Source organism: Papaver somniferum, chromosome 5 (assembly GCF_003573695.1).
Source record: "Papaver somniferum cultivar HN1 chromosome 5, ASM357369v1, whole genome shotgun sequence".
NCBI lineage: Eukaryota > Viridiplantae > Streptophyta > Magnoliopsida > Ranunculales > Papaveraceae > Papaver > Papaver somniferum.
Genome location: NC_039362.1, coordinates 23581937 through 23653699, shown reverse-complemented (window position 1 = coordinate 23653699; position 71763 = coordinate 23581937). Strand labels below are relative to the sequence as shown.

The 71763-nt window shown below is 38.2% G+C and overlaps 4 protein-coding genes and 2 long non-coding RNA genes across 9 annotated transcripts in view; 5 read left to right on the top strand and 1 right to left on the bottom strand.

Moving 5' to 3' along the window:
* Positions 1-1165, top strand: part of LOC113281167 (probable ubiquitin conjugation factor E4) — a 7459-nt gene extending 6294 nt beyond the window's left edge. For both annotated transcript variants that reach the window (XM_026529831.1, XM_026529830.1), the window contains exons 14-16: positions 200-352; positions 540-626; positions 714-1165. In XM_026529831.1, coding sequence (XP_026385616.1) covers positions 200-352; positions 540-626; positions 714-821 — 348 coding nt within the window. In that variant the 3' untranslated portion in view covers positions 822-1165. The remainder of the gene's footprint in view (positions 1-199; positions 353-539; positions 627-713) is intronic.
* A 434-nt stretch (positions 1166-1599) lies between these two features.
* Positions 1600-6354, bottom strand: LOC113277334. Of its 2 annotated transcripts, XR_003324859.1 has the most exons (9): positions 6242-6354; positions 4488-4590; positions 4100-4403; positions 3963-4015; positions 3746-3858; positions 3572-3676; positions 3332-3430; positions 2356-2904; positions 1600-1883 (listed from the first exon to the last, which is right to left on the bottom strand). It is a non-coding gene; the product is annotated as an uncharacterized LOC113277334 (long non-coding RNA). The 2 variants fall into 2 exon arrangements; XR_003324860.1 differs by lacking the exon at positions 3963-4015.
* Positions 6355-25383: 19029 nt separating this feature from the next.
* LOC113277333 lies at positions 25384-30131 on the top strand. 2 transcript variants are annotated; one of them, XR_003324857.1, is made up of 9 exons: positions 25384-25496; positions 27148-27250; positions 27335-27638; positions 27723-27775; positions 27880-27992; positions 28062-28166; positions 28308-28406; positions 28834-29382; positions 29856-30131. It is a non-coding gene; the product is annotated as an uncharacterized LOC113277333 (long non-coding RNA). The 2 variants fall into 2 exon arrangements; XR_003324858.1 differs by lacking the exon at positions 27723-27775.
* A 2075-nt stretch (positions 30132-32206) lies between these two features.
* LOC113278856 (putative mediator of RNA polymerase II transcription subunit 26) lies at positions 32207-33489 on the top strand. The gene is made up of 2 exons (XM_026527589.1): positions 32207-32270; positions 32360-33489. Exons 1-2 carry the CDS (start codon positions 32207-32209, stop codon positions 33487-33489), a joined length of 1194 nt encoding a protein of 397 aa, XP_026383374.1.
* A 2651-nt stretch (positions 33490-36140) lies between these two features.
* LOC113281166 (protein transport protein Sec24-like At4g32640) lies at positions 36141-44969 on the top strand. The gene is made up of 25 exons (XM_026529829.1): positions 36141-36311; positions 36797-37816; positions 37974-38180; positions 38487-38561; positions 38661-38759; positions 39068-39179; positions 39399-39526; positions 39894-40013; positions 40226-40306; positions 40432-40509; positions 40622-40714; positions 40861-40915; positions 41329-41405; positions 41523-41594; positions 41788-41871; positions 41993-42112; positions 42216-42284; positions 42531-42608; positions 42785-42923; positions 43232-43396; positions 43499-43644; positions 43751-43927; positions 44015-44103; positions 44219-44250; positions 44363-44969. The coding sequence occupies exons 2-25, from the start codon at positions 36851-36853 to the stop codon at positions 44467-44469; spliced, it is 3369 nt and encodes a 1122-aa protein (XP_026385614.1). The 5' UTR covers positions 36141-36311; positions 36797-36850; the 3' UTR covers positions 44470-44969.
* A 5810-nt stretch (positions 44970-50779) lies between these two features.
* On the top strand, positions 50780-54704 carry LOC113281165 (transcription factor ICE1-like). The gene is made up of 4 exons (XM_026529828.1): positions 50780-52143; positions 52714-52941; positions 53538-53708; positions 54316-54704. Exons 1-4 carry the CDS (start codon positions 50932-50934, stop codon positions 54397-54399), a joined length of 1695 nt encoding a protein of 564 aa, XP_026385613.1. The 5' UTR covers positions 50780-50931; the 3' UTR covers positions 54400-54704.
* Positions 54705-71763: the final 17059 nt, after the last annotated feature.

Sequence of the window (71763 nt, the reverse complement as noted above, 5' to 3'; positions counted from 1 at the left end):
TTAATTTTGTTTTGGCAACTCAAGGTCTCATGTGGATACAGGTGTGTCTATCCAATAGAACTCAAGGATAGGTTGCTGTGAACCCTGTTTATTGCTAGTTATGCAGCAGCTGTTTCTTGGTTTTCCGCCGTGTTTTATATCTAAATTACTTACATTAACTAATTTTTCTGGGATACTGAGAGTTTTTGTGGTCCTCCAGATGTTCATAGACGTCGCAAGAGTTCTGCATGAAGACAGCTTGGTACCAGAATTTATAGAGCTTGGCACCAGAGTTAATGATGCAGCTCTGAAGGCAATTGAGACCGAGACTTCCCTTGGGGAGATACCAAATGAGTTCCTTGACCCAATTGAAGTAAGTTTTTCTTTACTGCCGTCTGCTGGCATGTTCTTTAGAGTACATGGAGGAAATAGTGGTGGAGAAGCTGGGGATTTTACTGTAACCACAATCGCGTAGTATAGCATATAGGGCTTAAGCCATTGTCTTTGTCTTTCTTTCGCATTTGGTACTCCAGATAACAGATGATATGTTTATTTTGTAGTTCAAACTGATGGCTGATCCTGTAATTCTTCCTTCTACGAAGTCGGTAGACCGAGCTGTCATACAAAGGCACCTTCTGAATTACAATGTATGTCCTCTTTGGTGATGTTCATTTATTTCTCCCTCGAAGTTTATTTGCCTGAACATTAACAGTTCTTCTTTATGTGTGTTACAGACTGATCCTTTTAATGGTCTTCCTCTTACCCAAGAAATTCTCATCCCAAATGTTGAGCTAAAAGCGAAAATCGAGAGGTTCATTATTTCTAAGCAGTCCCAAGAATAGTATTAAATCACATGTTGGTATCAGATTGACATTCATTCATATAGAAGTCCCAGAGTTGGCAAGTAAATCTTCTGATCAGCTTAAAGAAAGGGTCGTGTTACAGTCTTTTAGGTGGATTAAATATTAAGTTACAAGAGCTTGTATATCTCTGCTTGTTAGACTAGGCTGAGCATAAACTGAAGGATAAGATATGGTTCAAGCTGCATCTTTAAGGCTTACGTTGTTTTGGGTTTTTCTGGTCCATGATTCTGATAATAATAATAATGATGTCTAGAAGATGTGAATGGGTAATTTTAAATTCTCGGTATCCATTTTAAGGGAAAAGCATTACTAAAATTCTAAGATTTGTTCCTTGTAAGTTGGTAACAAAATCTCCTTGTTGGTGTTAAAAAAAAAAATCTTGAGCTAAAGAATCGCACTTAACCTCATTTCTAATTTTGCAATTTTGGCATATTTGTTGGCATTTATGAAAAAATGACAGTATACTGCCAGCTATATTGATGCAAGCACAAGCGTGACCATCTCTAGCAGTGTAAATTTCTTACTGTTTCAATCGTAAAAGTCTGATACTTATATATGTAACCCAAATTTAGATAAGGTATTGAAAATAACATATCAACAAGCAGGAGAAGAGCAAAAAAGGTAGCACCTACGCATGGGTAACTTTCTAGTAACCCTTTGTCCCTTCAAATTTCGGAAAATTTGGAAAGTCAGCTGAGTTCCATTAATGATTCACAGTAACTGATGTACACAAATCAATGATTCACAGTAACTGATGTACAAAGAAATTGGCATATAAGGCTATATATAATTCGAAGAAAACATATATGGGTTACTACCAATAACCCGTTCAGTCGCAGAAGATGGATTACTACTAATAACCCGTTCAGTCATAGAAGAAAAGGAACATATACATGTGAATAGTGAAAACTTCAAGGAGTACGAAAGAGAGATATCCTTGGAGTTCAGCTGCTAAAATATAAACTTTCTACATAGATGCATCACAGTGGAAGGTCATTTCTCTGAAATTGCCTTCTGGTACCCATAGTTCTGTGCAAGCTCCTGTTTGCAACACAGCCACTCATCAATTACCCACGGAAGAAATTTCAGAAAGGCATTCAGTTAGAAAACTATTTACATATGACAACCATTAACATGGGGACATGGTTGTTAGTATCTTCATCTTCCAGTTATCAAAAACCACAAGTAGATATGACATCAGATTTGGGTTCCCTTTTTTCCATTCTGCCTAATATTCCACAATTACCAGTATGACAGAAATGCCTACGATGGATTCTCTGTTTTAGTTGAACCGGCAGAGTACACATAAGACCCACGTAAACAGTAGGAACACTAAGGATGTATTTTATAATCAAGCTACTGTACATGTAATGCAATTGGCAAGTTTAGGCAAGCACATGTTCAGTATGAAAAATGGCGCACTAACTTACACAATAGACTGTAGCTGAAAGGGGTGACAAAATTTTGAAAGATTAAAAAAGAGAAAGTGAGAGATGAGAAACAAAATTCATACCGTTTCTCAGTCAGAATCCGAATCTCCTCCATACTGTCTTCCCAGCAGCTTCAAGGAATCATCAGGTGGTCTTACATCTCTAGTTTCAGACGTAGATCCCACGGAAGCCGATGCCACAGAAGCAGCTGCAACATCTCGAATCTCTTCAGCAGACGAGACATGCACCACTCCACCTCCTCCGGTAGATGCAACATATTGACTTTCCAAAACCTTCAAGCTATCATCAAGTGGATTAACATCTTTAGTTTCTGAAGTAGATGCCGTGTAAGCAGGTGCCACGGAAGCAGATGCAACACCTTGAGTCTCTTCATCAGAAGGGATATGCACCACTCCATCTTCTCCTCCCACCTCCTACTGGTCAATAACATAAGGAGGCCCAGGCTTATTCCAAGTAGTCCTTCCGATTAACCTCCAAGAAGCATCGTGTTGGACTTCGATTTCATTCACTTCTTCGGGTAATGCAGCAAGAATTGGCATTAAATAGCCATCAGATATCAGATCTGTAAATGAGTATCTCTTTCTGCAAACTGGGCATTCCCACTTCACTAGCTGCACCAAAAAAAAAAAAAAAAAAAACATATCATAAATGTGTTGCAGCACCAGGTCCACCACCACTAATTCAACTAGGCTTCGTTACATATTGGTATTCAGAGAATGGCGTCTCGTTAGAAACAACAGAGACTGCTCTATCATATAAAAAATATTCCAAAACTGATAAAGTCTGTAGGTTGCTAAAAAGTTCACGAGAAAACCATGACAGGATTTCATTATCAGGAATTCCAATTAAGAATTGGGAATTCTATCACTTTCTCAAAATCAAACAGGAACTAGGCAAAATAAAAACATACCCATATTCCCAATGTTCACAAATTGATGATTCATAACTAGATTACCAAAAAAACCCGATCTTAAGATGAATCTTAGAAACTCAAAAAAGAAAAAGAAGAAGGAAAAAAAACACGCAAGTAATACTAACCTTCTTAGATGCTTGCGCGTATTGCAGAAACTTTATTAAGTCAAGCAAGTGTCCGCACTGTTTGAACCTCGCTGGGTGTGTAATTCTGGAATGATTAAACTGCATTCGGGAATAGAAATATTACCCAATAATCCTATAGTGATTCACTGATAATGATACTACGACTTCAAGTTTACGCAAGCAAAACCAGAACAAGAAAAACCTCCTTTTACTGGAAGGAGAGAGTGTGTTTGAGCTTACTGGACAGGTTAAGCTGACTTTAGCTGTTAGCATTTCCACACCAGGTACCGGAACACTATGGTTTACAGCCACTTCCAAAGGTTCGACAACAATTTTTTCCAAGACCTAAGAACAAGTCAATATTTGTTAGAACATCAACACTGTTGACATGTATGGAGATTTAACAAGAATTACCTGTTCGAGTGATTGTACTTTGACCAAGCTCACTCCAAAAAAGTAGTCATGATCCTTTGCAGATTTCCCATCAAGATAACAGTGTTATCACCTTTCATTTTGCTATTTGAAATCTGTTGAGAAACGAAATCAGGGCAGAATTTTGGTAACTATTCCGTTACTAGTTCCAAAATTAAATGCTAATATAGAATCAGGATGGTATGTTAAAAGAAGTTACACAATCACCATGACTGCTTGCAGATCCTGTTGGACTTATCGGCAAACTGCAATCTACAAGACGGCCAAGGGAGGATCTAATATATAAAAAATCCAAAAGAAATTAGATTATTTATTTATTTATTTAAACCGACTTACTGTTAACTGTCAACGTGCACTCTGTAGGCCACTGGACGCCAGAAGCTGCATTGTCACGTAGGTTCATGCACCATAGTTGGACTTGATGCGCGTTCTCTTTCAGACGTAAATCATGAACTGGTCTTATTGCAAATGTGCCTCTACCTATATCTTTTCCATCGGATTTAGTAAGTACAGTTGGTGGTAGTAGAGCTTCAGTGTGCTCGCAAAATGGACCATCCATCATGTCGAGATAACAATATGGGCAGTAGTTGCGTGGATAACACGTTTTGTGGAGCCAGGAATCACATTTGTCTCCCTGACACTGGAAATTATACCATTTAACTCCAATCAGATATAAAAGGGATGTTACATTACTAGTACAAAGTTTTAGTGAAGAGAACAAAACCTTTTTTAGGTCAGTAAATGCAGCCTTTGGTGAGTATCGGCATACGCATAATGTGACCTCTTCATGTGGGAACTTAAGCACTATATCTAAATTCATTTTGTTGCTGCACAAAGAAAGAATATAGTTGCTTAAAAAGAGTAAAAAACTAGATAACATCGTAGAGAGGAATTGAACAAATAATAAACCGTAAAGAAGGTATCATTTGAAATGCAACATATATAGTAGCCTGGGATATTCATCAAACTATTGTGCAGAAAGTGTGCAAAAGCCGAAATTAGGTTGTCAATGTTCTTAACATCATTCCATCTTCAAAGATCCAATAAACTTCACACAGTAAGTTACTTACAAAGAAGAAAGTGACGATGAGATACAGATCCAAATCCCAAATTTATGGAATAGGAAGCCTGACTGAACTGAACTAATATGCTGCTCGAATCAATAGGATTAGTACTATAGCATATCATATTATGCCCTAGAATACTATGTTGGAAAAAACGGCTTTGTTATACCAAATTTGCATGGACTATGTTTTGATCTCTAGACCTATTGCCCACTACTTGTTTTTTCATTTGAATAGATAAAACAATAGTCCCACATAGACTAAAATCTAAAGAGTTTTAGACTTAAATACCATAGAATTGGCTAAAAGGGCATGGCCCTTGGGTCATTAGACTTTTGTGTGAGGGGAAGGCCTAGACTAGGGCAAGGTTGCCTTTCTTGGTAAAACTTTTGGTACGTGTTTTACACACATGTAGAAGAATCTTCTTCTTTGTATGCACATGTTTTGTCCTGGCTTTCTTGTCCGTACATGTTTGGCTTGGCTTCTCAACAACACACTGCTCTAAGCCTAACAAAGGCAACACTGTTTTCAACCAAACATTACCAGTATTTCTGTCATACGCATGGTTTTAGACTTTTGTGTGAGGGGGAAGGCCTAGACTAGGGCAAGGTTGCCTTTCTTGGTAAAACTTTTGGTACGTGTTTTACACACATGTAGAAGAATCTTCTTCTTTGTCTGCACATGTTTTGTCCTGGCTTTCTTGTCCGTACATGTTTGGCTTGGCTTCTCAACAACACACTGCTCTAAGCCTGACAAAGGCAACACTGTTTTCAACCAAACATTACCAGTATTTCTGTCATACGCATGGTTTTGTTGCATGCATTTTTCCTCTCGTTTGTAACGTCTTAAACACTATATAAGGGAGAAAACATCTCTTCTTATGCTCTCCCTCTGCTTTCAGAAAATAAGTTTTTATTTCTAGTTTCTCTGTTTTTAGCTTTTGCTAACACTGCCAAGTTCTAAGGGTACTCTCTTTGTATGCTACATTAAGGGGTATTATCAGTAGTTGTATCCTGGAGGTGACTCGCCAACTGCTATAGCATCTCAGCGGAGTAGTAGACGATATTGCCTTTAGGACAGCGTATCGTATACGTGCCTCTATATTTTCTGTGCATCTCCAACAACATCGGTTTGAGCTAAGTATCTTCTTCTCAGTTACATTATTAGTTCTATGTCCAACGTACTAATTGAGTGAAAGACACATGTGAAACCCTGAGCCGAGATGATGACAGAAGCTAAACTTCTAAAACAGAAGCAAAACCAGTCTGAAACCAAATCGAATCAAATCAAAACAACACCATCATCATCGTCGTAAACAGGAACAAACACCAACAACATACACAATCGTAATCATCCATGTATTTTTAAAATCGAAAATTAAACCTAGATTCATAAAGTTTTATAGAAACCTAACCTTGGAATACGATCTCGTTCTGGTTATTCAAGAATATGTCGAGCAAATGATCAAGCCTGCAGATGAATTATCGAAATTTCAAACGAATCTCTTAACAGGGAGAGAAAAAGAGGAATCGGGAAAGGAGAGAAAATCTACCTTTCCGTCTAGTTTGTACTGGTGAGAGAAATCCCAAAGGAGCTGCTTCTTCTTTTTTCCTAATAAGCCGAAATCCCAATTGAGCGGGATGTTTCTAGTTACAAATCTGTAGCTGCTGATGTGGCAACATCACGCCCGTCCACTTATCCAGGGCATTCAGCAGAATACAGGGGTTACATACGTAGGGGTTGAAATGGAAATGATGTTAACACTAGCCGGACGGTCTCTTCGGTGGAATTTTTCAAGGCAGAAATTAACATTTAATCCCATTATTCTTGGGTTTGGGACATTCTAGTCCTCCCCTCCCAAGTCCGGTATACGGTAGTCCAAAATTCCATCGCATTAAGACTTTAGTCCAAACTTTGGACGAGTTAGTCCAAATTTCAGCCGATTCAAAAAATGCCACCATTTTTTCTTATCTTAATTATGCTTCTATTATAAATGTCACCTTTTAATTGGCTGACCATGATGCGTGTCGTAACCACAACAAATTAGTGAATATTTTTCCACCTAATTAACAAGTAATATAGTGGAAGTTAAGTTCGTTCCCACGAGGAGCAAAAGGTTTTAGTTGTCTTATAATGTCATAAAACGGGGGTGGGGTGGTTCGGGGAGGTTGGTTGGGGGTGGGGGGTTCGATTTTAAAAAGTAAAAAGAAATAAATAAAGCAATTAAAAGATAAAAGCCAATCAATAAGAGATATACGATCAAGGAATCCTTCTTCATTGCAAAACAATGATTCAAGTTATGTTCTTATCCACTTTTTATTAGTCACGAATTTTCATAAACCGTAGATTAACAGGTTCGCTTAGCTAACCTCAAAATTCCTCTTTTCACTGAGTAACAGGTCCGCTTAGTTATCAGATTCTATTCTAAAGAACTACCTTGAGGTTCGCTTACAAGATGCAATTCAATGAACACATTAAGATTTATGAATTTAGGTTTGATACTAGTAGTTAAACTCAGTTCGCTGGTCCACTTTCTAGCGTTGTTTTCACACACAATTTCTCCACGGAATCCCCCCGCAAGGTCTCGTGTTTTGTAATGGTGTAAAGAGTCAAGAAACTATTACGTATTCCCTAACTTTTAGTAGCTTTAAATTGAGTTAACGAATCGATTTAGCGTGCACTCTAAACAACCTATCAAACAATCATAAACACTCATATTAGTAAAAACAAACGATAATCATGTGAAAACTTCAAAGTAGATTTAAAACAAAACTCAAAACATGTCAAGAACTAGGAATTCATCCTCAATCAATAATAAAATTAGCTACTCATGCTAAGGAGTTCACACAAATAAAAAAGAAAAGTGTTGTGTGTGTAAAGTTGTGTAAAAGTGTATAGAGAAAAGTAGAAAACTTCTCTATTTATAGGCTTCAATTTGCTTGCAATCTTCTTAGGATTAGGATCCTTTTCCCGTTCAATCTCCAAGTCCTTGTCTTTGTAAAATTCCTCCACTTCTCTTCCAAATTTAAGTCCAAATTAACTTCCATATCTAATTCCAAATCCAAGTCTTCACACCCATGAGAAAAGCTCACACAAAAATTCTGTTATTTTTGGTCGCCTGAGAAGTCCTTAGGATCTCTGAAATACGTCCGGAAAAGGCGCTGGAATCTTCTTCTCCGCCAACGGAATATTACGTCCCGATGCTGTTATAGTTAACTGTCAAACTAACAGTCTTCCGTTAGTCAAAGAAGTCAAGTCTGAGTTAGCCACACCCAGTCAACTTGAGTTAGATGTCTTAATCGGTCTTACTGGCTGAGTCAAGGGATGGATCGGCTTATCGTCTCCCAATAGTGCTTCCTGTGAAATGACAATTTTTCCTTTCTTTCTCAATTTTGGATGATTTCTTCATATTTTCTTCTTCATGATTTCAAAGTAACTATAAAACTCAAAACACGCGTAAAATACATAATTTATAAGAAAAATAGCAAAAAAAGCATAAACAATAGATAATAAATAGGGTGTTTTCAACACCTATCAAATTCCCACACACTTATACTTTGCTAGTCCTCGAGCAAACTAAACTAAAATATACAACTTCAAAGCTTTCCAGTGCCGCAAGTATCCAAAGAGCTAGGAGGATATAAAGATTCTCAATCTAGTGTCAAGAAATCATAAGTACAAGAGAAAATTCAAATATATAGTGCAATTAATCGAAGAAAGTGTGACCGCTCAACCTATGCCATAATGAAAGATTTCAGGTTTGAGAGCGACCAATAAGCATTTTGCCTTGACTTCTGCCTCACCAAAAGGGTTTTATGAAATTACACTCAAAAGACGCACTTTTATGGTTCTCACATGTGTGCAGGTAGGAATGAAGAAATAAATCATGTGACACGTTGAATGGTGGGAAGGAAACCTTCCGAATGATTTGGGAGACCCCACAGACCCCACAAAATCGTGGGGAGTAAAAATCTTTTTCTGATGATCTCTAAGAAAGGAAATCAACCACTATTATCGAGGATGAGATTACTTATCGACCTTCACATACGATTGCCAATTATGATAGCACCACTCTCACATCATCCAATAGAAACGTCTTCGGCTCCTCGTCTTCATCTTCTTGGTCTTCGGCTTCGGCTTCAACTATTGATGATAAACTCTTGAACTTTGTAGATCCTTGACAATTTGTAACTATTTTCCTTAAATCCTTTTCGCTTGAAACTTCTTAATATATTTTTCCGTCCCCACGGATTATTAAACAAATAAAAACCCAAAATAACAAAATTTTCTCTTGTCATCATCTTCTTCTTTTTTTTCCCCCTAAAGACAAGAGAAGTAAAATACACAACAAAATGCAAATAAAACAAACCATGGCCATGGGAAAATTACTTTATCAGTTGATTCTTCACATCTTGTATTGTCTTGATATCATAAATTCCAATAACTCCCACCTTTTGATTTTCTTTGCTCTTATAAATAAGTCTTCAATTTGTATGTATAATTATGCTTATTGTATTGTAAGTCTTCAACGTATATTCAAAAATCTTCTCATTGTATGTTGCTTTACTTGAATATGAAATTTGCTCTTTTCTTGTTCCGTTGTTGCTTGTAAACCTTGAACGTCTTCAACTTTTCTTCGAACTTGTGATGCTCCACTTGTTAATTACAATGGTGTTTATATGGACCTGTTGTTGTCGAGAATTGCTAACTGCAAATCGAATTACAAGAAGGAGGCTTTCATCTATAGATGTTGCCCTCATGATTGACAAAATTAGCACTCAAGAGATCAAAAATAGTGCTGAAATTGGTGCGAAGTGGGGTAGCTCACCATTATACCCAGAATTAATGTACGGTGACACACACTCAAAACAAAGCTTTTTAGTCAACTACAAAGAATTTATGGTCGGTGCCTCACATGATGTAAAAACGGGTAGTCTCCACTAATGATTGATCATCGACTCTAATACTAAATATCTTTCTGCACCTCATTTGCATCACCGGTATGGTTATGTTGAGCCACAAACAGTAATGACTTCTCGCAAAGATTAATAACACCTAATTTTTAGCATTCTCTAGCACTTCTAAGTTTCATTATTCCGTATGTAAACATAGCTAGAAGTATACTAGTGACTCTAAAATCTCTACAATTTGGAGGTTTTATGCAATTTTTTTTTTTAAATATATGGTTAACCATCCCACCCACCCACCCACCCCACACACACACACTTAAATCTCACATTGTCCTCAATGTAATTGAATCGTCCTAGTAAAGTCAATGTGGAAAATCTTAACATGATATGGAACAAGAAAAAAAAAAGGAAAAGAAATACTAAACCAATGGGTTGCCTCCCATGTAGCGCTTGGTTTAAAGTCGCCGTCCCGACTTTCTTCTTGTAAGATTCACTCCCCATATACTAACAATCTGAAAATTTGGGGATCCTCCCATAGTACCTGTTTTACAAACAATAGCTCCATACAAATGTTAGCACAAGCAAATAATAATTATGTTATCGCTCGAAAGAAATTTCCCCCACACTTAGTCTTGTCTACACTCGGAAGTGTATAGAGAACATAGAATTTGGGAATTTATATGGTTTTTTCTTCGCAAACCTGCATGGTGTTAGCATCAAGTGTTTCCAATGGTGGATATCGAGAAATAAAGTCATTCAAAAATATTTTTGAAGCACATACATTCAAACCAATAAGAGGTAAAGGAGAAGAATTATTATGCAAAGAGTTAGACAAACCTTGCACAATCTCTTGTATTACTGAATCCTCTTCATTCTTAAAGAATTCATGTGAATTACTTACCTCTTGTATATCTTGGTCCTGTATCAAATCTTGCAACCATTCTTCGTTGTTTTCTACCTTAACCAAAGTCTTAGCATTATTAAAATCATTGTCAAGTTCAATTGGGTCTTCCACAATATCATTCAATTCGGTTTCATTCCCCAGCATCATCTCTTCAACATCCTCATCATTGGAATCAGGCCATTCCTCTCTCATAAAATCTTATCTGGTGTAAATCTTAAGATCTTCTTGTGAGTATGTTACATCGTGTATAACGATAGGTAAGTGATCTCCAAACTCCTCCTTAAATAGGTGAAGGATCGTTATTATGATCCGGAGTTGGAATAACTTCCTCATTGTTGCAAGGAATTACAAAAGGTTGCTCATCTTCAAAATATTCTTTGTTTCCATAGGAATTTCGTAATTGTTTTGGTTTGGAGGCCATACTTCTTCATCATCCCTATTTTTATCGAGTTGAGCAATTTGTTCGTATAATTTTTCTGAATTCCTTTGAATTTCTCGATGTGATTCCTCACTTTGTTGTTGAAGTTCTTGCATCTTGGTAGAAAGAATCCATAAAACTAGAAAATTTCTGAACAAAAGCATAACTATCCTCCCATCCTTGTGCTTGCTCACTTACATACCCGTCATAAGGTTGTTGATTTTGTAGTGATTCTTGCATATTTTGTTGAAGCTCTCTGATCATGGTGCACATCTTTTCTGCAAAACTAGAGAATTTCTGATCAAAAGTATAATTATCCTCCCATCCTTGTGGTTGCTCACTTACATACCCATCATAGGGTTGTTGATATGCATGAGAGTACCCATAAGGTTCTATAGGATATTGATCATAGACAAAAGATTGGTTTTGATTGTATCCTAAGGATGGTTGGAAGTTGTCATAATGTTGAGGTTGAAAACCGTATTGATTGTTGCAATATGCTTGCTCTTGTCCACCATACATGGAAAACTTATACCTAAAATACAAATTCTAGAAAACAAAGTTACAAACAAAAATAAAATCTAAAAACAAAAATAAAACGAAAAGAAAAACAACTAAAAATGCTTCGCTGCTCCCCGACAGTATAGTATTTTTCCTTCCTGTCACGCGGGTGACTCGGGTTCGATCCCCGGCAGCGGCGCCAAAATTTTATGTGTGTCGTAAGCACAACAAATTAGTGAATATTTTTCCACCTAATTAACAAGTAATATAGTGGTAGTTAAGTTCGTTCCCACGAGGAGCAAGAGGTTTTAGTTGTCTTATAATGTTACAAAAGGGGGGGGGGGGTTATTTTAGATTTTAAAAGGTAAAAAGAAATAAATAAAGAAATTAAAATATAAAAGCCAATCAATAAGAGAAATACGATCAAGGAATCCTTCTTCGTTTCAAAACAATGATTCAAGTTATGTTCTTGGTGGAATTTTTCAAGTGTTGCTGGCACGTTACTAGTAAAGAAGTTATTATGAGGTTAACGTTGGAAGTAGAAATTAATTGAAAAAGCGGGGGTCTAACAACTACACCCAATATTTCGCTTAGAAATCTGTATGGACAAACTCCAATAGCAGACTGAGTTCGCGGACTTAACTCACGCACTTCTCCAGTTCACTTGATCAACAAAGTTCGCAAACTTCGGTTCAAGCACTAAAGACTTATACATATATGTGTTTCCACAACAATGCTTATATCCTCCAAATGGTTATATAGTCTAAACTCTCATTTCAATCATTGAAACATTCTCAGAGGACGTTATATAGTTGTTATTCACAAACCATTTCTCGTCAGAGCAATTTTCAAAGTGATTGAAACATAACATGACTTTCGTCACTAGGTAAAGATGAACTTGGCTAAAGCGAAAGCTTTACCAACACATATTTCGAGAAATAGATAGGCGAGGTAAACTCGGCTCGAAATACCAAATGTGTATAATCTAAGTCTATATAGCAAAACGACTTTTGTCTCAAGATAGGAGATAAATAGACTTTTGAGTGATAGATAAGTTCAAGTCTCCACATACCTTTTAGTCGATGAAGATCCACCGGTTCCTTGAGTAGTCCTTCGTCTTATATGATGATTTCCATGGAGTTCTTGAGCTCAACTACACTTTCTATCCTAGTCCGAGACCTTAGCTATAGTAGACTAGAAATCAAGACTTATAGTTTTGATCACTAACATTGACAAACATGCTTGAGATAGCAACGCATGCGAGTTCGACCGAGCAATGCTCTAAAAAAACTGTAAAAATCTGTCTACCTGATCCGGCATCAGAAGTAGTAGACCTTGTTATGTCTGTGCAAGGAATTTGAAGAATATATCGAAATATGATGAGTGTCTATGCCTCTCTTCATATTGTATTAAAACTCAAGCTCCTAGATGAATTTTTCACTAGTATAGAGCCTAATAAGTATTTGGAGCTCCTAGCTGCATTATCCACTAATGCATGGCCTGCTGGGTATTTTCCCATGCTATGTTCCCCAGTTGAACTCTTAATACTGACATGACATGAGAATTAATGTTTGCTCACAGCGAAGCAACATGAATTTCCCGAAGTGTCAGGATTAAGATACACATGAAGGTACTCAATCAGAAGCACACAAGTTGCACTGCTCTTTGAGATAAAAATTAGTGATTTTGTGCCAGCGCGCAAAATTCACCAGAAATTGATTAATTTTGCGTCAGCACGTAAAATTCAATTTTCGAACCTAATCAATTTGCAAAAGTTAGGTTTTTTGCGGTTTGCGCAATATCTCGAACCTTATTGGTCGAGACAAAACCTAGGCAAGCTAGGAAATTGATCTGCCATGGACTAGTAGGAGCAAAATCCTACCAAAAGTAGAAAGCAAGAAACAAAGAGAAATTGCGGTAACTAAAGATAGCAGCAAAAGTAGTCGCGGCCACACCACTTGGACGGCCAGTTTACACTAGCAGGTACTGCCCATGGCTGGCCAGCCACGCCTCATATTATTGCCTGTTGGCCCTCTTTCTCATCAACCAATCAAAACGCTTTAAATGCGCAACACACACTTTTGATTAAAAGTGAAAGTTGGCTGCCCGCACGCCTAATTCTTTAAGGAATTGAACATAGGTTGCCCATGTCAGTCTCAAAACGGTCACATCCATACGTTTTGGCCAACCAATTCGACGAGCCTGTCCTCCTCCCAGCGCAGCCAGACAAGCTCCATGATACTCATTAGCGCGCCCACTTTCGTTCTAACCAATTGGAATTTTCATAAGCACGCCGGCAACAATCCTAACCGTAAGCCAAAATTAGGTCAGTCGCGCGGATTAAAAAGGGTTCAATGGAATTAAGACCGCATATGGCGGTCTTAAATCAATCGTGGTCGTTCGACTTCCCCTGCCGAATTGACCAGCCTAGATTTAATCTTAATTAACGGGCAAAGTACGGATTTTCACACCAGCGGCCCAGCTGCAACCTTGACCGATCGAATTACTCCCAGCCCGCGGATAACACCTAAAACCGTTAGCTTAAAACAGGTTGGCCAAACGGCCATAATAACCTTATTACGACCAGCGACAGCAAATTACTGTCACAAAACGATCTTGGTCGTCCGACTTCGCTAGCTGAATCGACCGGCCTAGATCTAATCTTAGACGACCAATAAGATGTCGTCGTGATCACCAGCCATCACACTCCTATGAGGACCGACCAACTCACCTTTGGCATGCACGAATAGCTCCTGACAGCTTCCTGAAGATGGCCGATCATGCTCCTTTTAATACATTAAGCTCTGCGACACTTTAGGGAACATTATCTATATACCCCTATTATGAGACCCATTGCAAATATACCCTTTTGAACTTTACAAATACCCTTAAGCTTAATACATTACTTAAATACCCTCTTTTGTGTAATGTATATACAAAACCATTACCACTAACCACTATTCAAAAAAATAAAATAAAAAAACCTCTACTGTCCACCATCACCACTGTCCACCACCGCCAACAACCACCACCGCCAACCGCCACCACTAGCGCCGCCGACCAGCACCACTGTCCACCACATCCGCCGCCCACTACCACTAACGACACCACCCCAACCACCACCACTGCCGCCTCCAACTACCACCACTGTCCACCACCAACCAACACCGTCGCCAACCAGCACCACTATTTTCCTCCACCACCTCCGCCAACTACCACCACCGACAACCAGCGCCATTGTCCACCACCGAAAACCACCACCACTACACACCACCGCCACCAACCACCACCACTTTCATCCACCTCCACCAATCACCACCAGCAACCACCACCGGAAACTTGCTGAAAGTTGTCCCCAAATCTAAAGGCAACTTGCTGGAGTTGTCTTCAATAATGTAGGCAACTAGCTCAAGTTGTCTCCACATATGGAAGCAATTAGGACAAGTTATCTCCACATTATGAAAAGTATACACAAAAAAAGAACCAGGCGTGAGTCGAACACGCATCATCTGACATGGAGTCAGTCGTGCTACCGTTGCACCACAGGTTTTTTAATGCAAAATGACATACAAAATCACATCCAAATAGATATACTACAACTACTGATGTATAAAACCACACAGATGTTCATGGTCTGTAACATATACATACCTAGTAGTTTGCGCGCATCCAACACAAGTTCATATTGTCTCTCGCAATTACCCCCACCACAACTGCAACATCCACTACCATCACCACTACTGCTAACACAAGAAACCACATCCACTACCTCTAGCATTGCTGCAAACAAAGAAAGTTGGAAGCCCAACAACCCTGTACATTCACCTAATATCCACCAGTTCAACTGGCTATAACAGCAACTCAATGCAACCTAATCTCCACCGGTTCAACTGGCTATAACAACAACTCACAACCTAGTCTCCAATAGTGGAAGCAACTTGGTCAAGTTGTTTCCAAAGTTGTAAGCAACTTGATGAGGTTGTTTCCAAAAATCTGAAGCCAAAAAATGTAACCTACAGCAACATCATCATACACAAACTTTAAAACATTCCCACCTATTCAACATTCCCACCTATTCAGGTGGGAATGTTTTAATGTTTGTGTATGATGATGTTGCTGTAGGTTACATTTTTTGGCTTCAGATTTTTGGAAACAACCTCATCAAGTTGCTTACAACTTTGGAAACAACTTGACCAAGTTGCTTCCACTATTGGAGACTAGGTTGTGAGTTGTTGTTATAGCCAGTTGAACCGGTGGAGATTAGGTTGCATTGAGTTGCTGTTATAGCCAGTTGAACTGGTGGATATTTAATATCCACCAGTTCAACTGGCTATAACAGCAACTCAATGCAACCTAATCTCCACCGGTTCAACTGGCTATAACAACAACTCACAACCTAGTCTCCAATAGTGGAAGCAACTTGGTCAAGTTGTTTCCAAAGTTGTAAGCAACTTGATGAGGTTGTTTCCAAAAATCTGAAGCCAAAAAATGTAACCTACAGCAACATCATCATACACAAACTTTAAAACATTCCCACCTATTCAACATTCCCACCTATTCAGGTGGGAATGTTTTAATGTTTGTGTATGATGATGTTGCTGTAGGTTACATTTTTTGGCTTCAGATTTTTGGAAACAACCTCATCAAGTTGCTTACAACTTTGGAAACAACTTGACCAAGTTGCTTCCACTATTGGAGACTAGGTTGTGAGTTGTTGTTATAGCCAGTTGAACCGGTGGAGATTAGGTTGCATTGAGTTGCTGTTATAGCCAGTTGAACTGGTGGATATTAGGTGAATGTACAGGGTTGTTGGGCTTCCAACTTTCTTTGTTTGCAGCAATGCTAGAGGTAGTGGATGTGGTTTCTTGTGTTAGCAGTAGTGGTGATGGTAGTGGATGTTGCAGTTGTGGTGGGGGTAATTGCGAGAGACAATATGAACTTGTGTTGGATGCGCGCAAACTACTAGGTATGTATATGTTACAGACCATGAACATCTGTGTGGTTTTATACATCAGTAGTTGTAGTATATCTATTTGGATGTGATTTTGTATGTCATTTTGCATTAAAAAACCTGTGGTGCAACGGTAGCACGACTGACTCCATGTCAGATGATGCGTGTTCGACTCACGCCTGGTTCTTTTTTTGTGTATACTTTTCATAATGTGGAGATAACTTGTCCTAATTGCTTCCATATGTGGAGACAACTTGAGCTAGTTGCCTACATTATTGAAGACAACTCCAGCAAGTTGCCTTTAGATTTGGGGACAACTTTCAGCAAGTTTCCGGTGGTGGTTGCTGGTGGTGATTGGTGGAGGTGGATGAAAGTGGTGGTGGTTGGTGGCGGTGGTGTGTAGTGGTGGTGGTTTTCGGTGGTGGACAATGGCGCTGGTTGTCGGTGGTGGTAGTTGGCGGAGGTGGTGGAGGAAAATAGTGGTGCTGGTTGGCGACGGTGTTGGTTGGTGGTGGACAGTGGTGGTAGTTGGAGGCGGCAGTGGTGGTGGTTGGGGTGGTGTCGTTAGTGGTAGTGGGCGGCGGATGTGGTGGACAGTGGTGCTGGTCGGCGGCGCTAGTGGTGGCGGTTGGCGGTGGTGGTTGTTGGCGGTGGTGGACAGTGGTGATGGTGGACAGTAGAGGTTTTTTTATTTTATTTTTTTGAATAGTGGTTAGTGGTAATGGTTTTGTATATACATTACACAAAAGAGGGTATTTAAGTAATGTATTAAGCTTAAGGGTATTTGTAAAGTTCAAAAGGGTATATTTGCAATGGGTCTCATAATAGGGGTATATAGATAATGTTCCCTAAAGTGTCGCAGAGCTTAATGTATTAAAAGGAGCATGATCGGCCATCTTCAGGAAGCTGTCAGGAGCTATTCGTGCATGCCAAAGGTGAGTTGGTCGGTCCTCATAGGAGTGTGATGGCTGGTGATCACGACGACATCTTATTGGTCGTCTAAGATTAGATCTAGGCCGGTCGATTCAGCTAGCGAAGTCGGACGACCAAGATCGTTTTGTGACAGTAATTTGCTGTCGCTGGTCGTAATAAGGTTATTATGGCCGTTTGGCCAACCTGTTTTAAGCTAACGGTTTTAGGTGTTATCCGCGGGCTGGGAGTAATTCGATCGGTCAAGGTTGCAGCTGGGCCGCTGGTGTGAAAATCCGTACTTTGCCCGTTAATTAAGATTAAATCTAGGCTGGTCAATTCGGCAGGGGAAGTCGAACGACCACGATTGATTTAAGACCGCCATATGCGGTCTTAATTCCATTGAACCCTTTTTAATCCGCGCGACTGACCTAATTTTGGCTTACGGTTAGGATTGTTGCCGGCGTGCTTATGAAAATTCCAATTGGTTAGAACGAAAGTGGGCGCGCTAATGAGTATCATGGAGCTTGTCTGGCTGCGCTGGGAGGAGGACAGGCTCGTCGAATTGGTTGGCCAAAACGTATGGATGTGACCGTTTTGAGACTGACATGGGCAACCTATGTTCAATTCCTTAAAGAATTAGGCGTGCGGGCAGCCAACTTTCACTTTTAATCAAAAGTGTGTGTTGCGCATTTAAAGCGTTTTGATTGGTTGATGAGAAAGAGGGCCAACAGGCAATAATATGAGGCGTGGCTGGCCAGCCATGGGCAGTACCTGCTAGTGTAAACTGGCCGTCCAAGTGGTGTGGCCGCGACTACTTTTGCTGCTATCTTTAGTTACCGCAATTTCTCTTTGTTTCTTGCTTTCTACTTTTGGTAGGATTTTGCTCCTACTAGTCCATGGCAGATCAATTTCCTAGCTTGCCTAGGTTTTGTCTCGACCAATAAGGTTCGAGATATTGCGCAAACCGCAAAAAACCTAACTTTTGCAAATTGATTAGGTTCGAAAATTGAATTTTACGTGCTGACGCAAAATTAATCAATTTCTGGTGAATTTTGCGCGCTGGCACAAAATCACTAATTTTTATCTCAAAGAGCAGTGCAACTTGTGTGCTTCTGATTGAGTACCTTCATGTGTATCTTAATCCTGACACTTCGGGAAATTCATGTTGCTTCGCTGTGAGCAAACATTAATTCTCATGTCATGTCAGTATTAAGAGTTCAACTGGGGAACATAGCATGGGAAAATACCCAGCAGGCCATGCATTAGTGGATAATGCAGCTAGGAGCTCCAAATACTTATTAGGCTCTATACTAGTGAAAAATTCATCTAGGAGCTTGAGTTTTAATACAATATGAAGAGAGGCATAGACACTCATCATATTTCGATATATTCTTCAAATTCCTTGCACAGACATAACAAGGTCTACTACTTCTGATGCCGGATCAGGTAGACAGATTTTTACAGTTTTTTTAGAGCATTGCTCGGTCGAACTCGCATGCGTTGCTATCTCAAGCATGTTTGTCAATGTTAGTGATCAAAACTATAAGTCTTGATTTCTAGTCTACTATAGCTAAGGTCTCGGACTAGGATAGAAAGTGTAGTTGAGCTCAAGAACTCCATGGAAATCATCATATAAGACGAAGGACTACTCAAGGAACCGGTGGATCTTCATCGACTAAAAGGTATGTGGAGACTTGAACTTATCTATCACTCAAAAGTCTATTTATCTCCTATCTTGAGACAAAAGTCGTTTTGCTATATAGACTTAGATTATACACATTTGGTATTTCGAGCCGAGTTTACCTCGCCTATCTATTTCTCGAAATATGTGTTGGTAAAGCTTTCGCTTTAGCCAAGTTCATCTTTACCTAGTGACGAAAGTCATGTTATGTTTCAATCACTTTGAAAATTGCTCTGACGAGAAATGGTTTGTGAATAACAACTATATAACGTCCTCTGAGAATGTTTCAATGATTGAAATGAGAGTTTAGACTATATAACCATTTGGAGGATATAAGCATTGTTGTGGAAACACATATATGTATAAGTCTTTAGTGCTTGAACCGAAGTTTGCGAACTTTGTTGATCAAGTGAACTGGAGAAGTGCGTGAGTTAAGTCCGCGAACTCAGTCTGCTATTGGAGTTTGTCCATACAGATTTCTAAGCGAAATATTGGGTGTAGTTGTTAGACCCCCGCTTTTTCAATTAATTTCTACTTCCAACGTTAACCTCATAATAACTTCTTTACTAGTAACGTGCCAGCAACACTTGAAAAATTCCACCAAGAACATAACTTGAATCATTGTTTTGAAACGAAGAAGGATTCCTTGATCGTATTTCTCTTATTGATTGGCTTTTATATTTTAATTTCTTTATTTATTTCTTTTTACCTTTTAAAATCTAAAATAACCCCCCCCCCCCTTTTGTAACATTATAAGACAACTAAAACCTCTTGCTCCTCGTGGGAACGAACTTAACTACCACTATATTACTTGTTAATTAGGTGGAAAAATATTCACTAATTTGTTGTGCTTACGACACACATAAAATTTTGGCGCCGCTGCCGGGGATCGAACCCGAGTCACCCGCGTGACAGGAAGGAAAAATACTATACTGTCGGGGAGCAGCGAAGCATTTTTAGTTGTTTTTCTTTTCGTTTTATTTTTGTTTTTAGATTTTATTTTTGTTTGTAACTTTGTTTTCTAGAATTTGTATTTTAGGTATAAGTTTTCCATGTATGGTGGACAAGAGCAAGCATATTGCAACAATCAATACGGTTTTCAACCTCAACATTATGACAACTTCCAACCATCCTTAGGATACAATCAAAACCAATCTTTTGTCTATGATCAATATCCTATAGAACCTTATGGGTACTCTCATGCATATCAACAACCCTATGATGGGTATGTAAGTGAGCAACCACAAGGATGGGAGGATAATTATACTTTTGATCAGAAATTCTCTAGTTTTGCAGAAAAGATGTGCACCATGATCAGAGAGCTTCAACAAAATATGCAAGAATCACTACAAAATCAACAACCTTATGACGGGTATGTAAGTGAGCAAGCACAAGGATGGGAGGATAGTTATGCTTTTGTTCAGAAATTTTCTAGTTTTATGGATTCTTTCTACCAAGATGCAAGAACTTCAACAACAAAGTGAGGAATCACATCGAGAAATTCAAAGGAATTCAGAAAAATTATACGAACAAATTGCTCAACTCGATAAAAATAGGGATGATGAAGAAGTATGGCCTCCAAACCAAAACAATTACGAAATTCCTATGGAAACAAAGAATATTTTGAAGATGAGCAACCTTTTGTAATTCCTTGCAACAATGAGGAAGTTATTCCAACTCCGGATCATAATAACGATCCTTCACCTATTTAAGGAGGAGTTTGGAGATCACTTACCTATCGTTATACACGATGTAACATACTCACAAGAAGATCTTAAGATTTACACCAGATAAGATTTTATGAGAGAGGAATGGCCTGATTCCAATGATGAGGATGTTGAAGAGATGATGCTGGGGAATGAAACCGAATTGAATGATATTGTGGAAGACCCAATTGAACTTGACAATGATTTTAATAATGCTAAGACTTTGGTTAAGGTAGAAAACAACGAAGAATGGTTGCAAGATTTGATACAGGACCAAGATATACAAGAGGTAAGTAATTCACATGAATTCTTTAAGAATGAAGAGGATTCAGTAATACAAGAGATTGTGCAAGGTTTGTCTAACTCTTTGCATAATAATTCTTCTCCTTTACCTCTTATTGGTTTGAATGTATGTGCTTCAAAAATATTTTTGAATGACTTTATTTCTCGATATCCACCATTGGAAACACTTGATGCTAACACCATGCAGGTTTGCGAAGAAAAAACCATATAAATTCCCAAATTCTATGTTCTCTATACACTTCCGAGTGTAGACAAGACTAAGTGTGGGGGAAATTTCTTTCGAGCGATAACATAATTATTATTTGCTTGTGCTAACATTTGTATGGAGCTATTGTTTGTAAAACAGGTACTATGGGAGGATCCCCAAATTTTCAGATTGTTAGTATATGGGGAGTGAATCTTACAAGAAGAAAGTCGGGACGGCGACTTTAAACCAAGCGCTACATGGGAGGCAACCCATTGGTTTAGTATTTCTTTTCCTTTTTTTTTTCTTGTTCCATATCATGTTAAGATTTTCCACATTGACTTTACTAGGACGATTCAATTACATTGAGGACAATGTGAGATTTAAGTGTGTGTGTGTGGGGTGGGTGGGTGGGTGGGATGGTTAACCATATATTTAAAAAAAAAAATTGCATAAAACCTCCAAATTGTAGAGATTTTAGAGTCACTAGTATACTTCTAGCTATGTTTACATACGGAATAATGAAACTTAGAAGTGCTAGAGAATGCTAAAAATTAGGTGTTATTAATCTTTGCGAGAAGTCATTACTGTTTGTGGCTCAACATAACCATACCGGTGATGCAAATGAGGTGCAGAAAGATATTTAGTATTAGAGTCGATGATCAATCATTAGTGGAGACTACCCGTTTTTACATCATGTGAGGCACCGACCATAAATTCTTTGTAGTTGACTAAAAAGCTTTGTTTTGAGTGTGTGTCACCGTACATTAATTCTGGGTATAATGGTGAGCTACCCCACTTCGCACCAATTTCAGCACTATTTTTGATCTCTTGAGTGCTAATTTTGTCAATCATGAGGGCAACATCTATAGATGAAAGCCTCCTTCTTGTAATTCGATTTGCAGTTAGCAATTCTCGACAACAACAGGTCCATATAAACACCATTGTAATTAACAAGTGGAGCATCACAAGTTCGAAGAAAAGTTGAAGACGTTCAAGGTTTACAAGCAACAACGGAACAAGAAAAGAGCAAATTTCATATTCAAGTAAAGCAACATACAATGAGAAGATTTTTGAATATACGTTGAAGACTTACAATACAATAAGCATAATTATACATACAAATTGAAGACTTATTTATAAGAGCAAAGAAAATCAAAAGGTGGGAGTTATTGGAATTTATGATATCAAGACAATACAAGATGTGAAGAATCAACTGATAAAGTAATTTTCCCATGGCCATGGTTTGTTTTATTTGCATTTTGTTGTGTATTTTACTTCTCTTGTCTTTAGGGGGAAAAAAAAGAAGAAGATGATGACAAGAGAAAATTTTGTTATTTTGGGTTTTTATTTGTTTAATAATCCGTGGGGACGGAAAAATATATTAAGAAGTTTCAAGCGAAAAGGATTTAAGGAAAATAGTTACAAATTGTCAAGGATCTACAAAGTTCAAGAGTTTATCATCAATAGTTGAAGCCGAAGCCGAAGACCAAGAAGATGAAGACGAGGAGCCGAAGACGTTTCTATTGGATGATGTGAGAGTGGTGCTATCATAATTGGCAATCGTATGTGAAGGTCGATAAGTAATCTCATCCTCGATAATAGTGGTTGATTTCCTTTCTTAGAGATCATCAGAAAAAGATTTTTACTCCCCACGATTTTGTGGGGTCTGTGGGGTCTCCCAAATCATTCGGAAGGTTTCCTTCCCACCATTCAACGTGTCACATGATTTATTTCTTCATTCCTACCTGCACACATGTGAGAACCATAAAAGTGCGTCTTTTGAGTGTAATTTCATAAAACCCTTTTGGTGAGGCAGAAGTCAAGGCAAAATGCTTATTGGTCGCTCTCAAACCTGAAATCTTTCATTATGGCATAGGTTGAGCGGTCACACTTTCTTCGATTAATTGCACTATATATTTGAATTTTCTCTTGTACTTATGATTTCTTGACACTAGATTGAGAATCTTTATATCCTCCTAGCTCTTTGGATACTTGCGGCACTGGAAAGCTTTGAAGTTGTATATTTTAGTTTAGTTTGCTCGAGGACTAGCAAAGTATAAGTGTGTGGGAATTTGATAGGTGTTGAAAACACCCTATTTATTATCTATTGTTTATGCTTTTTTTGCTATTTTTCTTATAAATTATGTATTTTACGCGTGTTTTGAGTTTTATAGTTACTTTGAAATCATGAAGAAGAAAATATGAAGAAATCATCCAAAATTGAGAAAGAAAGGAAAAATTGTCATTTCACAGGAAGCACTATTGGGAGACGATAAGCCGATCCATCCCTTGACTCAGCCAGTAAGACCGATTAAGACATCTAACTCAAGTTGACTGGGTGTGGCTAACTCAGACTTGACTTCTTTGACTAACGGAAGACTGTTAGTTTGACAGTTAACTATAACAGCATCGGGACGTAATATTCCGTTGGCGGAGAAGAAGATTCCAGCGCCTTTTCCGGACGTATTTCAGAGATCCTAAGGACTTCTCAGGCGACCAAAAATAACAGAATTTTTGTGTGAGCTTTTCTCATGGGTGTGAAGACTTGGATTTGGAATTAGATATGGAAGTTAATTTGGACTTAAATTTGGAAGAGAAGTGGAGGAATTTTACAAAGACAAGGACTTGGAGATTGAACGGGAAAAGGATCCTAATCCTAAGAAGATTGCAAGCAAATTGAAGCCTATAAATAGAGAAGTTTTCTACTTTTCTCTATACACTTTTACACAACTTTACACACACAACACTTTTCTTTTTTATTTGTGTGAACTCCTTAGCATGAGTAGCTAATTTTATTATTGATTGAGGATGAATTCCTAGTTCTTGACATGTTTTGAGTTTTGTTTTAAATCTACTTTGAAGTTTTCACATGATTATCGTTTGTTTTTACTAATATGAGTGTTTATGATTGTTTGATAGGTTGTTTAGAGTGCACGCTAAATCGATTCGTTAACTCAATTTAAAGCTACTAAAAGTTAGGGAATACGTAATAGTTTCTTGACTCTTTACACCATTACAAAACACGAGACCTTGCGGGGGGATTCCGTGGAGAAATTGTGTGTGAAAACAACGCTAGAAAGTGGACCAGCGAACTGAGTTTAACTACTAGTATCAAACCTAAATTCATAAATCTTAATGTGTTCATTGAATTGCATCTTGTAAGCGAACCTCAAGGTAGTTCTTTAGAATAGAATCTGATAACTAAGCGGACCTGTTACTCAGTGAAAAGAGGAATTTTGAGGTTAGCTAAGCGAACCTGTTAATCTACGGTTTATGAAAATTCGTGACTAATAAAAAGTGGATAAGAACATAACTTGAATCATTGTTTTGCAATGAAGAAGGATTCCTTGATCGTATATCTCTTATTGATTGGCTTTTATCTTTTAATTGCTTTATTTATTTCTTTTTACTTTTTAAAATCGAACCCCCCACCCCCAACCAACCTCCCCGAACCACCCCACCCCCGTTTTATGACATTATAAGACAACTAAAACCTTTTGCTCCTCGTGGGAACGAACTTAACTTCCACTATATTACTTGTTAATTAGGTGGAAAAATATTCACTAATTTGTTGTGGTTACGACACGCATCATGGTCAGCCAATTAAAAGGTGACATTTATAATAGAAGCATAATTAAGATAAGAAAAAATGGTGGCATTTTTTGAATCGGCTGAAATTTGGACTAACTCGTCCAAAGTTTGGACTAAAGTCTTAATGCGATGGAATTTTGGACTACCGTATACCGGACTTGGGAGGGGAGGACTAGAATGTCCCAAACCCAAGAATAATGGGATTAAATGTTAATTTCTGCCTTGAAAAATTCCACCGAAGAGACCGTCCGGCTAGTGTTAACATCATTTCCATTTCAACCCCTACGTATGTAACCCCTGTATTCTGCTGAATGCCCTGGATAAGTGGACGGGCGTGATGTTGCCACATCAGCAGCTACAGATTTGTAACTAGAAACATCCCGCTCAATTGGGATTTCGGCTTATTAGGAAAAAAGAAGAAGCAGCTCCTTTGGGATTTCTCTCACCAGTACAAACTAGACGGAAAGGTAGATTTTCTCTCCTTTCCCGATTCCTCTTTTTCTCTCCCTGTTAAGAGATTCGTTTGAAATTTCGATAATTCATCTGCAGGCTTGATCATTTGCTCGACATATTCTTGAATAACCAGAACGAGATCGTATTCCAAGGTTAGGTTTCTATAAAACTTTATGAATCTAGGTTTAATTTTCGATTTTAAAAATACATGGATGATTACGATTGTGTATGTTGTTGGTGTTTGTTCCTGTTTACGACGATGATGATGGTGTTGTTTTGATTTGATTCGATTTGGTTTCAGACTGGTTTTGCTTCTGTTTTAGAAGTTTAGCTTCTGTCATCATCTCGGCTCAGGGTTTCACATGTGTCTTTCACTCAATTAGTACGTTGGACATAGAACTAATAATGTAACTGAGAAGAAGATACTTAGCTCAAACCGATGTTGTTGGAGATGCACAGAAAATATAGAGGCACGTATACGATACGCTGTCCTAAAGGCAATATCGTCTACTACTCCGCTGAGATGCTATAGCAGTTGGCGAGTCACCTCCAGGATACAACTACTGATAATACCCCTTAATGTAGCATACAAAGAGAGTACCCTTAGAACTTGGCAGTGTTAGCAAAAGCTAAAAACAGAGAAACTAGAAATAAAAACTTATTTTCTGAAAGCAGAGGGAGAGCATAAGAAGAGATGTTTTCTCCCTTATATAGTGTTTAAGACGTTACAAACGAGAGGAAAAATGCATGCAACAAAACCATGCGTATGACAGAAATACTGGTAATGTTTGGTTGAAAACAGTGTTGCCTTTGTCAGGCTTAGAGCAGTGTGTTGTTGAGAAGCCAAGCCAAACATGTACGGACAAGAAAGCCAGGACAAAACATGTGCAGACAAAGAAGAAGATTCTTCTACATGTGTGTAAAACACGTACCAAAAGTTTTACCAAGAAAGGCAACCTTGCCCTAGTCTAGGCCTTCCCCCTCACACAAAAGTCTAAAACCATGCGTATGACAGAAATACTGGTAATGTTTGGTTGAAAACAGTGTTGCCTTTGTTAGGCTTAGAGCAGTGTGTTGTTGAGAAGCCAAGCCAAACATGTACGGACAAGAAAGCCAGGACAAAACATGTGCATACAAAGAAGAAGATTCTTCTACATGTGTGTAAAACACGTACCAAAAGTTTTACCAAGAAAGGCAACCTTGCCCTAGTCTAGGCCTTCCCCTCACACAAAAGTCTAATGACCCAAGGGCCATGCCCTTTTAGCCAATTCTATGGTATTTAAGTCTAAAACTCTTTAGATTTTAGTCTATGTGGGACTATTGTTTTATCTATTCAAATGAAAAAACAAGTAGTGGGCAATAGGTCTAGAGATCAAAACATAGTCCATGCAAATTTGGTATAACAAAGCCGTTTTTTCCAACATAGTATTCTAGGGCATAATATGATATGCTATAGTACTAATCCTATTGATTCGAGCAGCATATTAGTTCAGTTCAGTCAGGCTTCCTATTCCATAAATTTGGGATTTGGATCTGTATCTCATCGTCACTTTCTTCTTTGTAAGTAACTTACTGTGTGAAGTTTATTGGATCTTTGAAGATGGAATGATGTTAAGAACATTGACAACCTAATTTCGGCTTTTGCACACTTTCTGCACAATAGTTTGATGAATATCCCAGGCTACTATATATGTTGCATTTCAAATGATACCTTCTTTACGGTTTATTATTTGTTCAATTCCTCTCTACGATGTTATCTAGTTTTTTACTCTTTTTAAGCAACTATATTCTTTCTTTGTGCAGCAACAAAATGAATTTAGATATAGTGCTTAAGTTCCCACATGAAGAGGTCACATTATGCGTATGCCGATACTCACCAAAGGCTGCATTTACTGACCTAAAAAAGGTTTTGTTCTCTTCACTAAAACTTTGTACTAGTAATGTAACATCCCTTTTATATCTGATTGGAGTTAAATGGTATAATTTCCAGTGTCAGGGAGACAAATGTGATTCCTGGCTCCACAAAACGTGTTATCCACGCAACTACTGCCCATATTGTTATCTCGACATGATGGATGGTCCATTTTGCGAGCACACTGAAGCTCTACTACCACCAACTGTACTTACTAAATCCGATGGAAAAGATATAGGTAGAGGCACATTTGCAATAAGACCAGTTCATGATTTACGTCTGAAAGAGAACGCGCATCAAGTCCAACTATGGTGCATGAACCTACGTGACAATGCAGCTTCTGGCGTCCAGTGGCCTACAGAGTGCACGTTGACAGTTAACAGTAAGTCGGTTTAAATAAATAAATAAATAATCTAATTTCTTTTGGATTTTTTATATATTAGATCCTCCCTTGGCCGTCTTGTAGATTGCAGTTTGCCGATAAGTCCAACAGGATCTGCAAGCAGTCATGGTGATTGTGTAACTTCTTTTAACATACCATCCTGATTCTATATTAGCATTTAATTTTGGAACTAGTAACGGAATAGTTACCAAAATTCTGCCCTGATTTCGTTTCTCAACAGATTTCAAATAGCAAAATGAAAGGTGATAACACTGTTATCTTGATGGGAAATCTGCAAAGGATCATGACTACTTTTTTGGAGTGAGCTTGGTCAAAGTACAATCACTCGAACAGGTAATTCTTGTTAAATCTCCATACATGTCAACAGTGTTGATGTTCTAACAAATATTGACTTGTTCTTAGGTCTTGGAAAAAATTGTTGTCGAACCTTTGGAAGTGGCTGTAAACCATAGTGTTCCGGTACCTGGTGTGGAAATGCTAACAGCTAAAGTCAGCTTAACCTGTCCAGTAAGCTCAAACACACTCTCTCCTTCCAGTAAAAGGAGGTTTTTCTTGTTCTGGTTTTGCTTGCGTAAACTTGAAGTCGTAGTATCATTATCAGTGAATCACTATAGGATTATTGGGTAATATTTCTATTCCCGAATGCAGTTTAATCATTCCAGAATTACACACCCAGCGAGGTTCAAACAGTGCGGACACTTGCTTGACTTAATAAAGTTTCTGCAATACGCGCAAGCATCTAAGAAGGTTAGTATTACTTGCGTGTTTTTTTTCCTTCTTCTTTTTCTTTTTTGAGTTTCTAAGATTCATCTTAAGATCGGGTTTTTTTGGTAATCTAGTTATGAATCATCAATTTGTGAACATTGGGAATATGGGTATGTTTTTATTTTGCCTAGTTCCTGTTTGATTTTGAGAAAGTGATAGAATTCCCAATTCTTAATTGGAATTCCTGATAATGAAATCCTGTCATGGTTTTCTCGTGAACTTTTTAGCAACCTACAGACTTTATCAGTTTTGGAATATTTTTTATATGATAGAGCAGTCTCTGTTGTTTCTAACGAGACGCCATTCTCTGAATACCAATATGTAACGAAGCCTAGTTGAATTAGTGGTGGTGGACCTGGTGCTGCAACACATTTATGATATGTTTTTTTTTTTTTTTTTTTTGGTGCAGCTAGTGAAGTGGGAATGCCCAGTTTGCAGAAAGAGATACTCATTTACAGATCTGATATCTGATGGCTATTTAATGCCAATTCTTGCTGCATTACCCGAAGGAGTGAATGAAATCGAAGTCCAACACGATGCTTCTTGGAGGTTAATCGGAAGGACTACTTGGAATAAGCCTGGGCCTCCTTATGTTATTGACCAGTAGGAGGTGGGAGGAGAAGATGGAGTGGTGCATATCCCTTCTGATGAAGAGACTCAAGGTGTTGCATCTGCTTCCGTGGCACCTGCTTACACGGCATCTACTTCAGAAACTAAAGATGTTAATCCACTTGATGATAGCTTGAAGGTTTTGGAAAGTCAATATGTTGCATCTACCGGAGGAGGTGGAGTGGTGCATGTCTCGTCTGCTGAAGAGATTCGAGATGTTGCAGCTGCTTCTGTGGCATCCGCTTCCATGGGATCTACGTCTGAAACTAGAGATGTAAGACCACCTGATGATTCCTTGAAGCTGTTGGGAAGACAGTATGGAGGAGATTCGGATTCTGACTGAGAAACGGTATGAATTTTGTTTCTCATCTCTCACTTTCTCTTTTTTAATCTTTCAAAATTTTGTCACCACTTTCAGCTACAGTCTATTGCGTAAGTTAGTGCGCCATTTTTCATACTGAACATGTGCTTGCCTAAACTTGCCAATTGCATTACATGTACAGTAGCTTGATTATAAAATACATCCTTAGTGTTCCTACTGTTTACGTGGGTCTTATGTGTACTCTGCCGGTTCAACTAAAACAGAGAATCCATCGTAGGCATTTCTGTCATACTGGTAATTGTGGAATATTAGGCAGAATGGAAAAAAGGGAACCCAAATCTGATGTCATATCTACTTGTGGTTTTTGATAATCTGGAAGATGAAGATACTAACAACCATGTCCCCATGTTAATGGTTGTCATATGTAAATAGTTTTCTAACTGAATGCCTTCCTGAAATTTCTTCCGTGGGTAATTGATGAGTGGCTGTGTTGCAAACAGGAGCTTGCACAGCACTATGGGTACCAGAAGGCAATTTCAGAGAAATGACCTTCCACTGTGATGCATCTATGTAGAAAGTTTATATTTTAGCAGCTGAACACTAAGGATATCTCTCTCTTTCATACTCCTCGTTTTCACTAATCACATGTATATGTTCCTTTTCTTCTGTGATTGAACGGGTTATTAGTAGTAACCCATCTTCTTCTGTGACTGAACGGGTTATTAGTAGTAACCCATATATGTTTTTTTCGAATTATATATAGCCTTATATGCCAATTTCTTTGTACATCAGTTATTACTGTGAATCATTAATGGAACACCAGGTGCTACCTTTTTTTGCTCTTCTCCTGCTTGTTGATATGTTATTTTCAGTACCTTACCTGAATTTGGGTTACATTTGTAAGTATCAGTGTAAGAAATTTACACTGATCACGCTTGTGCTTGCATTAGATAGATGCTGTCTTGGATGACAGCAGAATTTGTTGTATACAAACCTTTTAATATTCTGAAGGAAGTAAGCAGAGAGGTGAACATTAACTATAAAGGATTGCACACCATTCAGGATATCCTGCCAAGTTTTGTTTATAAACCACTCGGGGACTCTTCCTAATATATATCAAATTAAGAAAAGCACCCACAAATAGATTTATTTCATGGGAATAACTTTGGTGTGCAACTATGTACACATCTACGAAAATCTACGGTAAATTCAACATTCATATCTGTAAAATATGGCATGATATGCCAATGAGACCGGGATACGGTGTACAACGGGAAACGATGTACAACTGCGTACACATCATTCCTGCATAGCTATCAAAATTATTTCTAAGGAACTCGTATCAGATATGCACAGAATCTGGCTCGGTTTTGAAGATGCCTGTTTGTACCCTATTAAAATAGCTACGTGCGTATCACATGAGGCTTATAATGGAAGCCTAAATCCGGTTTATTATGAAAACCGGTGGGTTTGTTATGGAAACCCACAACGCTTATTATGTAAGCCTGGGGTTGGTTTATTATGGAAACCGGTGGGTTTGTTGTGGAAACCCACAAGGCTTATTATGGAAGCCTGGATTTGGTTTATTATGGAAACCGGTGGGTTTGTTATGGAAACTCACAAGGCTTATTATGGAAGTCTGGATTTGGTTTATTATGGAAACCAGTGGGTTTGTTATGGAAACCCACAAGGTTTATTATGGAAGCCTGAATTTGGTTTATTATGGAAACTGATGGGTTTGTTATGGAAACCCACAACTCTATGGATTAAAAGATCTTAATAAAAAGAGGTTAAGATTTTCATGGAATAATTATTATAGATAATTATTAAATATTATTTAAGATAAATCCTGATAAAAGAGGATATTTATCTTAAGTAGTTATAATTATTATTCAAGATAATAATTATTTGGGACAAGTGAAGATTATGATAAATATTAGAATTTATCATGAATCTGGTTGTTATTTGGGATTTATACAGATGAGGGAGGTTATTTGAATAACTATCAAAACCCTAAAGCTACATCTATTTTCTGCCTATATATAGAGGCAAAATCTCAAATCAAAAGGTACAGAATTCTATTCTTTTCACCATAATACACTTGCATACATCCGCTGATTTTAGCATCGGAGTGTTTTTGCAGGTACCCCAACCTCTTTTGATCAATTCTTTGGAGATTTTTCATAAACGGTAGCGATTGGATCAACTTTCCCGCATCTCGAAGATTGTAGGAGTGATCATTTTTGCACCAACATCTTTTGGCGCCGACTAAGAGGATACGAAGAAAAGATCGTGCTTCCCATTTGATAGAAGCCGTTCTCAAACGATTTTCGAAATCAGGGTTTCAAAATCATTGTGAACAAAAAGTTGCTGAGAGTTTCTGAACTTTTTCAGAAAGTTGTAAAAGGTTTCTGACTCTTTCAAAAAGTTGCAGTAAGTTTCTGAACTCTTTTCAGAAAGTTGCAGAAGATACAGAAAAGTCGCAGAAAGATTCTGAACACTTTCAGAAAGTTGTAGAAGATCCAGAAAAGTCGCAGAAAGTCTCTGAACACTTTCAGAAAGTTGCAGAAAGTGTCTGAATTCTTTCAGAAAGTTGCAGAAAGTGTCTGAGTGTTTTCAGAAAGTTGCAGGAGGTGTAAACGTTTTCAGAAAGTTGCGTAAAGATCCAGGAAGTCTCTGAACGTTTTCAGAAAGTTGCAGAAGTTTTCTGAACGTGTTCAGAAAGTTGCGGAAAGATCCAGGAAGTCTCTGAACTCTTTCAGAAAGTTACAGAAAGTTTCTGAACGTTTTTCAGAGTTGTAAAAGATCTGAAAAGTTGTTGAAAGCAAAGTTAACAAAGAAAGAGTAACTTATGAATTCTTCAGGAGAAAATCAACTTGAGATGGACGTTGATGCACCTACCGGAAATCCTTCGGGTCAACATGCCAACAATCGAACTTTAAGGAGCGCTTTCGTCCATACTCATCAAGACGAAATGGAAACATCGCTCTCATCAACGCATCAGTCGCTCGTTCTGTGAGATCGACTCCAAGTCTCAGGGGAAACAATGTTCTCTTACGTAGATCACCTCCCCGGACTATTAGCGAAAACCTCAATCGTCAAAGAGGGACTCAAGGTCAACACCCAAGCATCCAGCAGCTTCGTGAGGAGGACATCGCTAATAGAGGAGCACGGGCTAACCAACAGCCTGCGCAAGATAACAACCCACAGCCTGTGCAAGCTAACAACCCACCAGCTGCACAAGTTAAAAATTCGCGGGTGACTCCTATCGACTTGACGTTACGTGAGCGTTTCCAGGAATTGGAAAGGGAAAACAAGCGACTCAAGGTTGCATTGGAGAAAAGAAAGGAGCTTGAAGAAGAAGCTATTCCACATTTCGAAAGTAATAGGTCAAACCGTCATTCTCATCGAGAACGATACGACCCACGCAAAGGGGACGAAGTTCTTGACGGTCGTCGGCTCAGTCAAAGTGATGCAAGAAGAAGCGAGGATGTCAGGAACGTTTATCAAAGTCGCGATCACCATGATGACGATTATTATGATCGTTATGTGCCCGATGATGATCATTATTACACGGCCGAGCAAGATAGGCGAACCAGATCAAGTCACAAGAAACATAGACAAAGGGATGACCATATCAATGATGATCACTCGAAGAGGTCTAGACGTGATAAAGACCTTTCTAAAAGGAGAAAGGAGTCTGACAGGAATGAGCGGATTCGCAGAGAAACTGAGGGAGACTCGGTGAGAGGCGAAGAAATCAGCAAAAGAATGCTTAGTGAAATGATTGGTGAGCTGTTAGCCCAAAAGCAATCCAAAGATGAAGAGCAACAAATTTTATCAATGAAAAAATCGATGGACTCCCCATTTGTTGAAAAGATAAGGCGCTACCGCCCACCCTCGAATTTCAACCATCCTCAATTCAAGGAGTTTTTCGACGGACGCAATGGAAATCCAGTGGAGCACGTCCAACGATGTCAAGCCTCAATGAGTTTGTGGAGCTTCAGCGACGAGCTACTCTATAGAACCTTTTCAATGACCTTGACGGAGAGCCTGACGAAAGTCTTTTTGATTTTAGTAGGAGGTTTCGTCAGGAAGTTAATGAAATTGGAAAGGTGGACGAGGGATTCGTAATAGAGGCGTATAAAAATGCAAAGGATTACGATGAGTTTGGAATTTACAACTCGTTAGCAGTTCAACCAGTCAAAAACCTCAAAGAGTTGTATGACAGGGGTGATAGGTATGCCAAAGCCGAGAAGGAAAAGAAAGCAAAGTTGTCACGAACAACAAAAAGGTTCGGAACCGAGGGACACGCCACACCACGACAACATTTTCAGGCGATTTTAAAGGGAAAATCACGATGAACCCCGAAATAAGATGGCAACGGAAAAAATACCATAAGCCCAGATCCATCTAGCAAGTGAAGGGCGGATATAATAGATCTAGTTCCTGTTTCACAAGGGGGCGTCTTTTCTATTCGAGAATATCTCTTCAGATATTGGGGGCGTCTAAAGTGACGCCTAGCATGCAATCAAAACCAACTTGTTTAAAGAAGTCGAATAATAGAAGACATCTTTTTCAGTATCGTGGAAAGTACTGGGGACGAATAAAATGGAAAGAACAAACGCCCGAGGAGAGGAGACAAGGGCGAGATATTTTAGTTATCAAAGGCGAAGTATTTTAATTATGAAGGAAATACTTGCAATGTCTTTCTATAAAAGAGAAAGACAAAGGCGAAGTATTTTGGTTATGAAGGAAATTGTTGCGATGTATTTCTAGTAAAGAGAAAGGCGAAAACAAAGTATTATAATATAATTAAGCTGAAGCTATAATGGAGCGAAAGGAGCAAAGGAAAAATGTTGAAGAACACATGCGGAGGAAATGCTTGCAATGTTTTTCTAATAAAGAGAAAAACAAAGTGTTTTGCTTATTAAGGAAATGCTTGCAATGTTTTTCTAATAAAGAGAAAAACAAAGTGTTTTTCTTATCAAGGAAATAGCTGCAATGTCTTTCTAATAAAGAGAAAAATAAAAAGAAAAGCGTTTAGTAAAGGAGGTGGAGCGAAAGAAAGGAAATGTACGACGAAAAGCTAGAGACAGTCAACCCGTAGACCAGAGATTGTCGTATATTATTCACGGACACACAAGCATTGAGTCGTCAAGTTCTAGGCCAGTACGGGAACAAGTGGGCAACCAATGTGCCTAGCAAATTACGGGAGCAACCTGTATTCAAGTGAGGTATGTTCTCAAAGTCGAAGTTGAATTATTAATTTGATCCTGATAATTTTTCTATTAAAGAGATAAATTTGAGCGTTTTTCTATCAAAGAGAAAAACCAAGGAAATGCTTCATTCACCATAAGGGTGGGAGATGAGATTAGAGAAGATTTACAAGACCAACACTTGGGTCATATGTTAGCTAATGGAAGAGCAAGAGAACATAACATGCTGATCTGTTTGGCGTTTGGGTAATACTATATGGAAATTTAAGTACGTTGTTGGTACTTTGAACGTGTTTGGTGATTAAAGAACAATGGCTTATGAGATGATTGAGTACATTTTTGGTGCTTCGAATTATTAAGCCAACTTTGGGGAAAATCCACACAACAAGCCGCGAAGGTTAGTTCTTCTTTTGATTTTTGTAATCCGCAGAACAAGCTGGCCAAGGCCACGAAAGGTTACCGGATAAATAACATAAAGCGAGCCGCGAAGGTTAGTTCCCCTTTTGATTTCTTAATCCATCAACAAGTTGAGAATTAAGAGGGGGAGATGTTTGTACCCTATTAAAATAGCGTACGTGCGTATCACATGAGGCTTATAATGGAAGCCTAAATCCGGTTTATTATGGAAACCGGTGGGTTTGTTATGGAAACCCACAACGCTTATTATGGAAGCCTGGGGTTGGTTTATTATGGAAACCCACAAGGCTTATTATGGAAGCCTGGATTTGGTTTATTATGGAAACCGGTGGGTTTGTTATGGAAAACCACAAGGCTTATTATGGAAGCCTGAATTTGGTTTATTATGGAAACCGGTGGGTATGTTATGGAAACCCACAAGGCTTATTATGGAAGCCTGAATTTGGTTTATTATGGAAACTGGTGGGTTTGTTATGGAAACCCACAACTCCATGGGTTAAAATATCTTAATAAAAAGAGGTTAAGATTTTCATGGAGTGATTATTATAGATAATTATTAAATATTATTTAAGATAAATCCTGATAAAAGAAGATATTTATCTTAAGATAATAATTATTTGGGATAAGTGAAGATTATGATAAATATTAAAATTTATCATGAATCTGGTTGTTATTTGGGATTTATACAGATGACGGAGGTTATTTGGATAACTATCAAAACCCTAAAGCTACATCTATTTTCTGCCTATATATAAAGGCAAAATCTTAAATCAAAAGGTACAGAATTCTATTCTTTTCACCATAATACACTTGCATAGAACATCCGCTGATTTTAGTATCGGAGTGTTTTTACAGGTACCCCCACCTCTTTTGATCAATTTTTTGGAGATTTTTCATCGACGGTAGCGATTGGATCAACTTTCCCGCATCTCGAAGATTGTTGGAGTGATCATTTTTGCACCAACAACGCCCATGAACACGTACTCGTGGGCGCTCATTCCATGTTGGACACCAACTACCATAAACCCGAAACATGAAAACGGTAACGAGGACAAAGATTTGCGACGTAATAAATATAGAAAATTCCATTTATTATTGTAACTGAAAACTTTTACGAAACCAAAAATAAATCGGAATATTATTATATTATTACAACATAAACTTGTGTGAATTACAAAATCTTCTTCTATCTAATTCTTCTCTGCAAATATTTACTCTCTCACTCTCAGATCTTCTCTCTTTCTTTACTTTGACCGTACCTCTATATTCTCCAGAAGATCACGATCACGATCACGATTACGATTCCGATCTCTAATTCAGGTACGTTTTCATCCGTTTGGATCTGAATACTTTGATTCTCAGGATATTATGTTTGGAACTCTAGGTTTTGAGTTCGGTTTTTTGTGGATCTAATTAGGGAATTTGGAATCTAGGGGTTTTAATTGTGACATTATTATTAGGAATTTAGCTTTCATTATTCTGATTGCCGTGAGTTTGATTAGTGATGAAGGGAGATGTCAATTTTAGTGGTCTGATTGGAATTGAAATTTTGTCAATTTGATCTAGGGCTTGAGTTGTTAAGAGGTATATATGGTAGCTGATGTTAGTGGACATTGTTAGATTGGATTGTAGGTGTAAAAAACGATTAATTTGGTATAAAGATCAGATTTTGGAATGAATTGCCTACTTTGCTGATGTTTGATTTTTTGAAAGCTTAGGTTTTTGAATGGAATGGGGATATAGTATACAAGTGTTTTTTTTTTAATTGGAGTAATTGATATATTTTTGTGTGATCAAATTTGCAGACTGGATAGATAGTTGCGTTGGAGGATCTACGAAGTTAGTTCCTTGGTTCTCCAATGGCATCTCCTGTACCCACTGGGGTACCAAGACAACAGGGACCTCCACCACCAAATTACAACCCTAATTTCCAACAGACACCCGATGGAGGACTAGCAAATAACATGCAAAACTTGCAAATTAATCGCCCTCCTGGTGGTCCACCTGGTTCATCTGGTCCTCGACAGCCTCCACCTTTTGCTCCTGGACAGCGCATGCCATATCCTCCCACAGGGCCTCCTTCAGGTTCAGCACCAGTTGGTCCTCCATCTTCTTTTCCTGGTGCTGCTCCAATCGGTCGTCCAGGTCCACCACCTTCTGGTCTTCCTCAAGGAGCCCCTCGACAACCACCACCAATGGCACAGAACATGCCACAGGGAAGACCGACAGGACCTCCTTTTCAACAGCAGTCTCCTTTTGGCGCGAGGCCATATGCCTCCGGACCTGCGACGATTGGCCCTCCTGCTCCATCGGCAAGTGGTCAAACTGCATTTAGTAATGGACCACCTATGATTGCACGAGGACCTGTACCAGCTGCTCCACCTTCATCTTTTCCTGGTGCTCCACCCCCACCTTCATCTTTTCCTAATGCTCAACCGCAGCCCTCATCTTTTCCCAATGCTCAACCACCACCCTCATCTTTTCCAAATGCTCGACCTCCACCTTCATCATTTCCAAATGCTCAGCCTCCACCTTCCGGACCTCCTCCTGTAGCACAGCCCGGGAGTCCTTTCAGCCAAACCCCACGTGCATTTCCAGGAAGTCCACCTATGGGTGCTCCGATGGATCACACCGGGGGCCCACCACCACCATTTTCAGCTGGAAATCTAGGCATGCCACCACCATTTGCAGCTCCTAACCAAGGAATGCCACCACCATATTCAGCTCAAACTCAAGGAATGCCACCACCCTTTTCAGGTCAAGGGATGTCAACACAATTTTCTTCTCCATATGGTCCTCCTCAGATGCGGCCGCAATTCATGCAGGTGATACACTTTTTTTCCTGACTATAATTTCTTATTTCAAACATGACCTTTTGACTAATGATTCTAACCATTTTTTGAACTACTTATCTGGTGCGATCATCCGATGATTTAGTGACAAAATTTATTCTGATACTGATTATTACATGACCCTGTTTAGGGAGGTGCTCTTCCTGGTGCCATGCCTTTAGGGCAGTACGGAGCACAAATGCTTCCACCAAATCAAGCTATGCAGGTGGGGTCGAGTCACGTGGGTGCAGTGCCAGGGTCCTCCAAAATCGATCCCAATCAAATCCCACGCCCAATTCCTGCTTCTACTGTGACTTTATTCGAAACTCGGCAGAATGGTCAAGCTAGCGTTCCGCCGGTATGCTACTTCGTCTTTTTGTTATAGAATACAGTGTTTATCAGATTTGATTTCATCTCTTATACATAGCAGACTCTTCCTTTCTCCATTTGGTGTGTGTGTTGTGGTCTGGTCTGAAGTGTCTGCATTGCAAACATATATTTTTCAATATTTTGATACCCTTGGTTTGAGTGAGTAGTCCGACGGGGGCTGGCTCTCAGCACTGACTCAAACGGAAGAATCATTGTCTCTTTATCCCCAAGTTGAAGCTTTCTGTGCTTGTAATTAGCCGAAACAGAACTAATACTTCTTATATCTTACATACAGCCTGCTACTACTGATTTCATTGTCAAGGATACCGGGAACTGCAGTCCGCGTTATATGCGGTGTACAATTAATCAGGTGCGGTGACATAATCTAGGATTGTTTATAAGCTGGTTTCTTTACATGAGTTCAAATATAAAGTCCTTTTTTTTCTTTTTTTCCTCTGGTCCCCTTTAGATTCCTTGCACCGGAGACCTCTTATCAACATCTAGCATGCACTTGGCTCTGATGGTTCAACCCTTGGCCCTTCCACATCCTTCTGAGGAACCTATCCAGGTAGTACATTTTTGTAATTACTTTTTATACCTCGTCTGAATTATGTACTTCATTAAGATTTTTCTTCAGTCCAACCATTTGTCTCATCCAATATGCCATCTCAGCATCGTGGTTACGGCATGAAAAATAGATAATGGCATATATCTAGAGTTACAGTGTCTTGATACCTATTTAGTATTTACCTTTCAGTAATGGTTACTATCGATTTAAGTAAACTATGGCTATAAACTGTACAATCAAAATTTTCAACCCCATTTGGTATTAGTTACATTTTTGATCTAAATAGTATGCGAATGATTTGTTTCTAGGTTGTAGATTTTGGAGAAAGTGGCCCTGTTCGATGCTCTCGCTGCAAAGGATATATAAACCCATTCTTTAAATTCATTGATCAAGGAAGGCGATTTATATGCAACTTATGTGGTAGGTGTTACTTATTTAAGATGGTACTTCTCTTTCTTTCTTTCTTTCTTTCTTTCTTTCTATCTTTTTTTTTTAATTGTGATTTGCCAAACTCTTTAAAATACTGTTTTAACCATGTTCACAGGATTCCCTATGCTTATTTTCATGTTTTCTTCTGTGCAAATGTAGCACCATGTAGAATCATATAAAGATCATTTAACAAGCACCTCCTTTTTTCAGGATTCACCGATGAAACTCCTCGTGACTATCACTGCAATTTAGGACCAGATGGAAGGCGCAGAGACGCTGATGAGAGGCCCGAATTATGTCGGGGAACAGTTGAATTCGTTGCTACAAAAGAATACATGGTGAATATGACTTCTAATTTTTGCATGAGTTTACCTTTGTGCTTGTAGTGTTCTGGTTAGCCACTATTTGGATAATAAGAGTTATGAAGTCAGATATACCTTTTGATGGCATGATTATCATCGCCAAGCTTAAATGTTAATAGTCAAATCTTTTGGGCTGTAATATATGTTATTTTTCGAGTGTTCCGTCTTTCCGTGCCAGAAAATTCCTATAGTCAGTCTATCTCACTGCGTTGGCCATTTTGGTTGATCAGAAAAAGGAAGCGTGATCTGTGAAGCAGACGATTTCAGTTATTTAGAATGAGCAGTATTTTCTTTTTATCTGTTATGAGGCAGTTCTAAATTATTTATTTGCACTTATCTTCAGGTCCGTGATCCAATGCCTGCCGTGTTCTTTTTCCTTGTCGATGTATCAATGAATGCCATACAAACAGGTGCAACTGCAGCAGCATGCAGTGCTATAAGTCAAGCTGTTGCTGATCTTCCTGTAAGTTCGGTCATTGCTGTGCCAGAAGTTTATGACTGTTGATGATTTTCGATTTAGAATGCTTTTCTATGTGAACTTCAATCACTAGGAAGTGGTGTACTTTTCATTTATTAATTATGCATAGTGTCAGTGTCATCCCTGCCTTAACTGAGGGCGAGACTGCAAGAATGAAATTTTAAGTATTTAATAGGTTCAATGTTTTGTTGCTGCAGGAAGGTCCTCGGACAATGGTTGGCATTGCAACATTTGATTCAACCATTCATTTTTACAATCTGAAGAGGGTACTGCAACAGGTAATTACATAGCTCAAACCTACCATGCAATGGGGTCTTTACAATGTCAATGTTTTAATAAAGAATAATCAATTCCCCACCAATGTGAATGATTACCCCATTGTATGTCCACTTAACATATGCAGCCTTTGATGCTCATCGTTCCGGATGTCCAAGATGTTTATACTCCCCTTCAAACTGATGTGATTGTCCAACTTTCCGAGGTCAGTAGCTTTTTATTGCAATTCTCAACCCGGATACCTGTTAAGTTGACACTGTAGAAGTTAAACGTCTTCATATTTTCTATTAACTTTCCCTCTTCTATCTGGGCTTCAGTGTCGTGAACATTTAGAGCAATTGCTGGAGAACATTCCCAACATGTTTCAGAGTAACAGAGTCGCAGAATCTGCGTTTGGTGCAGCTACCAAGGTTTGTTTTACGTTACTGTCATAGCTGCTGAGTTGGAAAATTCACTTATGGAAGCACTTTCTGATTGTGACTGAACGGCAAGTTTTAAGTTTATGTTGTCGGCAATAGGCGCACTGACTGTGTTCTCCACTATATCTCTGATTCAGGCAGCTTTTTTGGCAATGAAGAACACTGGAGGAAAACTTCTGGTATTTCAGTCAGGTAAGATCTTGCTCTAGTTTAAAATTTTGTTAAAATTTTGTGCATGGTATCTTTCTGCCTGATGCTTATCTAGGCACGTGAACAATCACTAATCTGCTATTCAGACAGTACTTGGTTGTTGCATGTCTTAACCTTTCTTATGTAGGAATGGTTATGTCATTTTTATTCTAAAGTTCATAGAAACTCAAAATTAAAAAATGAAAAGAAAAAAAAGAAAAAAAAGAAGAAAAGGGGCCGGAAAGAAGGTGATGTGCACTGTGCATATCTTTAATTTTATGAACAATGTAGTTACGATCTCTTTTAAGCTCTCTTTAATTATGTGATATAGGAAGATTTCATTAGCCAATGGTTAGTAGTGATAAGAAACAAGAAAAACAGTTCAAGATTTTAAATGGCTTCCTTTTTTGTTGCAGTCCTTCCATCAGTTGGATTCGGAGCTCTTTCTGCCAGAGAAGCAGATGGAAGATCCAATTCATCTTCTGGAGAGAAGGTATAGGGGTGTCCAATGTTAATTTCCGTTAATAGTTGCATCTAATGTTCACCTTTACCTCTTCATTGCCAAGATATTGTAAATGTATGCTAATTCTGTTATACGTCTGGATTTCAGGAGACTCACAAATTGCTTCAACCCGCGGACAAGACATTAAAAACAATGGCAATAGAATTCGCAGAGTATCAGGTTAGGTCTCAATTTACTTCCCTTGTCCATTTAAGAAGAATTAGTGTTACAGGTATCCTGCATATGTTCTGGAATGCCTGATTAGTTTCTGAATACTAGGATTCATGTGATTGCAAATTTGGAACCTTGACAGATGGTGTGCATATGTTATCAAGCTACGTTAACAAAATTTACATTATCAACTGTTGTGCAGGTCTGTGTGGACATATTTGTGACCACCCAAACATATGTAGATATTGCTTCTATATCCGTTGTTCCAAGAACTACTGGAGGGCAGGTATTGATGTGCTATCTTGCTCTGATTTCAGAATTATGAGAAAGCTTTACACTTCCAGGATTCTTATGGACCCTTAGTTATTACATATTTTATAGCTAATACTATTTTTCTCGTTTGGAAGGTATATTATTACCATCCCTTTTCAGCGGTTTCTGATGCAGCCAAGCTATATAATGATCTTAGATGGAATGTTACTAGACCTCAAGGTTTTGAGGCAGTTATGCGTGTCAGATGCAGTCAGGTTAGTTTCCCTCTCTATGTAAAATCTGTGTCCGCTTTTCTAGTCTTGTATGAGTTTTTCTCTTCCACTCGGAATTTCCTGAGATGGTTATTTTCTGGTTTAGGGTCTTCAAGTTCAAGAGTACACTGGAAGCTTCTGCAAGCGCATTCCAACTGATGTTGATCTTCCAGCGGTTGGTTTTCCAGACACTTACATTAGTTTCTTTGTGAAGAAGTGCTAATTTTATGCTTATGCTATCCCTTATAATATCCTGAGATCGATGAAGAGGAGAATTAGTCGGTGGTCAGATGTTAGCTTTTCGTGACATCCATTTTGAATCAATTATATCTTTGAAGCGGATCATTTACTTGAATAGTATATCTACACCAGATGCATCGGTTTGTTTTCTGTAGTTAAGAAATTCGTGTTTATGCTGCAGATTGATTGTGACAAAACAATAATGGTCACCTTTAAACATGATGATAAGTTCCTCGAGGGTTCTGAATGTGGTTTTCAGGTACATAAGAAATGTTTTTACTTAATTGTTTAGTAATTTCAAAATCCTTACAATCATAATCATTCTCTTGACAGTATGTGCGATTCTTTCTGAGGTTCAGTCGAGGTTTTTTAGATCAATCTGTTTTTGACATTAGAAATTTACAATTGTACTTTATTTTTCAATTGTCTGTCCAGTGTGCCCTTCTTTACACAACGATATATGGCCAAAGGAGAATCCGAGTTACCACCTTATCACTTCCATGCACTGCTGTACTCAGCAATCTCTTTCGATCAGCTGATTTGGACACTCAGTTTGCATGTTTCTTGAAGCAAGGTGACTAAGACTATACTCCTTACCACCATCTTATTGTTGTACTCTTTATTTTTTTCCTTTAAAGTGTGGTTTGCCTGTGATGGAGTCCATACATAAAAGATGTTGGACAATACGATTAAGTCGCGTGAGTTTGATCAAGTTTTGAGTTATAACATGTATAGTTTGATTGGAATTCATGATTTCAATATACCGCGGCCGATAGTAAGATGTGCAAGTCAAACCAGTTCTTGCAGTTTTAAAGCATGGTTGTCATTGACTACCTTTGACTTTATTTATTCATAAGTTTGTGCGTTTTCGCTCTCACACAGCCGCAAATGAGATTCCTATCAACCCTCTTATTCAAATACGGGAGCAAATGACAAATCTTGGCGTGAGCGTTCTGCATTCATATCGTAAATTCTGTGCCACTGTATCTTCTCCTGGACAGTTGATTCTTCCGGAGGCACTTAAACTGCTACCTCTTTATCTCTTAGGTAGTATCTATCCTTGCTCTCGTAGTTCTACCTTTTCTTATGCGTGAAGAAATATTTTATTGTCAATTTTACTTATTTGTTTCATTCTTTTATCTGCATCAGCCTTAGTCAAAAGTATAGGTTTGCGATCTGATGGAAGATTAGATGAACGGTCTTACTGGGTAAATCGTGTTGCCTCTCTTCCTATTCCAATGGCAGTGCCGTTGGTCTATCCCAGGATGATGTCAATTCATGATCTTCTTTCAAAGGTAACAACAATGCCCTAATTTCCAGTTAACTTGGTTTGAAACTCTCAGTTTTGTAGGTAGTTGATCAACCAATCAAGCTAATCTATATTTTCTATGGAATCAACAGGAAGGAGATGGATCATCTATCGACACTATTCCACTTTCAAGTGAACATATATCAGATGATGGAGTCTACCTTTTAGAAAATGGAGAGGATGGTTTGTTTTTTGTAGGCAAAACGGTGGATCCTGATATACTACAGAAGCTCTTTGCTGTTACCTCAGTCGATGAACTACCAACTCAGGTATTTTGTCGTATCATAGATTCAATATGAACCGAAGGGTACTAGTCCTAGTAAGAGAAATTCTGACCCGCACTTTGACTTTTGTAGTTTGTCTTGGAGCAACATGACAACGAGTTATCAAAGAAACTAAATACTATGGTGAATGAGATAAGGCGTCAGAGGTGTTCTTACCTTCGGTATGTTTGTCTTGGGTTCCTTGATGCATTAGATAAAACTTCCTACACATGTATTACATTTATGTTAACCATAACTAATTTACTCACTTAAATCGTTGTTTTTTTCTTTATTCAGTTTACGGCTGTGCAAGAAAGGAGATCCATCAGGTTGCTTAATCTATTCACTTATATTAATTTGATGCTTACTATTAATGCCTGGTTTATCTGATCCTGTAGTCTTTTGTCAGTCTTGCTGAATTGCTTTTCCTTTTTGATGCAGGGATGTTATTCTTCTCATACATGGTTGAAGACAAGAGTCCTGGTATCCTCTCCTACGTTGAGTTCCTTGTACATGTCCACCGGCAGATCCAAACCAAAATGTCATGAGCCCCTTCTTGATGATGGCTCCTTCGTCAACCTTAAAATTTTGGTCTTAAAGAAAGAGTTGTATAATCCATCATTAATCTATTCATTGCGAACAAGGCAAAGAAATTGATGCAGCAACCGTGCATTCTTACAAGGTGAGTGGATTGGTGGTAATGTCCTCCTTCCAAGTTCAAGTAGCAACATCAAAGTGTGCTGAGGGTTATTTCAAACTTGTAACATTCACTGCTTTTAAAGTGGTCAAATTCATCTTTTCCTTTACCATCGAGTTCGAGAAAGAACAATAAGATTTTACTTTAACTGTGGATTTTACTATCTTAAAACGGACTTGTAGTTGTATTTCCTTGTCTTTTTTTTTGTAAGCTAAATTTAAGTTAAGAGATGAGATTTTGGTTGTTGTTTAGTTAGACTGCGATTCTATGAAAGATCGCAGATCATTTTGTTTTGAAAAATAGTTCAATATATAAATACATACACACTCTCATTGCTGATTTGTGGTAAAACCTCTTATTTCTCTGTATATAGATTGTGATTATGAACAGTGTGCTAAGCTGAATAGAAATGCTGATTTCCTTTTCGGCAGGGTGTTGAACAGCGATTGTTTTGTTTCTTAATCCATTTCTCCTCTGTCTGGCACATGAAAATCTGCAGCAGTTGATAAAGACCTTAGATGATACTTGAAGTAGGGTCATGTATTTTGGTCCCATTAAGCAACAGCACCACCTAACATGTAACCACAAACAAAATAAGAGTCCGGCTTTGGAGCCTGCCTTCCCTGCTGCATGTTCTGCAAAACCTACATTGTTCATTTTATCGTATTTATTGCGCGACAAAATCCCGACTTCCCTCTATCATTTTTTTTGAAATAAATTTCATTTTTTTTGGTCACTCTTGAATGATCCTCTCCAATTATTATAGCTTTTTATGTAGAGCATCATCCTCATTTACTCAGAAATGCTTGTTAAAACGCGTGACTCGGACATAGATACTGTTGCATTATCATAATAGAATTATACTGCTGTAACGCTCTTGTAAAAGTTTTCACGAGAACCACCTTCCATTTGTGGACTGCATATATCTATCTCTGTGTAAAAATCGGTATATTTTGAAAGACTTGCCAAAAAATGAACTGAAAAATTATTCAGAATCAGTACATTATTGGTTTTTCGTCTGTGTGGTAATAAATACTAAGAGATAAGAAATGCAACCAAGACCAAGATTTGTAGATAGCCTCTGGATTCTTGTACTCAAAAAACAAAATAATAATACTGAGGGGGGGTAACAAATGGGGGTTGGGGGTGGGGACGAAATTAATACACAAATTTTGTCATATCTAAAAATTGTTAATGATTTTCATCTTTCACTACCACTACTACTAGATTTATAATGACTGCATTGTACTACTACTAGTAGTAGCAGTAATTAAGCCAGTTTCAATAAAAGTTAGTGTCAGTCAGCCTCTAACAATCACGAGGTACATGAGAAATATTTAAGACACTTTCTTTTTTCTTGTTTACTCCAGAGAATGTAGCAATCAAACTTTAAGTTAACAAGTTGCCCCTTTGCTTGTTGTTGCTCTTGAGGACTTGTGGTTGTAGTAGGCGGTAAAATTACTGAGTGAAAGATGTTTTTTTTTATGTCTTAGGTTTTACTCCTTCCGTCGCTAATTAGATGACCTACCATAAATAAGTGGAGTGACAGATTAGTATTATTATAAGAAATATGTAAAATTTGATAGTCATATTTATATTCATTAGATAGGTGTTTTAAAATGATTTCCGATGATACAAAGTTTACGAAAATCCGTTGTATAGTCTTAGAGATAAATCATTTCTAAATTTACTAGTAAATTTTAACTAGGTCATCTAATTAGGGACGGAGGTAGTAGGTTTTATGCAGACTGTTCCTTTTGACCGCCTTGAGTTTTTAGATTCCCGCATAAATATACTACATCCGTTTCTGGAAAAGTGTTACTTTTACTTTTTAAATTTGGCCTATTTTTAGGCTAAAATGAAAAAAAATCAAAGTAACATTTTTAGTATAAAGTAAATTTTTCCCACTCAAAATCAAGACATATAATTGCTATCTACAATTTGAATTCAAAAAGAACCGGCGCCTAAATTCCCACGATCCCATCGCAAATTCATAGTAAACTAATAATGTGCGAGTCTCAATATGTAGAGGTCTTCAGTGACTAGTCGCTTGATACTTAAATTCTGTAAAATTACCTTTTTAGAATGCGTTTGGATACACCTTCATAATAAAATTTTATATTTCCAGGATCAAAAAACCCTGGAATACAATTAGACTGGAAAGGAAGTCTGGAAGTGAATTCTACGGCTAAAAAAGTTAAATAAATTTTCTTTACATTTTACTGTTGAGATTGATAGCCGCAACTATGCTTCTATTTATGATATTCAAACACCTCTTAAAAGCGTGTTTAGATATCAAAAGCAGAAACCAATTCCATAAACCACTAACAAAACCATTACTTCACAAAAAGCTAGTTTTCTTATATTTTGAAATCATATCTCAAAACTAACTTCTGATTTATCGATTAAAAGTAATTTTAGGTCACCCCATATCTAGTTATTTATTTAATACATAATCTACCCTCTTAATTAATTTAACTCATGTCGGTTAATATCTAATCTACGCTTTTAATGGAGGCGGTGGTTATATATATAGGTGGTTATTAGGTTGGTTTTAAATTAAATTAAGTTAAGGATAGGTTAGTCATTTCAACGTTCTAGAACACTCCTTATCACTATAGGGAAGGTGACCTGATAAAACCATGATCCCCTCAAAAAAACCATGATCCCTAAAAAATCATTCAAACAAAAATACATTGAATGCCGAGTTTCCAAATGTCAAAAAGCCCAGTTCATGGTCATCATTATTAGGGAAGTCGAGAAACTACAAACAAATTAAGTTTTAATTTGGCACGTAACACTAAATGTAAGTTGCAGGAACCATACATGCATGACATGAAATCAAATAGGATAGTCCAAGTCTAATAGTAAGATTTTGATATCGGTTTCGAAAACGAGACAAGTGTTAAGGAGAGAAAGCAACCTTTGAACAACACTGAAAGACCAAACAAACCTGATTGGAAGAAGAAGGAAGGAGAAGGAGAAGGAGAAGGAGAAGCTATTAGATGTGAAAGTGAGGGATAATGGTTTAGGTGCGGTGAATTGTCACGAGAAACTTGGATTTGGTTTTACTTTTAATTAAAGGGGGGATAGTAGTAATACCCTTTTGTTAAGGTCAAATTTATTCCCCTCTTCTACGTACGGGTGCGCGAAAACAATCTCTAAATGTCTTTCTCTGGCTACCAAATTGTCGACATTAATTTTTCTCCGTCCTAGATAACAAAAAAGAAAAGAGAGTTGGGACCCTCAAGATGTTGTATTATTCGATACCGATCCGATATACGTGTTCAGGGTTGAGCGTCCAGGGCTCATGATTCACTTCTACTACGAAAAACACCGCCTTTAATTTACCATTTTTTATTTTTATTTTAATATGCATGCATTAAAATATGATAACTCAATATGTGCTGGGGTAGACGAGCATCAAGATCATGATCAGCAAAACACAGTGAAATTATTGTTATTTCGGATTTGATTGATTGACTGATTGCTGATTTAATCTCATACCTTGGAGACCCAAAAACATAAAATACAAGTGTCCATTTGCTATTGGCTTCTTTAAGCTCATCATCTAGAAAGCAACTTCATAGTCCATACATTTGAATTCTCCCCCCTTCTTACACCTATTTCGTCCCGCTTGCATGCTGCTGCATGGTGATGTAACATTATCTGTATCTGTATCTGAATACCCCCAACACTGTTTTTCTTCCCAGAGAGAATTTTACATCAATTTCTGCATTGAAAAGAGTTGTTCACGGAGAGCCTAATGAGTGTACTGTTAGACTTCCTTCTTTGCCGGAAGCGATAAGTCTCTTGGTCTAGAGACGTCTACCAAGTTGCAAGTTCAAATATATGTGGTTCATGAATTTTGGATGGACTACTACCAAAGCTGATAGCAAGTTCGGTTGTAGCATAATGGCAAAGTTATTGGGTAACCCAATATCACTGTAGTACAATGATAAAGTTATTGGATGATGAGATTAATGGTCCGAGTTTGAGAACATAATCCTCCACCCACCTGCATATATTTTTTTTCTCTAAATATTAATAATCAAACAAAACCCCATCAAACCAACTTGTATTCGTATTTCATAGTTTGTTTGTTTGTGATAACGAACATTCATAATAACCCTTTGTTGTTTTGCTGAAATCCTTAATCGGAACAACAACGTGACATCCCCCATGGACTAGTCCCCTTCATTAGCATAAACATACTTTTCATTTTGATTTTTAAACAAACTTACAAAACTTGTAATCGGCATACAAACAACAAAACAACTTAATCGAATAAAGTAACTTAAGTTGTTATTTATGTTATCATCACTGTCCACAAAAATCCAAAACTCCAAGCTAAACTTTGTAATTATGGTAATCATGAATCGGGAAGATTTTTTTTTTGCTTTTTATGTTTTCAGTTACAAATTGGTTTTCCAATCTGGATAGACCCACAGAAATGATGGGGGCAAATGCCCCAGACCATCGAATCATGTCATTTATCGCCACAGTTCTGAAGATCTTAATTAGGTTTGGATGTTTGTATCATATCCGTTTTGGCTAATACAGATACGATGCAGTAATATCTTTGATATAGATTGAAAATTTGAAACTAACAAAAAGATAATGAGGAGCATACATGGACACTCTTATATGATTTTTGTCATTTTCCTCATAAAATTTAAGTAACAAAGAATTTAAAGCTAATATTTTGACAATGTGTTCTTCCTATAAAACGTTATGTTCTTACAAAAAATGAGCGCAATACAAGATGTATAACACCACCATTTATCCCTTTAAAAATCAGCCGCTAAAATCGGTAGATGGCAGGGTTTGGTATCTAGAATCATGTTCATTTTTGGTGAAAATGTAAAGTCTTATAAGACGTATCATGAAAATATTAACTTTAAATTCATTGTCGTTTGAGTTTTAAGGAGAAAATAACCCAAATCATATTAGATAGTGGACATGTAAAAGTGTCCACCTCCCTCAAAGATATTAAGATAATTTGTTGCATTACATATAACTGAGTGTATTCTATTAATAGAAAAAATTACAGTAAAAACGACAAGCAAACTAGTGAAAAAATGTACTAGTCATGATATTCACACACACTCTCTCCGTTAAACTAGTGGAAAGATGTGTTAGTCATGATATTACATATTCCGTTTTAAGCTAAATGAAAAAAAATATGATAGTAACACTTTTATAGAAAAACAGAGATTGTATATTTTGCTCTGTATATGTCAGTATCAAATTGTATCCATATAACGTATAACCTGTATCGTTCAAGATGAATATCATACCAGAAATACAAATAAACGAAAGATATCATATCAGCGTCGGCCCACCAAATAGGCGCCGAGCATGGTTAAAACTTAAAAGAATTAAGGGCCATTTACAGAATGGTAATACTTTTTGTAATTGGGTCACAAAATGGTCACACTTTTATAATTCGTTCACAGAACAATCATACTTCCATCCGACTTAACACTTTTGAATAAAATCGTGATATCTTTTCCTAAAATACCCTCCTTCAAAATACCATTTCCATTTAACTAATTAGTTGAAGTGGTGGTGATGAAGCGGTGGTGGTGATGGTGGTGGAAGTTCAAAAATCTTCACTAAACCTCAGAGGGGAAGCAGTGAATCCTTTGGGTGAATGCGGTGTAACGAACCTAAATGTGGTGTAACGAACCTGAACGCGATGTAACGATCCTGAATGCAGTGTAACGGTGTGCAAGTGGCGGCACCACCACTTACAAAAAACACCACCGTCAAAATAATTACAATGAAGACAAAATTTAAAATTGTGTATGGAGGGATAAGTAGGGAGGACACATAAGTAATTTGGTTAATATATTTAACTGTGAGTCATCACTTAACTCTCTTTTAACGGAAATGTGACCATTTTGTTAATAATTTGTAACAGTAGCATGATTTTGTGAATCGGGTCTATGACTGTTTTGTACATTTTCAAGAATTAATGGTTCAAAGTAGTTGTCATCGCTAGCGGTAAAATTGTATCGACAAAAATGGAAGAGGAAAATGACACGAGTAATTAACAAATACCCGCAAGGGTTGTTATGTAATTTAAGGTTTTACTCTGTTTCTTACGTTAAAGGTTAAAAGAAGGTTGGTTGTTTGCAGAAATTCCTCAGAGAAAACAGAAAGAAGAAGAAGAAGTAGAAGATAGAAATACACCACAACACAACCAACTCGCACTGTAACGTTTATCTCTGCAACACTTGTTCTTCCCCCCTCTCTCTCTCTGGCTTTCCATTTTTGCTCTGTTTTGAGTAAAGGGGGGAGAGTAGAAATGTTATCAAGGCTAAATGGAGCTGCTGCTTCTGTATGGATGGAAGATGAAGGAGGAGAAGGAGAAGAAGATTCAATTTCATGGACAAGAAATGTTAACAACAGCAACAACTTAGTAGTACTAGGAGGAGGAGGAAATAGTAATGGAATAGTAGAGAATTGTAACAAACAAGATGAAATGGGTTCATTATCAACATTCAAATCAATGTTAGAAGATGATGATACTTGGTATATCAACACTGCTAATCAAAACCCAAACCACCATCACCATGATTTTCAAACTCATCATCATCAAGAAATGGCTGGTAATTTCTCTACTTCTTCTCATCATCATCATCATTCTCATAATCCAATTGCTTCAGATAATCTGTTAATACACTCAGTTGATTCATCTTCATCATGTTCACCATCCTCAGTTTTCAATATCGACCCATCATCATTCTTACCACCACAACAACAAAAATCAAGTTTATCTTCATTACTCAACGTTGTTTGCAACAACAACAACTCATTTGATACTACTACGTTTGATTTAAGTAGTTGTGAACCATCTTTTCTGAATCATCATCAAACCACCACAAACATAACTAGTTTCAATAACTTAGTCACTCAGAACACTTCATCAATGGTTGATACTCAATTTGGTGTTGGTGGTGGTGGGACTAGTTTTGGTTTCAATTCAATGAGTAGTTTTAACGGGGGTTTTGATGAAACTCCTAATGCGTTATTTCTGAATAGTAGTAGGTCCAAGACTTTGAGACCACTTGAGATATTTCCTCCAGTTGGTGCACAACCAACATTGTTTCAAAAGAGAGCTGCACTTAGACAGAATTCAGACAAGGGAGGAGGATTAATGAATTTGGAGATGTTAAGTTCAGTTGATAATAACAGGGGAAAGATGAGCCAAGACAATTGGAGGAAGTTTAGTAACGAAGAGGAGGATTTCGATGAAGCTAGTATTGATGGGTCTGGTTTGAATTATGATACTGATGAAGCTATGGAGGGTAATAACAATAAGATTGGTGAGAGTGTAAAGAATGGTGGGGGGAATAACTCGAATGCAAATAGTACTGTCACCGGTGGTGGCCGTGGTGATCAGAAAGGGAAAAAGAAGGGACTTCCGGCTAAGAATTTGATGGCCGAAAGACGGCGAAGGAAGAAGCTTAATGATAGGCTTTACATGCTAAGGTCTGTTGTTCCTAAGATTAGCAAGGTAATTTTCTTCCTACCATGTTTGTGCTGTTTTTTGTTGATTTCATACATGCATGACTAATTGTCGTTTGTGGAATGCGATTTTTTACTGTGAATTAAGAAGAATATTGCGAGACTTATCTATGATAATTGTCGCGTAACCAATTTTCTCTTAAAGCCTAACTCGAACGGAATGTGCAAGTGTAATCTAAAGCTGTATATGGATCTAATGAGGCGGGGAAACATAATTGTCAATGATAATGGTTTCAAAGTTTTTACCAACTGTAATTGAGCTCATTCACTATGACTTCCCCTATAAAGGATAACATAATTTTTAGTGGTCGTAGTAAAATTCAGTAATTCGCAAACCAGATTCATGATGCAACGGACCTACCATAATTCAGATTTTGTCCAGTGTAAACAACTCTTTTTGTGGTGATTTTTACTTTTAAAGTCTTCTCAGTGAAATGAGCTTTCTTACTTTCGTTTACTAGAGATTTTTTTGGCTTAATGCTTTTATTATTAGTTGGTTGTGTTGTGTTGTGTTGTGCTGTGATGTTTGTTTGTTTGTCTAATGAACCTTTTTGCACAGATGGATAGGGCTTCAATTTTGGGGGATGCAATTGAATACTTGAAGGAGCTTCTCCAAAGGATTAATGACCTTCATAATGAACTAGAGTCGACTCCTCCTGGTACTTCGTTACCACCTTCATCGAGCTTTCACCCTTTGACGCCTACCCCACCTACTCTGCCATGTCGCGTCAAGGAAGAACTCTCCCCGAGCTCATTGCCAAGCCCAAATAGCCAACAACCTGCCAGGGTAAAAGTTTATTTTTCCATCAATTTTCTGCAAAAGTTCTCTTTGACTTTACAGATTAATAGCTGTGATTGATTACTCAAAAATGGCTTCAGACAAAAAGAAACTCCCAAGATTTCTATATTGCTTAAACCATCTATATTATTGAAGTGGTCTAGAATCATTAGCTACTTTAGTGTACCTAAGGGAATTTTTGAACATACCATTTTGTCTCTCTTTTGCACATATTGTTCATGGTCGTCAACCTCCAATGTACCATATGATGGCCCCCCCTATTGTAAAGTTTGTTTACCCCGCAAAGTAGCTAGATCCAGATCATTCAGTTTAAAAATCTATCTTTTGGGAATAAAGAGTCGTGGGGCTTTCATTTGCCAACAAACCAGGTTCGTGCAACTATGCAAGTTATCTATAGTACTACCTATCATATCTGCCTGTGTGAATGTGTGGTCATCATCTCGCAGGCCTTTCCGTTTATCGACATTGTATATTTACTACTAAGTGACTTGAGGTTTTGTTGTATTTTGGTCAGTAACTTTCACTGCGGCGAACTAGTCCAATGTCACTATTTATTCATTATATTTCTTGTTACCTGTTTGTAGGTCGAAGTAAGAGTAAGAGAAGGAAGAGCTGTCAACATACATATGTTTTGCTCTCGGCGACCTGGTCTTTTGCTCTCGACGATGAGGGCTCTAGATGGCCTTGGGATAGACATCCAGCAGGCTGTCATCAGCTGTTTTAATGGGTTTGCACTGGACGTTTTTCGAGCTGAGGTAATATCTGATTCCAATCTATTTTGTTAAACAAGCTGAGGTCAATGTATAGATAAAAGGAACAAAACGAAAGGGAGAAAACTTCCCAATTCTGATAGAAGCCAGGACCCAATGGTGGACCAAAGAGAAAAAACATACAAAATAAAAGGTGGCTGCGATATTGACATTACCTTATGTCAAAGTGAACTTGGTAAGCGAGTCGAAAGGGAAAATGGGGTGGATCTGTCTCCTCACCCCATTACTGTGGCATGGATCACTTTCAAGTTCCATTTTAACCGTGGACCCTACCTAATACAGAAAAACATTGCTGCACCCATTACACTATTTCTTCGATTTCATCTACAAGGGTTATTCAATCCAATGATTCTACCCATTTTTTCTCTAGGCAGAAGAATAGATGTTTGTTAACAGCCAATGTTCCAATTCAGTTGAACTTAATTTAGTGAATGAAGATCTTCTGTGGGGGTGGTTCTTCATATTGAACATAGACATGTACCAACATCTAGTATCCTTAAAATTTATTTCATTGTATAGAAGATATTTCCTTTGTTTTCTCATAACAGTGCATTCCTGAGTTCTGAAATATATCTTCTTTTCCATTTATCAGCAATGCAAGGAAGGGTTGGATGTTCCCCCCGAGGAAATCAAAGCAGTACTCTTAAATTCAGCAGGCTTCCATGGTATGATATAGAGCACTCACATAACAGTACAAGGAGGAACTTCGCGCTATAAAAGAAAAAAATTTAACTGCAGAAGACGATTGCAATGTGTAATATGTATAACCTTCCTCAAGAAAGTTTGCTAATTAGGTTTAAATCATGTTTAATAACAAAGTACTTGTGTGTTAATTAGGTTGAATTCATGTTTGGTAGTGTTTGTTTTGTAGGGGGGCCATTCCCATTTGTAAGTTAAAGAGAGGCATGATAGCAAATGTAGCCAAAAACACATTCTATCCTTTTCAGCAATTTTAACCATTGACGCTAATAATGTTTTTCATTTTCTTTTTGTGAAGAGAGTTGGGGTCGTTAAACCTTTCTCTCATATTTGTTTTTCATTTCATTTCCACTTGACCATTACAAATAACGGCAGACAAATATTTATGCTTTTACAGATGATTACCGCGGTTACAGTATTGGCCGTTTGTTTCACTAATAAAAAAACTAACACAAACCGGTTACATGTACGTATAAGTAATATCTTCACAAACAGATTGTACTTCAGAAGCATAGACCTTAGGTCTGAAAATTCATCTTTTACCCATTGCGAGCATTGAGTGACCATTAATAATAGGGACATAAGGAGTAGTTGTTGTGACCATGGTTGATGGTGTTGATGTCGAAGAAGATGCATCAAAAAAATAAATTAGGATGTATGTCATTAGGCTCAATGTCATTGGAGATAGCAGCAAAAGTTGTGTCAGCTGGAAAAAATGACATTATGGACAGAGAATGACTACTAGAATGCATCGATGGAAATAGATGCGCATAAGGAAATTCATCTTCAATAAATTTGACATCCCTGCAAAGAATGATCTTGTTAACAAGTGGATTCAGACAGTGATAGCCCTTGTGTAGGTTACTCTATAGCCTACAAAGATACATTTCACTGATCTTGGTTGAAGTTTGTGATTATTAAAGGATCTTATACAGGGATAACAAGCACAACCAATTTTTTTTTTTAAGAATTTATAATCAGGTGGAAATTGTGTTAAAGCATTGCTCGGTTGAACTCGCAAGCGTTGCTATTTCAAGCTTGTTTGTCAATTTTAGTGATCAGAACTATAAGTCTTGATTTCTAGTCTATTTATAGTAATGTCTCGGACTAGGATAGATTGTATAGTTGAGATTTAGACTTCACGACGTTCATCGGTTGAAGACGAAGGACTACTAAGGAGCTTGTGGAACTTCATCAACAAAATATATGTGGAGACTGAAACTCATCTATCACTCAGAAAGTCTATTTCTACTCTATCTCCCTTCTTGAGACAAAAGTCATATTACTATATAGTATTCGATTATACATATTTGATATCTCGAGTTGAGTTTAACTTGCTTACATATTTCTGGAAATAAATGTTGGTAAGCTTTCGCTTTAGCCAAGATCATCTTATATCTTGACGCAAGTCAAAAGATGATCATGTGAAAATTGCCTGGTAACATCTTACATGATTTGTGTGAGACAATCATTTGATGTAAACCTGGAATGTCTTGTGTGAGACAATCAATAACTTGAAAATCGCTTTGATGCTAATGGTTTGTCAAAAACAACTATTGTCATCCTCTAAGAAAGTTTCAATGATTTAAAATGGAGATTAGAACGACTAACCATGATTGGATATAGCATAGTATGTGTACTTGCATATATGTTGTCCATATCCGAAACCATGGTATGCATACCCGTGTGTGTACTGCTTGGTTTGTGATAGTCCGAGAACCATGGTATGCATACCTGTTAGAGCATATCTCGGTTGAACCCACCAAATGTTGGTATGCCAAGTTTGATTGTCATATTTTAGTGAATCAAAACTCATTTAAAGAGTCGCTTGATTATATGCTAGAGTCAACTTCGTACAGGTTAGTTTGAAAGTATTAGGATATGAGACATACAAGAATTACAGGAAGACTTGAAGATTGCGAAGAAGTATGGAGCTACAACGACAACAATCATCGTTCCTCTTGAGATTAGTAATATTTGACTTGAACTGTTTCATTCCCTAACATATCTTTCAAGTCATGCATATTGAAAACGAAACTACGAAGTTATATATGAAACTCCAGATAGACATAATATTAAGGAATACAATACGAGGTTTATTTCTTAACCATTAAACTTTGTATATAAGACATCGACATAATCGTATGAATGCTGTTGTGGTTATGTATGTGTATGAGTGAAGATTTCATCTTTGAAAACAATGTTTTTACATTCGTTTAAAGGAAGTAAGTTCGCAAACTTTTTTGTGGATCGAAAGGGAAATCGCTAGGCGTATTGGTATTGTTATTCATTGCAAATCTATTTTGATTACCAATATGTGTGATGTGTATAACCGCTCATAAACTTGTTTATTTTCTTGGTAAAACTATTCACAAAGGCCTGACTTGAGTTATTGGTATAACTTTTATTAGTAGAACCGATCTTAAGTAATCACTCAAGATGGTATGATCGATGCCTTGTAAATAGAAGCTTTTATCTAGTGAAAGGGGAACCGATCCTAGTGAGAGGTGCAGGAAAATTTGCAATAGTGGAATCGATCCTTGTAAGAGGTGCAACAAGTTTTTAGTGAAAGGGGAACCGATCCTATGAACATGTTCAACAAGTTCTTAGAAGATGGGGGAACCGATCTTATGGACATGTGCACCAAATTACAGGTAGTTACTATAAGTATGTAGGGAACCGATCCTAGTACATATTCAACCGAGTTTTGGTAACTAGTACGACTATGCACAGTACTCACGTGGAGGTAGAACCGAAACTTGTTTTGGTAGAACCATGAAACCCATGTTTGGTGATTTGATAGGATAATCAATCACATAGTTCTTGGAAGTCGGATGCAAATCGTTTCCAAGATTGTAAGTATGAAAAAGGACTTGCAAAGTAAGGATGTCGTCATTCTTTGAACACGTGTTGTAACTCTTATCATTAATTGTTCAAGGATATTCCTTAATAGCTAAAGGAGAATCCCAGGATCGAAATAAATTGAGAATCTTTTAATTAAGGTTTCTTGGTTTTTATATGGTATTTAATTTCCAGCAATTAAATACACATCTTTAGAAAATAATAAATAATATGCGCATTTACTGATTATAGATTTTTCTATTGTGATTTCGGTCAATATTTGGACAGAGCATTTCCAGGAGTTATGAAAACCGATTTTTGATTTATTGCATATATTTGAGAATATCCGGTTTTGGAAATTCCTTGGTGTCAAAACTTCCTTTGTCTATAAATATTGAAGTTTGCATTTCTAGCAAACTAATCCTTAAATCCAACAAAACTACCTCAATTGTGTTGTTACTGGTGGAGCCGTCTATCAGAGAGGAGAGTACCCTAATTAGGATAAATCTCTTACGACCGCTCGGTTTAGAGACCTCTTTGGGATTGAGAAGCTCTATTAGTACCGTTGGTGGGAAACTAGATAATTGCGATTTATTATTAGTGTTCGATTGATTTGATTGACTAACAGTGGTTGAAATATGATTGCACCTAGTTTTTTTATGCTTGAGAATCTTCTCTTCTGATATAAGATTCACTCAAACTAGATCGAAGTTTCGACGGGGATCTTTAGACTGTTTGGAGTTTGCGCGACTAGTGCTGCCTTCTTGGCTTCTTTTCTCTACAACCCTTTGGGTTTTAGATGAAGGTTCTTCAACCAACACTTGTCGATAACATGACCCGTTTGTTTGCAATGGGTACAAGTCAAACCTTCATTGTAACTAGACTTCCCTTCTTCTTTGCTCCTTTCACCTCCTTTCACAGTGGTACCTCCAGATTTTTCCTTGGAATTTCCCTTAGAGTCAGTTTTCTTAAGCCTGCCTTTAATATCATTAGCTTTTATACTTGCTTCAGCAAGATTATCCATTGAAAACATCTTCAATTCCTTCCGAATATACTCATGGAACCCGAAAATATACTTCATATAGATAGTATGATCTTCCAAGTCTAAATCCAAAACCATAGCTTGATTCTGAAATTCCGAAGTATATTCTTGTACGTTTGGTTGTATGACTGCTTCAAGTTGTACCACTTGAACCATCTCTCCTCAAGGTAGCCAACCGGATAAATTTGTTTCCTTACAACTTCCTTGAATCTTTTCCACGACAATACTCTCTTACCTTGGTTTTGTCTTTGGTAAGCTTTCCACCAGGTTAGAGCATGCTTTTGTAGCTTCAATGTCGCGAAAACAATCTTTTCCCTTGAACCATATTCAAAGAAATAAAAATACGTCTCTAGACGTTCAATCCAATCATCCAATTTCTCTACGTCGACACTTCCATGAAGTTTAGCTGATGTAGGACTTTTGAGAAACTCACTTTTCTTTTTTTCGTCCTCATATTCTACCTCTTCTTCATCATCCCCTTCTTCCGAAACTTGAAGTGAAGATATAATCTTCTTATTTGTCTTCGGTTTGGGTGTATGGGAACGAATACATTCAGTCAATTCTTCAAGGGTGGTCTGAATCGGCTTCATGCCTGTTTGCAGCATAGCCACCTTTTCTTCCATAGTTTGTGGTTCGCTAAGCTTAGGTTCATCATCTGACTTTGTCATCCTTGATCCCCTTGTTCTCCTAACATCTTCTAGCTTCTCGAGTACCTCACCAATATCTATGTAGAGAGATCTAGTGAAAACCATAAACCACAGGGATTTACCTAGAAACTAACCTTGCTCCTGGTACCAACTTGATACATATTGATCTCTATACCTTGGTAACTATTATTATAGAGGCGGAATTCAGGATAATAATAGACGAAAAGACTTAGGAAACAGAGACACAAGATAATAATTCGAAGAAAAGTATCTTCTCTAGATTATGAACAAGAAAATGATTACAATTATATCTTTGTTACTCTCACAATCTTCTCTAATCAGTGGATCAACCTTAAACTGTTTGCTAAGATTGCACAAGTATTGTTCCAAGATTTCTCTAGGTTTTCTGTATCTACTATATCCTTAGATATTAGTCAAAGACATCTATTTATAGCCTTCATCCTACTCAGCCGGCCAAGGACTTCTATTAGGAATCCATTTCCTAAACTAAGAGTATTGCCTAAAACAAAACTCTTCCCTAACTAGGAATTCTGCCTAAACAAGTATTTTTTCCTAGAATAGGATTCTTTCCTCAACTTTAGCTTGAGGTTAACTAAGTTCCCTAAAGGAGTACGGATACACCTGCATCACTAGCAAACGAACAATAAGCACGGATTAAAACAACATCCTCCCCTGTATCAAATCTAGGCATATTGAGGTTAGTATAAGCGGAAAATTGGGAAGGATAAAATAAAAATGCAGATAAGGAAATAAAAGCATTTTGGTGTGTTTTAGTTGGGTTGAATACCCATGTTATTTATAGAGTTTGCAGGAGTTAGCGTCTCTCATATGCATCCCAACTTGCAAGAATCATTTTGGGAGGTTTCACACCTTCAAATGCTCCAACAATTTTCTACGAAAGTGTAACCCGGCAGCACAAGTGTTCTGTGAATAAAGCTTCACCCACCTGCACTTCATCCTTATAAGTTTACAGCCAACTCTTCAGTTATCCAGCGGAAGTCTTTAGCCTTCTTTCTCTTTAATTAAACTTCTCAAATGCACCCCATAATGCACTCAATTCATGCCATACTTTGCTAACAATAATCAGTTTACCAAGAACACTTAGAACATGACAAAATCATCTCATTTTATTGCATCAAAGGGAATAAATACAAAATTTCCCAATTAGGGACTTGCACAGAATTGTTCACCTTGAACCAAGCCTTAAACTTACAAAAACACTCTCAATTTGAGTCTCACACTCTCATGTGCTAGCCTTCCGAATTTCCCATGCCTTAGGAATATTTATACATCAGATTTACTTATCCAAAACCGTGCACAACTGTTTTACACGCCATGGATAGCCATCTGTACCATGGAGTAGTTGCATAACTGCCACTAACTGTGCTAACTGGCCAGTTCTTCTCTAACTCGCGCCAATCATCCAAAACCTGTTCTTTTGTAGTTGTAAACCTTCTCCCACGATTATAAACTCCCTTTATAACCGTCCTCATTTTGTCTCGCATGTTTGGCATGCTTGTGAAGCTTGCAACCCACTATAACCGTCACTTGAGCTGTATTGCACCACTTGCTGTGCATTACTGTACTTTGGCCTTAATTTGATGCCAGGCACCTTGGAACCTCCAAATTCTTGCTCTAAGCTAATGTACGTACCATTATTAGGCTTCTATCACCAATGACAATTCCTTAAGCTCACTCTAGTTACTCATGGCGTCATATGCTTCACTATGCCAACTTGCATGATAATGGTAATGCCACTCTTGCATTACCAACTTGTTCAAGCTTTGGCCTGGCCTTGAAATAATGCATAGACTAACTGTTAGTCTATTCTACTTGCTTGCATTACCCTTGAGTTTGGGCCGACTCAATTCTGCGGACATGCCAACATGCCAACCTGCATGTTGCATGTTGCATCTTGCAACTTTGGCTTTGTAATGCCTTTGTATTAATGAAGCTCCACTGTGTGGTCAATAGATTCATTCCTTATCCAAATTTCTTTACAATGTAGTGCTTCTCTTGCACTCCATTGACCCTGTGGGGTTATGACATTCTTAGCACCTGACAGTCTATGCAGTATACTGCTATTATGGATCCGTAATGCGCCATTACGGCAGAGTACTGACTTGGAATGCAACTCTGTAACGCGTAATCATTATGCGCCACTTGCATCTCTGTCATAGAACTCCCCCACATAATCCGTTGAATGCCCTCGTTGAACGCGACCCAGTATAAACACTATACTTGTCTTATCGTTCGCCGCATGCACTTTCAGAATCTCTTCTGAACTCTAGCAATCTTTGTTGGCCTTTGCAACAAGCCTTCGCCAACTTACATGCTTTAGCATCAGCACCACTTAGATTTACTGCTTTTCCATTGATCTCATCTATTCGAGCCACACATTATCGTTGTGCACTACGCTTCAGATGCTACTCAAATCATGCATCAATACCCAAAAGCAACCTGAAATTCTTCTTAGGAAATTCCTCCAAATTTGGCCTGAATTTCGCCTTGAATTATTTACGCCTAAGTGTAAGCACAGAATGATTCTTCTCAATCTTCACAACGATCATTTCTATAGTCTTTCGCCTCCTGACCTTGCTTTTTGAATCTAACTCAACATGACAAGGACTTATAAACGACTTAGCTTCGTTTTCAATCAATTTTGCTGGAAACCCGCCTTTGGACCGTTGTCCTCCGTTAAGCTTGTCACAAAGTGCATAGGGGTTTCTTACGCATAGAATACCCAAATCGGCCACTTCATGCCTTGCAAAATTTTCATTCATGCCAACACCACCCAAGAACTCATTTCTATGGATGTGGCTACTAAGTATACACTGTTTATACTTATGCCATGTTGCATACCCGAACTGAAATTGCAAGTTTTCTTCGCATAAGCTAAAGCAAAACTATTGAGTTGCACAACCCATCTCCGCAGCTGTGACTAACTATCTCATGGACATAACGTCGCTAACCTTTTAGTTGTCCATATGCATCGCCTTCAAAGCCAATAGGTCTCCAACTATTTCTTTGAACTGCCTTGCATGTTTCCTGGAAAGTGTATGCATCTTTCTCTAGGCCATGAGCTCTCCCCAACTCATGCTTGGTGATGGAATTATTTCTATCTTGCTGCATTGCTTGCACTGTCGCCGCTCATCTGCCATCGTGCCATATTGCAATCCCTAAATAGTGATAGGTGTTGTAAACACCTTATTATTTATCTATTGTTTATGCTTTCTTTGCGAGTTTTCTTGTAAAATATGTATCTTATATTTGCTTTTGAGTGTTTAGGTACCTTGGAGTCATTCAGAGACAAAGAAGGAGAAATCATTCATTTGGAGCGAAAATGGCAGAAAGACCAATGCATAGGCGAGTTATATTTGGAGCCGGCTAGGATGTGCGAGAAGGAGGTGGAGAATGAATTGTCAGTTCCTCAAAGCTGACAGTGGAGTGGAGAAAGGAATTAGCTTGTCAGTAGACTGACAAGTCATATATGAGCTTGGTGGCCCATGTTGATCTGCTGGGTGTCTATAGCAAATCTGGTTCCTACCTAGCCCTAGGTTTCAGGGTTTTCAATCATTTTCAGTCTCTTCTCAAATTCAGAGAAGTGAGAAGAACGGCTGCTGCTGCAAAGCCGAGAGGAAGTTGATAAGAAGTCCAGACCAAGAAATTAGCAAAGAGAGGAGACGATTCTTCTAATAGTGAAGATTAGAGAGGTGGTAACTCAAATTAGGTTTTGAATCTGTATGAAATTAGTGATGGATTCTGTGTGATGATGAACGGATCGTCCAACAAGTGCTATTGAGTTCAGATGAGCTCGTAGAAGAAATTCAAGTTGTTGATTGTTGAATTGAAGATGAGTGTGATGTGGATTTGAGTTTGAACAAGAAGAACTGATGCTGTCATCATTAATTTCTGGTTTGAAATGGAAATTAGGGCTCAGATCGAGAGAAGAACAGATGAGATGAAATTGAGAAGATTGTGGTGGAATTATTGGTTGAACTTAATCTGTGTTTGGCTCTTGATGCACAGGTTAGAGTCTGAGATATAATGGGTTTGTATGAAGATGAATTTGGTGATGATTATTACTAAGATCTGGCTAGAACCTGTAGCCGAGTCTGAGAAGGTGCAGATTTAGAGATGGTGTTGTTGCTTGAGTTCATTTCAGGTGGTAGCTCAGGGAAGAATTATGAGTGATGGGTTTGCTGTCTCAGTGTTGGCTGTGACATTTGCATTGGTGGTATTAGGCTTGCCAAGGTCAAGGAGTTAACATTGCTGGTGTTGTGGTTGAGCTTGAGCTGAAATGGAAAGAGGAGAAATGGCATTGCAGGTGCAGTTGTTGGTGTTGGCTGCTGTAGAATTAATGATGTCTGGTGGTGCAGATGAGCAGATTTATTAGATGTATGTTTTAGGTTGAAGGGCATTGCAGGTGGCCTGAAGGTTATGACCTACATGATATGTTGCTGCTGTTGAAAATGAAAATGAACCTGGTGATGTTGTGTTGCTGACCTAAGCTGGAGTGGTTCACTAATGAAGCTGTATGGGATTTCGACGAGAGCAAGCAGATGGAGAAGACAGAATCACTGATGCAGTATAGATGCATGCTTAGGTTACAGGGTTGCTATGACTGGGGCTGAGAGCTTGCAGCTCAGGTGAACTGAGCAGTGGAGCTATGAAGAGATGGCCATGGGTATAATTGGTTGTTGTTGATGGTCATGAATATGAGATAGTGAACAAATGGAAGAAATGTTAGTTTTAACAGTTGTTGCAGTTGGTGATAATTATCTGAGATGGAGTGGGGTTTGTGCTGAAATGAGAACAATGTTGATTGTCATGGGAATGGATGCCCTGCAATGGTGGTTGATGATCTGGTTTTGCAGTTAGAGAATGGATGATATTGATGCAGATGCAAGTAATGGCAGCAAGGTGCAATAATTGAAGCTACAAGGAAGTGATGCAGCTGGATTGGGTTGAAGCACCAGCTGAGACCGGGACTGTGATGCCATTTCAGACAACTGGTGGTGTTGCTGCTGGTTATGGAGGCAGTAAAGAAGTTGAGAAGGAGCAGCTGCGGTGACTGGTTGTTCAACAAGAACTGAGGGCTGCTAGGAGTTATAGAGAAACATGCAAGGGACTGAAGTTGAAGCTGTAAAGTCAGTTGCAGGCTTGTTATAGTTGCGGCGATGGTATTGCAGGTGATGGTATGGTGGTTTCGGGGGTTTTAAGTTCCACAGAATGCAGAATTGCAGTTGGCTATTACAGCCAACATTGAAATGGTTATGCTGATGAGTTGAGGCCTGAATTCGCAGTGCAAGAGTTGAAACTGATGGCAAAGGAGATTTGCAGCTGAGTTGTGGTTACGATGGAACTGGCAGAAGACTGTTGGTATATAAGAAGAGATGGCTGAGGTGGGAGCATTGCAGTGGCGAGTATAAGGCTGGAGTTTTGGTAGCAGATTGCAGAGATGGGTTCAAGGGGATCGATGTTTGAAGAGCTGAGAAGCTTGTCTTGAGCTGAACAGAAAGCTGAAGCGCTGGGAGCTAGATGGATGAACTGAATTTGGCATCGCATGTGTGATAATGAGCAGAGAAGGCTATGGGTTGCGAGGGAATGAAATTGAAATGAGATGCTGGTAAGTGCTGATATGGAGTTCGCAGGGTGTGTTGCCATGGGAACTGCAGGTACAAGCCATTGCAGGTTGTAATGTTCTTGGTATGAGCTGTGATGCAATGGCTTTGGTGGTTGTTTGATTGCTGTGATACTGGGAAGGCTGGATTGAATGGAGCTGTAAATGAATGGAATGTAAATGGCAGAGAAGGAGGGTTAAGATGATGCAGTGGTTTGTTGTTATTCTGGTGGAATGGATGGTGTTGCAGTTGCGGCTATCCGGGAATTAGCGGGGTATACTTGCGATCAAGGTGTCCTGGGACTTTTAGTAAATGAGAGATTAAATTACCAATTCTATTCATTGATGAAAATACATGTTTGTGAATGATACTATCCCGTGATCAATATCTCCTCCTTATTGATTATTCCAATTATTTCATTTGCTTTCAATTCATTTTTATTGATTTGATAAAATCAAACCCCCCTTGGTTACTAAGAAACTGAATTTGTTTAACAACAAAAGCCTTTCTGTGGGAACGAACTTTTTCTTATCACATACTTCATTTATTGTAGTTAAGTAAGAAAGTGAAATTATATTTGACGGCTGACAACCGATCAAATTTTGGCGCTGCTGCCGGGGAGGCATACGGCTTGTTACTTAGTTTTAGTTTCTTGTTTTTATTATTTCTACTGTCCTACTTGCTTTTCGTTTCTTGTCTTGTTTCTAACTTATTTGCGAGAATTGTTTTCAGGTACCTTATCCCTGGCTTCTAAAGATTGGAACTATCCAAGGTGCGGGATATCTACTCGAAGAGGCACATTACTCCGACCAAGGCAAGACACAACTGAAGAACAAGGCTTGGAAGTAGAACAAGAAGAGAATCTTCATCTAGTAGAAGAAGAACAAGAGGTTCCAGTTCAAGAAGAACCACTACAAGAAGAAGAAGCAATGGGTGACGCGAATCGTACACTTAAGGACTTGGCTTCTCATAGGCTTGATGCACAACAATGGTGTATCCAAACAAACTCAACATTCGAGATCAAGCCGGGATTGCTTAGAGAGTTGCCAAAGTTCCATGGCATGGTGAATGAAGATCCAAACAAGCATCTTATGGACTTCCATACCATTGTCAAGGACATGCTTCCAGCGGAGACTGATGCTGATGGTGTAATGTTGAAAGTTTTTCCATTTTCTGTGGTGGACAACGCTAAGGATTGGTTGTACAGCTTGCCATCCGAAAGTGTCACTACGTGAAACGGGTTGAAGAAAATTTTCTTAGAGAGATATTTTCCAGCATCGAAGGCTACACGAATCTGCAAGGAAATTTGTGGAATGCAACAAAATGTGGGAGAATCATTGTATGAGTGTTGGGAACGATACAAGAGATTGGTGGCAAGCTGCCCTCACCACCAATTCAGTGACGCAATGATTATCCAATACTTTTATGAAGGACTTGGAACAAGTGATAGGAATCTCATTGATGCTGCGGGTGGTGGTGCATTAGTGAACAAGACGGTGGCACAAGCTAGAGAGTTGGTTGAAAACATGGCAGCAAACTCACAACAATTCTTGAATCGTGGTTCGAATGTGCTTCTAAGAAGAGTGAATGAAGTGAGCGAGGTCGAGGATCTTCGTCAACAAATGGGTAACATGACAACAATGATGCAACAAGTTGCAGCCGTGGTTATACCAAGTTCTCCTCGATTCTATGAAGATGAGCAAGCTAACGCGGTCTTTCCAAATCAACAAAGACGGTATGATCCCTATTCCAACACTTACAATCCGGGGTGGAGAGATCATCCAAATTTTACCTATGCCAACAAGTAAGGTGCAGTCCAACAACCTACTTTCGACCGTTCGAGTGGATTTCAACCACCACAACAACAATTCCAACCGCATCAACAACAACCAACACAAGATCAAGGTTCCGATATCGATGCAAAGCTTCAAGCAATGATGAAGGGCATTGGTACTATGTTTCAAGAAAGCCAACAAGAGACCAAGAGTGCTATCAAGGAGTTGCAGACACAAATGGGCACCATGGCTACTGAATTGAACCAATTGAAGGCACAAAATAGCGGGAAACTCCCTTCTCAACCTCTTAACCCAAAAGAGGGCGTGAATGCTATTACATTGAGAAGTGGTACACAAGTTGTGCAACCCGAAGTTACTGATTCGAGCAAGGTGGAAACACCAAAGGAACCTGTTTTGGAGGAGAAAAATGATGATTCTCCCCAAACTTCCGAGGTACCTATTCCTGACTCTAAAACTCCGGTTTCTACTTATGTTCCTCCTTTACCTTTCCCTCGCAGATTTGTAAGTTCCAAGAAGGCGGAACTAGAAAAGGAGATTTTAGACGTTCTTAAAATGATTCATGTGTACATACCACTCATTGATGCTATTAAGCAAGTTCCAAAGTATGCAAAGGTGTTGAAGGACTTGTGTACCAATAAGCGAAGGCTCAAACACAATGAAGTGCTAAGTGTGGGGGAGAATGCTTCGGCAATCTTACAACAGAAACTTCCACTGAAATGTAAGGATCCGGGTAGCTTTGACATTCCCGTCACAATTGGTAACACTACTTTCAATACAACAATATTGGATTTAGGTGCATCCGTTAATGTTATGCTTGCATCTATCTATAATTCACTTGATCTAGGTCCTCTTAAAAAGTCTGGAATTGTGTTGCAATTAGCCGATCGCTCTAATGTCTACCCAATGGGTGTTGTTGAGGATGTTCTTGTGCAGGTTAATCAATTAGTATTTCCAGCTGACTTTTGTGTGTTAGAGATGAATGAAGCTTCACCAGACTCATCTCTTCCATTGCTACTTGGGCGTCCCTTCATGAAGACGACAAAAACGATCATTGATGTAGACAAGGGAACGCTAACTATGGAGTTTGATGGAGAAACAATACGTTCCAATATTTTCGAGACGATGAGATATCCTAGTGATGTCCACTCTTGTTTCTCCATTGATGTTATGGATACTTTGGCACAACAAGTGTTCGAATTGAATGGTGAAGATGCTTTGGAAACCGTTTTAACTACATCCACGGATAATGGTGTAGAGTGTGGTAATGAAGTAAAGGAAGCCCTTGGTAATCTTAATTCACTACAAGGATGCACGGAAACTCATAATATATCTTTTATTTCTTTACCATGCAGTGATGAAAAGCTTGTACCTTCAATTGTTAAATCTCCAAAGTTAGAATTGAAACCTCTTCCAAGTCACTTAAAGTACTTGTACTTGGAAGACAATGAAGAGTTGCCTGTGATTGTTTCTAACGAGCTTAGTGAATTACAGGAGCAAAAACTTTTAAGGGTGCTAAGGAAGTACAAGACGGCCATAGGATGGACAATTGCCGATATCAAGGGCATAAGCCTGCCGTTTGAATGCACAAGATCCGTTTGGAGGACGATGCAAAGCCTACAAGGGAAGCGCAACGTCGTTTGAACCCTCCCATGATGGAAGTTGTGAAAAAGGAGATACTCAAGCTTTTGGAAGTGGGTGTTATCTACCCCATATCCGATAACAAGTGGGTGAGCCCGGTACAAGTAGTACCAAAGAAATCAGGTGTGACGGTGGTGGAGAATGATAAGAATGAACTTGTCCCAACTCGTGTGCAAACCGGTTGGAGGGTTTGTATTGATTATAGGAAATTGAATGCCACCACTAGGAAGGATCATTTTCCATTGCCTTTTATTGATCAAATGCTTGAACGTTTAGCTGGACATTCTTACTATTGTTTCCTTGATGGCTATTCAGGTTACAATAAGATTGTGATATCACCGGAGGACCAAGAGAAAACCACTTTCACTTGTCCTTTCGGTACTTTTGCTTATAGAAGGATGCCTTTTGCTTGCGCAATGCTCCAGCTACCTTTCAAAGGTGTATGGTAAGTATTTTTTCAGAATATGTTGAAAACATAATCGAAGTGTTCATGGACGACTTTAGTGTCTTTGGTGATTCATTTGACCTTTACTTGAACAACTTGTCTCTAATCCTTGAACGATGTGTTGAAGCAAACCTTGTGCTGAATTGGGAGAAGTGCCATTTCATGGTAACTCATGGCATAATCTTAAGCCATATAATATCTTCTAAAGGCTTGGAAGTTGATAAATCTAAAATAGACCTTATTCGTGCTTTAACCCCTCCCACTATGGTGAGGGAGATACGCTCTTTTCTTGGTCATGTAGGTTTTTATCGTAGATTTATCAAGGATTTTTCCAAGATAGCATCACCACTTTGCAACTTATTGCAAAAAGATGTGGTTTTTAACTTTGATGAAAAGTGTATGGCGGCATTCAATCGTTTGAAAGAACTTTTGATTTCAACCCCAATCATTAAACCACCGGATTGGAGCAAGCCTTTGGAGATCATGTGTGATGCAAGTGACTACGCGGTTGGTGTGGTGCTTGGGAAACGTGTGGGGAAGATACCTCATGCTATTTACTATGCTTCTAGAACGTTAAATGAAGCCCAACAAAATTACACAACCACTGAAAAAGAGTTGTTAGCTATTGTTTTTGCTTTGGAAAAGTTTCGCTCTTATCTAATTGGTACAAAAGTTGTTGTCTTTTCTGATCATGCAACACTTAGGTACTTGCTAATGAAGAAAGAAGCGAAACCAAGGCTCATACGATGGATTTTACTCTTGCAAGAGTTCGATATTGAGATCAAGGACAAGAAAGGAATTAAGAACACCGTTGCGGATCACTTGAGCCGTCTTGTTGTGGACAAGGAAGCTATCCCATTGCGTGAAAGTTTCCCGGATGAGCAACTATTCTCAATTGCCTTTGGAGAACCATGGTATGCCGATATTGTTAATTACTTGGTGTCTAAAAAAATCCCAAAGAACTTGTCTCGTGCTGAGAGGGACAAACTTAAGAGGTTAGGGAACCAATACATAGGAATGATCCATACTTATGGAAACAAGGTAGTGACCAAGTATTACGAATGTGCGTTCCCGAATCTGAATTTAATTCTATCTTGTCTTTTTGTCACTCCTATGCTTGTGGAGAACATTTTGGGAGTAAGAGAACCGCTTACAAGGTACTTGAAAGTGGTTTCTTTTGGACAACCTTGTTTAAAGATGCATATACATTTTGCACAACTTGTGATAGGTGCCAAAGAACATGCAATCTAGGTGCTCGAAATCAAATGCCACAAACCTTTATTCAATTTATTGAAGTTTTTGATGTATGGTATATTGATTTTATGGGTCCTTTTTTCAACTCCCATGGGAATTTTTATATCTTACTTGCTGTTGATTATGTCTCTAAATGGGTGGAAGCTAAGGCCACCCCAACTAATGATTCTAAAGTGATTTCAGATTTTGTGCAAGCTAACATCTTTGCAAGGTTTGGAATTTCAAGAGCCATAATTAGCGATGGGGGTTCTCACTTCAAAAACAGGATTTACAAAGCTTGTTGAAGAAGTACAATGTGTCGCACAAGATTGCAACACCTTATCATCCCCAAACAAATGGACAAGCCGAGGTTTCCAATCGAGAGGTGAAATCCATTCTAGAGAAGACGGTGAATCCAATAAGGTAGGATTGGAGCGTGCGACTTAATGATGCCTTGTGGGATTATAGAACCACATACAAGACACCTATCGGGATGTCTCCCTTTAGACTTGTGTATGGTAAACCTTGTTACTTACCCGTTGAAATTGAGCATAAGGTGTTTTGGGATATTAAACAATGCAATATGGAGATGGATGGGGCTGGAAAGCAAAGGAAGTTACAACTCCAAGAGCTAGAAGAGCTTCGCAATGATGCATTTGAAAGTTCACGCATTTACAAGGAGAAAACGAAGGCATTTCATGATACTATGATTTCTAGAAAACAATTTTGTGTTGGGCAGAAAGTGCTTTTGTTTAATTCTCGCTTGTATTTATTTCCGTGTAAATTAAGGTCACGATGGATCAGACCTTTTATTGTTACTAATGTGTTTTCTCATGGTGCAGTAGAAATTCGTAGCATAGCTACAGGCAAGGAACTTAAAGTGAATGCGCACCGGTTGAAACCATATTATGAGAACTTCACTTCCGAAGTTGTGGAAGGAGTTAATTTTGTGGATGCACTCCCTCTGGAGGAGGCTTAGCAAGCAAGGAGATAGTCGAGCTGACGACTTTAAACCAAGCGCTAAATGGGAGGCAACCCATCCGATGAGTATTTCTTGTCTTATTTTTATTTTCTTGTCTTGTTTTTAGCTTTTTATTGTCTTGTATTTCCCACCTTGACTTACTTTGGATGGCTCAATTTACATTGAGGACAATGTAAAGTTTAAGTGTGGGGGAGTGGTTAAGCATTTGCATTGTAAATTTTTCTTCAAAATTTTCAACTTTTTTTGTAAAATAGTGAATAAAAAACTCCAACTTGTGGTTAGTTTAGAGTCACATAATATACATGTCGCTAAGATTACATCGAGATTCTCACAAGAGTGACTGAACTTAGAGATGACAGAGAACATGATCGGGTTTCTTACTTGTATGAGAGTTAAAGTTGGATTTAAACATTCCAGTGGCAAATGAGGTGCAGACTGAATTCAATATTAGATTTGTGATCCCCTATAGTGGAGACTACCCATGTTACATCATGAGAGGCACCGACTTTTAATTCTTTGTACCTGTCTAAATATGTGCTTTTAGAGTGTGTGTCACCGTACGTAAACTCTAGGTAGAATGGTGAGCTACCCAACCTCCCACCAATAGAAGCACTATTTTGATCTCTTGAGTGCTATTTTATCAATCATGATGGTGACATCGAATTTCTAACTTACATACCACTTGTAATCTTGTTCGCAGTTAACACCATCCACTTTATCTCTCTCTACACCAACAGGTCCATAGAAACACCATCATCATCAACAAGAGGAGCATCACAAATTCGAAGGAAAGTTGAAGACGTTCAAGGTTTACAAGCACCGTTACAGAAATGAGCAGATTTCAGATTCAAGTATAATAACAAGACAAGGAGCAGAATTTTTACAAGTTGAAGACTATTGTACAAGAGTGAAGATTATCAAGATGAGAATTCAAGAAGTTTATGATATCGAGACATACAAGTTGTGAAGAATTGAGCGGTAAAGTACTTACACCATGGCCTTTGTACTTGCATTTTTAGTTTATCTTATTTGTTAATTTGTGTTTTATTTTCTCTTGTCTAAAAAAAAAGAG

Bases quoted from the DNA above. Each gene is read 5' to 3' on its own strand.
- LOC113281166 (XM_026529829.1), top strand. From the start codon at position 36,851: ATGGCATCTCCTGTACCCACTGGGGTACCAAGACAACAGGGACCTCCA. The intron at 39,180-39,398 runs GTAGGTGTTACT...TCCTTTTTTCAG, and splicing joins ATTTATATGCAACTTATGTG to GATTCACCGATGAAACTCCT. The intron at 43,645-43,750 runs GTAACAACAATG...TGGAATCAACAG, and splicing joins TTCATGATCTTCTTTCAAAG to GAAGGAGATGGATCATCTAT.
- LOC113281165 (XM_026529828.1), top strand. From the start codon at position 50,932: ATGTTATCAAGGCTAAATGGAGCTGCTGCTTCTGTATGGATGGAAGAT. The intron at 52,942-53,537 runs GTAAAAGTTTAT...ACCTGTTTGTAG, and splicing joins ATAGCCAACAACCTGCCAGG to GTCGAAGTAAGAGTAAGAGA. The intron at 53,709-54,315 runs GTAATATCTGAT...TCCATTTATCAG, and splicing joins TGGACGTTTTTCGAGCTGAG to CAATGCAAGGAAGGGTTGGA.
- LOC113278856 (XM_026527589.1), top strand. From the start codon at position 32,207: ATGAATTCTTCAGGAGAAAATCAACTTGAGATGGACGTTGATGCACCT. The intron at 32,271-32,359 runs GTCAACATGCCA...TCAACGCATCAG, and splicing joins ACCTACCGGAAATCCTTCGG to TCGCTCGTTCTGTGAGATCG.